Below are 51,896 nucleotides of genomic sequence, written 5' to 3' on the forward strand. Positions count from 1 at the left end.
CAGGGGCTGCAGCGAGGCTCCCTCTCACCCAGGCACTGAGACTGACATTTCCTCCTCCAGACACTAGAGGCCGCTGCTGGCTCCTCTGTCACAATCACTACGGAAATGAATTCTCAACTGCCCCTGCTTCTCTGTGACTTGCTCCACATTCAAAGTCCCAGTTGGAGCTTTCAATTGGCAGGGCTTATGTCTTTTGCTTGTACCCTTGGAGCCGAGAAGTCTGGGAGAGCAAGTGTCAGGGCTTTGTGACAGGTGGTGGCCTGCCTCCCATCCAGGCCTACAACAATGGGACTTTCCCAAATGCAGGCAGAAGGGTCAGACTGTGGGCAGCCAGGGAAAGTAGACAAATGCACACCACCTTCTTCTCTCATGTCTGGCTCAAGCCTTTCTCTTCAGTGAAGCATTTCTAGGTCATCCAGCCGAAAACACTCTTCTGAACTCACATAAGCCTTACTGCTTGGGCCAATCATGATGCCAGAGAGGATATGTACTAAGACCTAGGGATACTATGTACCACACCTCATCTGACTAACAAACAGCCCTAGGCGTTACCTGTACTCAGGTAGGAAAATTTGAGTCCTCAGAGGTTTTGCCAAGCCACACAAAAGTGCCAGGGTGCGAACCCAGGTCTGTCTGTTTTTAAGACCTTGAGGTTTCCTGGTGGGCTATATTGCTGGGCTGGTTATCTCATCATGTTGGAGCTCTGTGAAGCCAGGTATTGGGCCATATTCTTCTTTTTACAGCCTGGCCGCATCTACTATGTAGAAGATGTTCAGTTAACACTTGTGCATTGGCCTGGATATCAAGTAGCAGCCAATTCTGGAAAGTTCTCTAACTCTCCAGTGAGTCCTCAACCCAGGAATCATTGACAAGGTCTACATGAGATCACTCTAGGAGAAAAAAACAAAACAAAACCAAAAAAACAAAAAACAAAAAACAAAACCCAAAAACAAAAAAACAAATTTTGAGCCTGCAGAATTTCCTTTTCCTTTTTTTAAAAATTTGTTTTCCTTTTACCTTTTAACCCCAACTCCCCCAAATGTGTCAAAACTGTCAACAAGAGATTCCAATCTGTTCATTATTTAACCAAAGAATATTTTTGAACCCCACTACTGCTCCCATACTCTAGTGCAAAAAAAGACACAATTTCTGTCCCGTGGAATTTACATGCTAGTGGGGGAGGTGAAATGTCAATCAAAGAATCAAACAAGTAAGTGCTGACTTGTATCTCTGACGAGTGTGATGAAGGATGTCACGAGATGCTGACAGGCAGGTCTGACCTACTCAGAGAAGTAGGTGGGGCAGCCTGTTTTCAGGACCTGGGGCGGGAGGAGGGGGAGGATTCAGGCCCAGAGGGGGAGTCTGTGAGTCCTTGAGGTGGTGAGTAGCCTTCGATCATCGAGCCTGTTTACAGGAAAGCGACACAGGGACCACGGGCCGGGGAGCTTGTTTGCCGGCGAGTGCGTCACGCCTGGATGCAGCCGGCCGCCCGTCTCCCGGGTCCGGTCCAGGGATGACGTCGCCCGGGTGCAAGCCCAAAATAGCCGGCTCCGCCCCCATCTCCCGGCAGCCCCTGCAGCAGCCCCCCGCCTCCCCGCCCCCTGGGTGACAGGCCGAGCCGGCCTCCTCTGGGTCTCTAGTAGTTTCCGAGCCGCTGACGCATGCTTGCGCGCACAGCTGGGCCGGGCGCGTCCTACGCAGCAGCCGCGAGCCCGGCGGCCGGTGCCAGACGGTTCCGGCGGGGGGCAGGGGCGGGGCGCTGCAGGAGGCCAGGGACTCCCGGCGGAGGAGGTGCGGGCGGGGGGCCCGGGTCAGGCTGGGAGGCCCCGGTCCGGGCTGCTGGAGTCAGGGGGCTGCGATAGGGCTCCCGGGGCCTGGGCGCCGAGATAGCTCGTGGCACCGGCCTGCGGGGGGCCGATAAGGCAGCCCGAGGGAGCCTCGTCACCGGCCCCGAGCAGAACCCACTGGGCTCCGCTTCCCGGCTGGGAGCTCTTCCCGCTCCCTCGGGGGTCTCCAGCCCCAGGGAGGGGCCCTCGGTTCTTTCTGCCTGACTCCTCCTCCTCTCCTGCAGCCCCGAGGAGGAGAGGCCCATCTGACTACTGACGAGTTGCCATGGCATCCTACTACGATATCCTAGACGTGCCGCGAAGTGCGTCCGCTGATGACATCAAGAAGGCGTAAGTGCCTCCGCTGCGCATCAGAAAGTCTCTCACCGCCGCCCCCCCAAACCCCAACACCGCCATGGGGTCCTTCAGGAGCCTTGCCGCCAGGGAGCTAGGGCCTTAGAAAGGATTGGGGGAGGGTTCCCTCTATAGTGAGGAAGAAGACCCCTGGAAGAGTAGGGGAAAGCCCTTAGCAAGAAGTTCTGCTGGGAGCTGCATTGTGGGGCCCTCTCCAGTGCATCCCGCCTCCCCCCTCCCTCCTACCCCAATCCCGGCCCCTGGGGGTCGGCTTTGTCAGGATACCTGCAGGATACACAGGTCCAAGCCCTGTGACCAGGAGGGGCCCTGTATCCTCCATGGCAACACATATTTCTAACTTCTGCAGCCCTAGTGCACTCCAGGGAGGGGTTAGGACTGGGGCTTTCTCAGGCTTACATGATCATCTGCTGCTACTACAGCCCCTAGCACTGGCTGCAGAGGGGAGGGAGAGAGAGAGGGACTCCATTAAAACGTGGCAGCAGAGGCGGCCCGGCTGCCGGGGTGGACACTATCTGAGTGGGGAAAGGACCGTGGCGGACTAATGGGCAAAATAGGCCGTTCTGTTCCATGGTGGGAAGTGCTTGCTTTTGTCCTCTGACCCACCCCCTCTGAAACCACTTCCTGCAGGTATCGGAAGAAGGCTCTACAGTGGCACCCAGACAAGAACCCGGATAATAAAGAATTTGCTGAGAGGAAGTTCAAGGAGGTGGCCGAGGCATATGAAGTGCTGTCAGACAGTAAGGGCCAGGGGCAGGGCACCCCCATTTCACGCCCCATCCTGCTGCTTCCCAAAGCCATGCTGCCACCTCCTGTCTCCTCTGTGCCTTTTCCAACCTGGCATCTAAGTGCCCCCCCCCCCTCCCTGTGGGGACTCGGGGACTTTTTTCTTTTTTGCTTCAATTCAAGTGAGCACCTGCTATGTTCAAAGCACCCTTTTATTCTTTCCCTGATCCCCTGTGCTCAGTGTGTGCTCCCCAGGGTCTGATAGCTGCAGGATGGGTCTTGACAAAGGGAAGGGAGCAGGGCAGGTAACCTACATGTGCCGAACCTCCTTTGTGCCAAGCACCGGTGGGTGTGATCTCCAGGAGTCCTCACAGCCATCCTGTGAGGCAGGATCTATCACCCCCACTCTACAGGCAAGGAAACTGAGGCTGAGAGAGGTGAAGTAATTTACGCCAGGTCACACAGAGCTGGAATATGAATCCAGGTCTGTCTTTTATTTATTTCTTCATTCAAAAAATATTCATTGAGTGTTTATGGTGCTGGGTCCTTGCTGGGTACTGGGGGAACCATGGAGGACGAGCAGACACTGTTCTCGTCCTGATGGGTTTATTCCATTTTGGTCCAGAAGACCGACATTAACCAAGGCAGTACACAGACAAGAGTATTCTGAAGGAAAGTAGCAGGGTGATGTTGATAGGGATTAATGGGCACCATTTTTTGTTACAGTGGTCACAGAAGGTCTCTCTGAGGAGGTGACATTTAGGCTAAGCCCTGATTAATACCAACAGTAGTAATTATTAGCTAGCATTTATTGAACACTTACTGAGTTATCAGGCACTGTGCTAAGCAGTTTATGTGGATTATCTTATTTAATCCTTGCAATGACCCTGTGAGGTGGGTGCTGTTATTGTGTCCATTTTGCAGATGAGAAGGAGCCACTGTGTGAAGAGCAGGCACTGCTAAAACCTATAGCCCGCGTCCCCTGTGCACCCTGCTGCCTCCTTAGCATCAGTCACTGGGCAGACCTCACAGGGTCCCAGTCTGGAAGGGGAGGCCATCATCCCAGAGGGAGGGAGAAATGATCTGGTCTCTTTTTCCAGAGCATAAGCGGGAGATCTACGACCGTTATGGCCGGGAAGGGCTGACTGGGGCAGGTAGGTGGAGTGGGGGTGGGGAGGGATGAACGCGGCTCATGGAAGAGAGAGGGAGGGCAGGTTATTGCAGTGGATGGTCTCTTGAGGCCCCTGGTCATGCCTTCAGTGGGGTCCCCTGGCTCAGGGTGAGATGCTTGCCCTGAGCCCCCTCCCCATCTTGCCTCTCCTCCAGGAACCGGCCCATCTCGAGCGGAACCTGGTGGTGGTGGGCCCGGCTTCACCTTCACCTTCCGCAGCCCTGAGGAGGTCTTCCGGGAGTTCTTCGGGAGCGGAGACCCTTTTGCGGAGCTCTTCGGTGAGTGGGCTCGGGAGGCCTCTTACCAGCCCGGCTCCTGCTCTAGGCCTGTCGTCCATCAGCCGGGAGGCTCTGAGGCAGGAGGCTGAAGGGGAAGCAGAATTCCGCAGACAGAAGATTTTGTGGGGGTGGATCCAGTGACAGCTGGGACAGAACCTTACACAGGCCTGAACCCACAGAGACTCGCCTTATTAAATGATAGTAACAATAATACATTGTTAGGCTTGCACAATAACAACCGTGAAAGCAAGACTCAAAGCACCATGTGACAATAATAATGACATCACAAACAACAGATACCATTTTTTGAATGATTAACATGAACCCTGTGAGTTGGATCATTTTCTCTCCACTTACAGCTAAGAAAACAAAGGTACTTTCAGATAACTTGCTTGGAGTCACACAGCAAAGGGGACAGCCAGGACTCATAGCCAGGTCTGCCCGACTTCACACCATGCTTACCTGCCTATACGGAAGGAACTGGCTGTCCCCCCTTCCGCTTTCCCATCCCTCCTTCCTTCCTTTATTTTTTATTGTGGACAGAATTTGCCAGGGGTCTTTTCCATATATGATATTACAAAGAAATTTAATTTGTGAACAAGTCCAATCAAAAAAGAAAAACGATCAGAAAGCCTTATCAGGTTACATTTCTAGACTGACAGGGTTCACACAATTTGGGGGACAAGTCTCTTTGCCGATTAGTAATCTGCTTGCTCGTTGCAGATGACCTGGGCCCCTTCTCAGAGCTTCAGAGCCGGGGTTCCCGACACTCGGGCCCCTTCTTCACCTTCTCTTCCTCCTTCCCTGGGCACTCTGGTAAGTGCTTTCCCTTCCCTGTTTTGCAAGCTCTGGGCCCTGGAACCCCTCATCCCAGCTCCCAGCTCATGCGTGAGAGAGAGGCTCAAGCCTCTCTCCTGCGTGTCTGGAGCCCTGCCTTCTGTCAGTTCTGCGGGGAGACCCCACAAAGGCTCCTGGCGCATGGTGACTGCAGCATGCCAGCTCCGTCCTCCCTCTGACAACCTCTCCGCCTCCTCCTTTGTCTCCATACCAGATTTCTCCTCCTCATCTTTCTCCTTCAGTCCTGGGGCTGGTGCTTTTCGCTCTGTTTCTACGTCTACCACCTTTGTCCAAGGACACCGCATCACGACACGCAGGTGAGGGCTCCTTTGGGACCATACTGGGCGTAGGGGTGAGGGGGTGAGGGTTGGAGGGGGGGGCGGCATACAACTAGAATGTCAGCTTCTTGTGGGCAGAGTCTGTCCTGTCCACTGTGGCATCCCAGGGTGTGGAAGGCACCTGCGGGATTCATGCACGCTTGCTGACCGAACTGGGCCGTCTCCCACAGAATCATGGAGAACGGGCAGGAACGGGTGGAAGTGGAAGAAGACGGGCAGCTGAAGTCAGTCACAATCAATGGTGAGGAGCGGCTCCGCCACCCAGTCCCTGGCTGGAAGCCCCAGCCCCAGGCCCCAGATCCCCCTTCCCAAACTGCTCCTCTCCAAACTCCTTTGGGGCAGGGAAGGAATGGCGGCCACATTCCAGACTGGCAGAATCAGAGAGGGGGGTCCTGGGAAAGGGGCTGGGGCAGGGAACCGAGGAGTCTCAGAGGACCAGCTAATGACCATCGTCGTTAGTGGGTGCCTGGTGTTTGTGGAACATTTGACTATTTTTTTTTTAATTTTTTTTTTCAACGTTTATTTTTGGGACAGAGAGAGAGCATGAACGGGGGAGGGTCAGAGAGAGAGGGAGACACAGAATCGGAAACAGGCTCCAGGCTCTGAGCCATCAGCCCAGAGCCTGACGTGGGGCTCGAACTCACGGACAGTGAGATCGTGACCTGGCTGAAGTCGGACGCTTAACTGACTGCGCCACCCAGGCGCCCCGAACATTTGACTATTTTTAAAAAATGTTTATTTATTTTTGAGAGAGAGACAGAGAGAGACAAAGAGAGACAGAGGCAAGCAGATAGAGGATCTGAAGCGGGCTCTGCACTGACAGCAGAGAGCCTGATGTGGGGCTCAAGTTCACGAACTGTGAGACCACGACCTGAGTGGAAGTTGGACGCTTAACCAACCGAGCCACCCAGGCATCCCAGCATGTTTTTAAAGTTATTTATGTATTTTTTAATTTACTTATTTATTTAGAGAGAGCAAGTGGGGCAGGGACAGAAAGAGAGGGAGAGAGAGAATCCCAAACAGGCTCCACACTGTCCGTGCAGAGCCCAGTGTGGAGCCTGAACCCATGAACCATTTGATCATGACCTGAGCCGAAGTTGGACACTTAACCGACTGAGCCACCCAGGCGCCCCAACATTTGACAATTTTGAAAGGACTTGTGCACATAACATGACCTCTGTTGAAACAGCCAGGGGGAAAGCAGGGCTATTGGTACTCGCCCTGCTTTTCTTTATTTTGTTTTGTTTTCACCCTATTTTTCATGGAAGGAGACTGAACCTCAGCATGGTTCAATGACCCTACCTCCCAAATAGCCCCAAGCCCCAGGCTTTGTCCTACCTAGTAAGGGGTAAAGCCAGGCGTGACACTCAGAACCAGGATTCCTGGGGTGGAACTCTTCCCACAGGAATGGGTTGGTCACCACAGCTCCGCTTCCATAGCTCTGCGAGCCCCGTGTGCTAAGTATGCTTCAAGGGCTGTCTTATTTAGTCATCTGAACGATTTGACAATGCAGACAGTGTCATCATTTCCATTTTATAGATGAGGAAAGGGAGGTTTAGGGAGGTTGAGTAACTGGCCCCGGGCAAGGAGACTGTTCGGACCTGTTGGAGCTGAGTACCTGCCGGTGCGCATAATCACCATGCTAAGTGCCAAAACGCATGCGGGCCAGTTCCAAAGGAGGGGCTGGAAGTGGTCAGAGTTGCTGCTGCCCGAGGCAGCCTGGCAGGGTTCCCCTGGCCTGGGTCGCAAGCGGTTGTGATTCCTGCAGGTGTCCCAGACGACCTGGCACTGGGCTTGGAGCTGAGCCGGCGTGAGCAGCAACAGTCTGTCACCTCCAGGTCCGGGGGCACACAGGTCCGGCAGACCCCTGTCTCCCGCCCCTCTGACAGCGACCTCTCTGAGGATGATGAAGATCTGCAGCTCGCCATGGCCTACAGCCTGTCAGAGATGGAGGCAGCTGGGAAGAAACCGGCAGGTGGGCGGGGGGCACAGCGTCGACGGCAGGGGCGGCCCAAGGCTCAGGACCAAGATCCTGGCATGGGGGGGGCTCCTGAGGCTGCCAGGGGGGACACGACCAAACCCAGCCCGTCCCCGGAGGAGAAGGCCTCTCGCTGCCTCATCCTCTGATCACCAGTCCCAGACCGTCCTGATTCGGGGCCACCAGGGGTCCTGCTCACTGTTGGGAGCAGAGGGGCACGGCCTGGGTTGCCGGAGCCCTTCTCCAACTGCGTGCTCCCCCCGCAGGTCTCCCTCCCATGTCCACCCGCACTGCAGGGTGGACTCGGGATTTGTTCCGCTCAGCCTACAGCTGATAGGTCCCTGGCACAGCCCAGGGTGGGGGGGCCTCCGGGCAGTGGGAGGGCCTCCCAGGAGCCAGGATGCACTTATTCCTACTAGATGGGGAGTTTCTAAAGGGCATTAGTGGTGTGGGTCGGGCCTCTTGTGCCCAGGTCTTCTGCCACCTGTGTTGCTGATGACTTCAAGGAAGGAGGACTTGGCCTGGGGTTCTCTGAGCCGGAGTCGGCAGCTACACCGGGGAGTCTCCTGTGCTCCCTGTCCAGCTGCAGACACCCCACCCTGGTTTCTGTGCAGCGTTGAGCTCTGACGTCTCTGTTGCTTCCCTTCTGGTGCTGCTGCTCCTCCCTCGCTCTCTTCTCTCTGCACTTCCCCGCGGGCCGCATCGCTTGCTTTCATGCCATCTGGCTAGGACTCCCTTCTTCCTTCCCCGAGAAAGCCTCAGTGTGACCAGGAAGATGCTGTGGCCGGTAGGGCCATAAGGTCTTCTGGGGAGGCTAGCTGGGTGGGGCGGGAGCCTCTCGTCCAGATTCGGAACTGGAGCCCACTCCTCCTCCCTTCCTCTTGCTGCCTCAGCCTGCCCCAGGGCCTCGGGACTAGGCAGAGGTGAGGCCGCTATCCCTGGAGAGGTGGGATAAGGCCAGGGTGCCCCAGGAGGGAGGCCTAGGAGGGGACTGTGCCCCGTCCTGCTTCACCATGCATCAGGGCTCAGGGAGGAGCCACAGGGCTAGCCCAGGTTTGCATGCTTGGCCCCATCCTCCACGGCTTGCTGCTCACCATCTCTCCTGTCACCCCGCCCCCGCTCTCTCTTCAGATGTGTTCTGAGCTGGATGTCCCGGATCCAGAGCTGCTGCACAGTTCCAACAGGACAGCGCCCTCCCCTGTGCACTAGGAGGGGACCCTCCATTCCTCTCTCTCGCCCATGCTGAGCGTAGAGCTGGGCCTGGGTGGTGGGTGGGGGGCCGGGTGGGGAGGCATCCATAGTCTTAGCCTGTGAACTCTTCCCTGGGTGTTTGGTGCTGTCTTTGGGGGACTACAAGTCCCAGAATGCAATGCACCCTGCCTCATTTCTGATACATCATCTTGGGGGAAGCGGTGCGTGGTTGTGGAGCTGTGCATCTTGGGACATGTAGTTCTAGCCCAGGTCGGCTTGTCACTTGCTGTGAGATGGGGAGATCTTGTCATCTGATTTGACTCTGGCCGGGGTGGCAAGAATGTGGATGAAGGGGTAATGGACCAAGCTTCGGTTCCCCTGACACCTCTTGCTGGCACCGGGCTGACAGCGTACAAATCAAAGCGCTGCGGCATCTGGAAGAGGCTCTTTCCCTGTGGGCAGTCCTGGGTTCCAAGGAATAAGCCCCAAGCCCGGGTAGGATCAACAAGCGGGCCATGACCCCAGAAGGCTGATAGATGGGTGTGGGCAGGCAGAGAGCTTGGAAGGGAAGGAGTGTGAGTGAGTGGGTGTGTGTATGTGTGTGTGTGTGTGTGTGCACGCACACGCATGGCCAGGATTGGTGTGTAATGGGCGCTCTGGGCATGTTGCTGCTTGTATGGCTTCTTTGGCCTCTGACCCTGCTGCCCATCCTTTTTCTCCCAACACAAACGAGCTGCCTCTCCTCCTCCCTGCCTGGGGAGCCCAGGGGCCAGGGAGGGGAGCGGTGGAGCCAGAGTGCTAACCCTGTGACATTGTATCTCAGAGATCTATCAAAGCCAGCTGGGCTGAGCTCAGACAGAGGGAGAAACACTGGAAGTCAATAAAGCTGTTTTGAGAGCTCAGTGCTGTGCTGTGTTCCTGTGTTCTTTCTTTCCAGGGTGGCCCCAAAGGGACCCTAGGGACCAGAGGGTAACATGCCGCCCCCCCTCCCCCCACCAACCCGCCCCATTGCCCAAACACCTAGAGGTCACAAGCCTTCCTAGCTGACAGCAGAAGTCCCTCTTTGACCAGGCTGCCCTTCCCCCCGTACACTGTCGAATCTCCAGAAATGCTCACATTCTTCTGCCCTCGCACTTGTGGCCCTGTAAGTGGCTTTCCCCAGGCAGCTGTTGCTTCCCCTTAGCAGGGACCTGCCGCCCAATGTGCTGCAGCACAGCCAGGACCAGACTAAGCTATAGCTGCAAGTATGCGGATGGCAGAAAGTAGCGAAACACGTCGTGATAACTTTCAAAAACACTCCTGAGGCCCATAGACTGAGCCCTGCCGGGTTCCCTTACCTCAAGGCCAGTGGCCAGTCTCAAAGGCCTGCCTTTCCCGCATGGAGTGGCCCAAGTCCACCTCACCCAGAGTTCAGGCCCCCCAAACTCATCAGGGCCTAGGGAGGACAAAGCCAGGGATCTCCCCCTCCCTCCTCTCCAGACAACTTCGGAGATGCCCTTCCAGCCATGGCACAAGCAGCTTTCCCTTGTCACGCAGAGCAGTGTGGCTCCCCAGCGACCCTCTCTCATCCCAGGAAAAGTGCATTGCTTCATGTTCAGTTGCCAAAGGGCTTATGCTGTATTTTCCTCAAAGCAAGGAAGCCACCTGCCCTGAAGGAGGAATTTAAAACCCCTATCTTGAAAGAGCGAATCTGCTGGAAGTTTGACCAATAGCTGTTTTGCCCATTTCTATCTAGTCTTTGAGACTGGAGTTGAGCCTCAGCAGAGCGCAGGTGAGGTGTAGGGGGCGCTGCAGTCTGCCTGCTGGTCCCTTTGCTCACCGTGCAGGGCAGATATACGCCCCTGTTTTTCCTGTGAGGGGAGACAGCTTTGGCAAGGTTAAGAGGCCTTAATTCCCAAGTAGCTCCGGCCCCAGGCTCTTTTTGCCTCATTTCTATGTCCACCACCTTTGTCCAAGGATGCCTCCTGACATGCAGGTGAGGGGTCCTCTGGAACGTACAGAGAGAAGGGTTGGGGGCGGGTGGAGAAAGGGAGAAAGTGCTCCCTGCCCCCAGGTGAATGCCTGTAGTGATGTCTCATAAGCCTGGTCTACAAGCTGCTATCCAGAGTTCAGCTACTTTTGCTTAAGTTGTGCTGGCACTTTGCCCATACCACCTCGCCCAGTGCTAACCTCAGTCCTGCATGACGTACATCTTCCTGAGGCTGAGGGGAACAAAGCAGCTGTTCTAGAATTAAGAGAGGCAGTAAAGAGGTTAAGCATGCCCGGGTTCGACTCCAAACTCCACTATATACAATTTGCATTACCTTGGGAGAGTTTCCTTCAGGGCTAGTGATTGAAGATTCAACAAGCACAAGCTGGCGTATGTGAGCGCCTTGGAGAGAGGCTGCCAGCCACATGGGAAGCACAGCACAGGGAACTGCTTCCTTCCTGGCCACCATTCAGGACTTGAGAACCAGACTCTGCAGCCTGGCTCACCCATCACTATCTGCATCTCCTGCGAAATGCAGCAGGGCCCAGCTCCCCACTGAGGCCGGAGCCGGAGCCTGGAAGCAGAGCCTCCGGAAAAGCGTAGGAGTCCAGGTTGCAGCTGCACACACGACACACTAACTTTATTTCACGTTGATACAAAAGTAGATTTTTCTAGAAATGCTCTCTTGTGCCAGAGGGAGAGAGTTGAGTGGCACGTGGCAGGAGGGCGGGGGAGGAGGCCTGAGGGAAGCAGGGAGGGCGGGGGGCCAGAGCAGGGGCGTCACAGAGGTAGGGGAGCAGGCAGCAGGGGCTGGGAAAGCAGGAAGGGCTGGGGGTGGCAGCCCTTCGCCCGGTTCTGTCCACATAGACATAGTGGGAGCTTCCAGAACAGGAGACGGGGCCAGGGAACTCAGGCAGGAGAAGCCTCTGGGTGGAATTGCTACCCATGACTCTCCTCGGCTCCTGGCTGTCTGCCAGCTCCCCCCATGGGACATCTGGGCTCTGATGGGTGAGAGGCTGGGTGGGCCCGCCCCGCCCCCTCCCACTCCCCCTTCCTGACACTCCTCTTGGATGGCTGGCCATGCCCAAGAGGGACCAAGGTTGTGCGGCTGGGGAGTGAGGAGTGGGTACACAGACGGAGGCTCACACAGGCAAAGAGGGAGCAGAGGCTGGTTGCCCCCTGAGGGGCCCCAGGGGTCTCACTGGGGCAGCGCCTTGAGGATGGCGTTCACCTCCTCCGCCACAGCAGTCAGAGCAAATTCAAACTGGTCCTGGGGGAGGGCAGTGGGAGGATGGTGACGGGGAGCACCGACCTCTGCTTGTGCACCAGGGGCGCTTTTGGGAGGGGGTGCTGGGGAGGTCACTTGGGAGAAGGGGAATTCCTCCTGGGGAAGGCTGGCAGCTACGGTCAAGGCAAAGAGGAACAGTCACCTTAGAGCGGACGAGGCCGGGCCGTTGGTCACGGACATGCTCCAGGGTGGCAGCGATGTCAATCTCCTTTACTCCTGGAGGTCGGAGAGGAGGTTGTCCGGAGGAGGATAGGACCCAGAACGCCTGGAGCATCCTGGGTCGGGAGGCTTGGAGGACTGGGCAAAGCCTGGGGGTGTAACAACCTGTCCCTCCTAGAGCTCCTGTGAGCCTGGGTTCTGGAAAGTCTGATCAGGGGCTGGACTGCAGGTACTGTGGGGAAGGTCCTCACCTTTTGCCATGCGGTTCAGTACCATGTCAATGAGGATGTAAGTGCCAGTCCTCCCTGCACCGTCGCTGAAACAGGAGAGGATGACAGGCTCAGCTCAGGACCCGGCAGAAAAGGGGAAGGGGCAGAGGAGACGGGAGGCTTAAGGTGGCGAAGATACTGGTGGAGCCATTAGGGTTGGCTCGAGGAGGGCGTAAGTGAGCTAAGGAGGCAGCAGTCATAGCCCCTTGGCCCTGGGAACTGGGACTTGAGTGGGAGCCTGTGACCCATGGGGTGTCACTTGGGTAGTGGGCCAACCTAAGAGGAGATCCCCGGCTCAGTCTTAAGGTGAAGGCAGCAGGAGGGGATGGGACCGCCCCTTCCAGCCTCTGGCCAGGCTTTTGTTCAGCAAACGTTTTGTGTCAATGGCCAGAGGGTACACATTCTCCTTTGTGGGCCAAGTACAGTGTCTGTCATACATTCCTTTTTTTTTTTTTTTTTTTTTTCCTTCAACCATTTAAAAATGTGAACACCAGGGGCGCCTGGGTGGCTCAGTCGGTTAAGCGGCCGACTTCGGCTCAGGTCATGATCTCGTGGTCCGTGAGTTCGAGCCCCGCGTCGGGCTCTGTGCTGACAGCTCAGAGCCTGGAGCCTGTTTCAGATTCTGTGTCTCCCTCTCTCTGACCCTCCCCCGTTCATGCTCTGTCTCTCTCTGTCTCAAAAATAAATAAACGTTAAAAAAAAATTAAAAATGTGAACACAATAGTTAGCTCATGGGCCATTAAAACACACACACACACACACACACACACACACACACAGATAGTGGGACATCTGGGTGGCTCAGTCAATTAAGTGTCCAACTCTTGGTTTTGGCTCAGGTCATGATCTCATGGTTCATGAGATCAAGCCCCGCATCGGGATCTGTGCTGACAGCACAGAGCCTGCTTGGGATTCTCACTTTCTCTCTCTCTCTCTCTGCCCCTCCCCCTTCAAATACATACATACACACATACATAAAACTAAAAAAACCCCAAAAAACAAACAGATGGTATGCTGAACTTGGCCCACGGGCTTTAGTTTGCCAGCATCAAGGCAGGCAGCATGCACAGGAGATGTACCCGGGGACAGAGAGAGGGCAGGAATCATGAGTGCCCCGCCTCAGAGCCCTCTGGCCTGGGCTGTCCTGTCCCCTTTCATCCCCACCTCTGCCCACAGCCCCTCTTCACGCACCTGCAGTGCACAATGATGGGGCAGGAGCGGCCCCGGTAGCACTTGTTCACTTTCCTGCAACAAGAAATGGGCGTGAGGGTGAGGGGTACCAGCACCCACCTGTGGGCCTCTCTTTCTTCCTTTTCTCCCCACATGCCCAGGGCAGAGGAGGGAAGAGGGCTGGAGAAATGAGTCAGGGCTGGAGGCAAAGAACCAGAGATGGTGTGGGTGGCACTGGGCTTGCCCTGTCACTTCATGAGCTAGGTGCCCACGCTGTGCACCTGGAACAACAACTAATTTAACCTCTTTGAGCCTCAGGTTTCTTACCTGCGAAACGAGGGCGATAATAATAGTAACCTTCTTAGATTTCTCACCGTGATTACATGAGATAATTCGTGTACAGAATTAAGTGTAAGGTTTGACATGCAGTAGGTGCTCGATAAATGCAGTACCGTTAATGATAATACATATTAATAGTGACCTCTGCCAGAAGTCCAGGGAGAACAGGCTTTCTGGTGACTTCAAGGGTGGCAATCTTGTCACATTCCTGCTCTGCCCCTCCTTTACCACTGTCCAGGTTGTTCCCCTCTCCACTCAGGCTCCTTGGAGTCCTTACTAGCAGTGAGGTCAGGCAGACCTAGGCACAAAGCTCTTTTGGCCAGGGGAGGACCACTTCTCAGCTCTGAACATTGTGTTGCTGTCTGTCTCCCTGAATCAGCCTCATCTCAGCACAGGTGTTCTGTGGTTGGGTCGTATTCAGACTTGGGGTCCACTTGGACCCCAGACTCTTTTCTGCTACCCTGATTGCTGCCCTCTCAGGAGGGAACAGGGGGTTTGTCCCTTCCTCAGTGGTCCAGTCTAACCTGCCCTTGTCCCTTATGGCTTTTCTGCTTTGAGAGTCACCTGCGGAATCCTGATACCCCCAACAGGCCAGGGTTAGGGAGGACCTCCTTAGGGGTTATTAGATTGTTTCAGGGGAAACTTGGAACTTAATGGCCTTCCCGTCTGAGTCCCCCAGGCTTGTAAGGGCCAGGGGACTTCGAATGGTTTTACAGGAGTCCATATGGTTTTCTAGCAAATTGGCTCATGTGTTAGAGAGCTGGGGTTGAACAGAAGTTGCCGAAGTAGTTCCCAATCATTTAATAAGAATGACCATGAATTGCATCTAGAATTAATCGAGCCCTCGCTGTATGCCAGGCACCTAGATTTTTTTACAGACTTTATCCCATTGACTCTTGTAACAACTCCCTAAGTATGGGTCATCATCCTCATTTCACAGGTAAGGAAACAGGGAGACCAAGGAACTTGCTCAGGGTCACTTTTAGCACTTCAAAAAAATATATTTTGCCTTTCCTCTGGTGGACCTTCACTGAACCATACTGATTAAGCAGCAATTTGTTCTGGCTGTCTAATGCCAACTGAGTTTACATAATTCTGGCCTGAAGCAAAGAAATGTAACCTTGTAACTTACCTGTGCAGTCTTAAAAAAACGGTCCGTGCACATAAGGAGTTTTTAAATGTGGAAAACAGGAAATAGCTCTATTACCCCTGGCACTGCTTTTGAGACACCTGTGCCTCAGGCATCAGGGAGCCCAGGTAGAAACCATTATCCTGAGGCTCAGAAACTATCCTCAGCTTCCCACCCCTGCTCAGCACCTGCAGACCACAAGGGGGGGGGGGTGGGGGGGCAGCAGTGTGGGCGAGGCCCCACTAGGGGCAACAGACTCCTCAGCCACCTGTCTGGGGAGTGGAAGACTGACTGGATGCTGGAGGACTGGCCTAGTGGTGGTTTTGTTGTCAGAACTGGGTAAGTCCCCTAGTTAGCTTCCTGTCCCAGCCCCCACGGGCTCCACCGAGTCCCCAGGAATCCGGAGATCCTCTGCAAGGCCTTTGATGGTGTTTGTCTCCTCTGAGTCAACCCCCCCCCCCCCCCCCCGCCAGCCCCCAGCTCTCCCAGCAGGGGCCCACAAGTCCTGATCGGATTGTCCTGTCCATGCAGCGGCCACACCTGCCAATGATCACTTTTGTGACTATGCAACTGGAGAGCGAATACTAGCTGCAGATCACAAAAATGACACTGGCAGCTGTGAGAGGGAGAGAGACAGAGGAGGAGGGGGGAAGAAGGACAGAGTCGGGAGACAGACCGAAGGAGGGTGAGACAGAGATGGCGAGAGGCAGAGATGGCAGGGAGGTGGAGAAAGGGAACGGAGGACAGAACAGGGGAGAGGTGCAGGGAGAGAGATGTGGAGACAAAAAAGTGGGACAGACTCAGCCAGTGAGAGAGACCAAGAGATGAGGGGAGAGGCAGAGTGAGGAGACAGAGAAAGGAAAAGAAGGAAAGAGAGATGGGGAGAAAGAAAAATAGAAGCCAAGAAACAGCAAGTGATAAAGAAGGGGAGATGGGCAGGAGGGAGTGAGAGAGGAGAGGAGAGCGGACACACGGAATGTGCTGGAGCTCTGAAAGAGCAGCACAGGAGAGGCAAGGAGGCGGGCACCAAGTAGAGGGAGAGAGGGCGAGAGGGAGGGAGCTTGAACTAAGGTGAATCTGGGGGGAGGGGCGGGGGGGTAATGGAGAAGGAGCCAGACCTGGGGAGGTAGGGAGAGAAAGGGGCGAGGGGGACACAGCCAGCAGAACGAGAGTGAGCAGAAACGGAGCAGGACCACAGGGGTGGAGGGATGTGCACAGACAGAGCATCAGTCCGGGTTGGGGGGGTCTGGAAGGCGGCGGCTGGAGGTCAGAGGCGGAGGCTCCAGGTCAGGCTAGAGCGCCCCTCCCCCGCCCCCCGCCCCCAACCCCTTGCTCCCGTGCGGACGGCTCTCTCGCCGGCTCCTTGGAGCCTTTTGGGGCCGCGCCTCCGCGCAGGCTCAGGACGCTCACCTGCGGAAGTCCAGCAGCGGCCGGGTGGACGCCGGAGTGCCCTCTGCCGGCCAGCTGAGGAAGTGGAACTGCGTGAGCGTGCGCGTCTCCTGGGTCTGCACGTTCTTCAGGTAGAAACTGCGCACCAGGAAGTCCTCGCACCAGATGTGCTCCGACACCAGGTTCACCTGCCCGCGAGGGAACCCAGGCCTGAGCACGGCAGGGCCCCTCCAGGTCCTCCCGGCTTCCCAGGCCGGTTCAAATTCTAAATCCTCCAAGAAGCTTACCCGACTGCCTGCTCCAACTGTCCCAGCTGTCCCCAAGCCCCCTAGTCGTCTGCGTCTCTTATCTGTCGCTCAGGACAACTGGTGGTTTTTCCACCTAGACACAACTATTGCGGGCTTCTTGAGGTCAGAGCTTCTCCTTCCTCTTCCTCACAGAGTCTAGCAAAGTGTCTGTGCCACACACACCACAAAGCTTGATGGACTTCTATAGTTTTATTTTTTTCCTTTAACCATGAGCAACACCAATTTTTAAAAAGTTTAAAAAAGACTGCCGAGTGCTCATCTGATGATGGAATACCTACTCTCCGGGTTCAGGGCTCACCTGGTGATGAGAAGCTTCTAGTGTGCTCTTAGTGACTCTTGTTTTACAGGAGGGGCACCTTCCATGTGTCAGGAACCTGTTCCTCTTTCCTCGTCTGGCTTTGCCTCTACCCAGTTCCCCCCCTACCTCGCCTCTCTCCTAAGGAAAAAGTTTGTGTCTGCCTTCTATGGGCAACCTATGTGACTGATGGTATTTCTTTCTTGGCTTTGGCTTCCAGGAAACTCAGAGCTAAGTGAGGCTCAATTAAAGTAGGTCTTAATGTTGGTCTTTGGTTTTACTTATCTTCCCTGTCTCATATACTCTTGACTCTTAGTTGCTTACCTCAGTTTTGGTGGTTTTATGGGTTCATTTCTGTACCTTTCACCTTCGGTCCCTATAAATGCTTTCTGGCCCTAGACTGGACACATATGTATAGATGTACATGTATGTGTGAATGTGTGCGTGTGCATATGGATGTTTATATGCATATACATTCATACATGTATGACTGGTTCTCCACCTACTCTCTCCATTCCCACTGTCCCCTGGCTATAGGGGCCTTGCTGACCTCATATACGTGGTAGAGGGAGGACCCCTCATCTGGCCAGTAGCGGTCACACTGCTTGACACCATCCTCCACCAGTGGGGTCAGCATGACGATGACAGTGCAGCCACTCTCCCACACCATCTAGGGACAGAGACTCCGCTCTAATGTCTCTGGGACCCAGCTGGCCCCAGCTGCCCTCAAAGGCCACTGGTCCCTGGAGAAGCCCTCCTTCCAAGAACTTACCTGCCAGAAGTCTGCGATGGTATGGGACAGCGGGCCCTGTGTGGCTATGTAGGCTGGCATTCGAGGGTCGTGCTCAATCTGGGGCAGGGAAGATACATCATGAGCCAGAATGGGACATGCTCCTGGGGAGAGGCTTGGTCAAAGGGAGCAGGCCAGGATGTGGGTGAGCTTGAGAAACCCCCATTTCCATGCCAGGATACCCGGCCTCACAATTCCAGGGCCTCAGGTGGGGTGGATGGTGACCAGAAGGTAATGGAGTTCATGCAGGAAGGATAAAAATGGGGCAGAGGAGGGGGCTGGAGCTGGGGCCACTTACAATGGGGCTGGCGTTGATGTAATCACTCCGAGAAGGGCTGCTCTCCACCTTCAGCTTGATGCGAGCATGATCATCTGCACAGACCCCACGTCTCACCTCAGGTGCCCCTCGGTCATTGGGGTGCCGGTCCCTCTGCCACTTGGCCTGAGCCAGGCGGCCAGCCCCTCCCCCAAGCCCTCCAGAGTTCCCAGCAGAGAGAGGGCTGGGCCAGGCTGGCCAGCAGGACTGACTCACAGGGCAGAAAGTCAGGGTGGCGGTTCTTTTTGATGTTTCCCTCCCCCTGGGCGGTGGCACAGGTGTTGGGCTCTGCCTGGTAGGCACACAGGGCCTGCCACTCCTTGGCCAAGCGGTCCCGGTTCCGCAGATGGTCCTCCATGTACGCCTACGGGGATAGCACAGCCTGGCTCCGGCCCACACCCTCAGCCCTGCCTCTCCCACCATCCTGTCCCTTCACCGGCTCTGGGCCCGGGCCCAGTCCTGACCAGAATCATGTGCCCTGTGGAGATGTCCATGTTGGCCTGGGCGGGTTCCTCGCACCAGGATGGCGTGCTGCTGTGGGAGCTGGGGCTGGCCTGGGCCGCATCACTAAACTGGGAGGACACGCTGCTCACGCGAGAAGGTTCCGGCGGGCCCTCCGCCCGGTTGAACAGGGACTTTGTGGCCATGTGCTGGCGGCACAGGTCCTGCAGAAGAAAAATCAGGCAGGGTCCCAGGCCCCTTGAAGCCTTTTCAGCAGAGTCCTGGGTTCAATTCTAGGCTTATCCTTGATTGATTTTATAGGAAATCCTTCTCCTGTGGGGTAGGCTTTTCTACCCTGGACCTCATCCTTTTCAAGGGTGTTCTGTTTGGAGGGTGCCTATGAGAACTTCAGATATTAGAGGGGAATCCCAGAACCCCAGAATTGTTGCATTGGGAAGAACTTTAGGAACCATCTCCCAATTCCCATCCGTTCGAAATGCCCCCCCAATACCCCAGCTTGGGCTTCTGTAGCCCCTGCCTGGATATTCCCAAGGATGTGTGCTCACTCCCCATCCAACACCCCACCCTCACCCCATGTGCGACCCAGACTCCCAAGCCCCTTCCATTTCCCTGTCATCAACCAGCTTTTGGGGCTGCACACCTGGTACTCAAAGGTAGTGTCACCGTGGGCTCCCTCGGGCCCCAGGGCTGCCAGGCGCTCCTTGTCCCGCTGCCGTGCATGCTGCCGCACACACAAAGCCACTGCCAGAGCCACCAGCAGCCCGGCCACACCCGCCAGGGCCACCAGAGTGAGTAGCACGGAGCGCATGGGAGAGGTGCCGTGGGCCGGCCGGAGAAGGACTGCGGCCGCCTCCTCCCTCTGTGGGAACAAAGCTAGAATCAGGGGAGGTGGCGGCAGGGGAGAGGCAGGAGCCGTTCCTCAGCCCTGTCCTCCCCTGCCATACGCCATACTCCCTGCTAGGGTGTCTCCTGGGGCAAAGCTGAGAGGGCAGGGCATGGTGGCACAGGCAGAAGGTTTCAGATAGACCCAAAGTCCTCCTTCTCAGTCCCCATCAGACGAGCTCAACCACACTGCACTGCCTGAAACTTACTGGATGACCCCACCCCAGGAGTTTGTGCATTTAAACAACGGATGTAGAGAAGTTTGGAGACACAGCAAGGAATCGAGTAGTAGAATGGGAGGCATCAGTGTTGGATGCAGAATAGAAATCTATTTTGAGTTTAGGGGTGCCTGGGTGGCTCAGTTGGTTAAGCGTCTGACTCTTGATTTCAACTCAGGTCGTGATCTCATGGATTGTGAGATCGAGCCCAGTGTTGGGCTCAGTGCTGACAGCGTGGAGCCTGCTTGGGATTCTCTCTCCCTCTCTCTCTGCCCCTCCTCTGCTCACACTCTCTCTCAAAATATTAACTATAATTAAAATCTATAAATTATATGTTTTATAATTATATTTGAATTTAGTGTCCTTTCTGCATAGGATCTTCCCTTAAAATTTAGAGATTTTGTTCCAGAAGGCTATGGACATCTCAGGTCGTTACTCCAAGCAGGAGGCCTTCCTATGGAAGGCTGGTCCAGCAATAGGGGTTGGGGGTCGCGGGAAAGAGTCGCCACTGGGGCCATCTGCTGGCCAGAAAGGAAACTGCAAGGGGAAGGGCTGCTTTGGCAAAGCCAGCGGGCCAGCCAGGTCCAGGAGTTTCAGCTCTGGTTCTCCTGCCAAGTTTGCCCCCATCTCTTGCGGGCAACGTCAGCCCTTTGGGGTTTCAGCTGATTCTTCAGTTCTCATACCTGTCCCACTCCTGTCTGCAAGATCTGGAGCCCTGTCTGTGCTTCCAGTTCTGATTTCACCAGCCCTGCAGGGAAGATGTAGGTCAGACTCTCTCCAGCCACATGTGGTCCCCACCCCCTGTCATGCTATGCTAGGTGGCAGGCAGGGCCTGTGTGCGCTGGAAATATTTCAAGGTGGGGGCATCAGCCACAGGCCTAGGAATGTCCTACTAGGGCTGGGGCTGGGACCAGGCAGTATTTACCAGCTTGCTGGGTAACATCAGCCAAAGACAGGTTCTGTTCATTATGTCGGATGCGGAAGGTGAGGGCCGGTCCCACCACACTGCCAAACAGGAGCTATATTACTGCCTCACCCACCACAGACCCCAGACTGTAACAGAGAGGCCAACTCTGGCCCTCTCCCCATGAGAAAAGGAAGCTGAGGCTGAACAGAGATGCCCTATAGGGATGTTTGAGGCCCAAGAAATGCTGGAGGAGGCCAGCATCCAGTGTGTGTGTGTGTGTGTGTGTGTGTGTGTGTGTGGCGGGGGTGCCTGCCTTGGCCACTCACCAAGACTTTGTCTTCCCTTCCTTCCCTGAGTCCCACCAGCCACCTCTCCCCTCAAGCTACCTTCTAGATACCAGATACCAGCCCCACCTGATGTTGATGAAGCTGCCCGAGGACACGTGAACATGCTCAGCTAGGATCTCCAGCAGCTTCACTCCTGCAGCCAGACTCAGGGGCCTGGAGGCAGGGAGCGAGCAGAGAAAGGAAAGCGGGGATCCTTTTAGCCACTTCCTTGAAACAAGCCACCTCCAAGGATGCAGAGCAGCTCACTCCCCACTCCAACCCCCATCCAATTCACATCTGGATTTCTGCTCTCTGTTTCTTGCCCAGGCAGGCCAACCCACCCCCCACCCTCCGAGAGGGTAGACTAGAAATCTTCCCCAGGCTGAAGCCCTTACTTCTGGTCAGTGACAATGTAGCCGTACTCCTCTGCTGATGGCTGAGCTGAGGGCGGCCTCACCACTGTGGGCTGGCTCTGGCCCAGGGAACTTTTCTTCTCCAGCAGGACCGGTGTGGCAGGGTGGCCAATAGCTTTGGGGGGCTCAGAGGATCCAGAGATCAGCACCCGCTGGGCTTTACTGGAAGTGGGGCTGGCAGTGGGGTATCCAGGAAGGGAGGGTGTGGGGGGCGGAGGCTCCACTGTGTGTCCACCCTGCACCTGCTCTTCCACTGTCTGTTTAGAAGAGAGGATAGAGGGGCACCTGGGTGGCTCAGTCGGTCAAGCATCTGACTTTGGCTCAGGTCATGATCTCACAGTTTGTGAGTTCAAGCCCTGCATCAGGCTCTCTGCTGTCAGCACAGAGCCCGTTTAAGATCCTCTGTCCCCCCCCCTCTCTCTCTGCCCACCCCTCTCTTTCTCTCTCAAAAACAAATAAGCATTAAAAAAAAAAAAAGGATAGAGGTATGATCTCTGGACAGTAGAGGGGATAGGGGAATGGGGGTCCACATCCCAACTCTGAGGTCCCTAAAGAGGACCTCTGGACTTGTTTCTTTCTACCCCCCAGGGCCCAGGGCAACACTGGGCACAGAGAGGTTACCCAGAAAAGTGAGTCAGGTGGATGAATGGATGAATAAAGGATTGAATGAGTGCAGCATGGTCAGTAATGGTCTGCAAGATGGGGCTGGAGTGGGGAGAGCCTCTGGAGTGAGGGAAGGTGGCGTTAGGAGAGAGGTGAACAGGCTGGTGATAGGTTTTAGACTTCTGTGTAGCCACAAAATAGCAGAAGTCCAACATGTGAAAAAGAGAGAGCTCTTCAGGCTACAGGGGGGCCAGGAGCATTCATGCTTGCAACTCCCCCTTCGCCTAGGGATCCTCAGAGCAGGGCCTGAAATGACTATAGTGAAAAAAAGCAGCGAGTCGAGAATTCCAGCTTCTAGACCCAGCTCCGCCATCAACCTGAAGTGAGATCTTAGGCAATGACTTGCAGTCCCTGGGCCTGGGTCCCCCCCTGCTCCCCGCCGCCCCAAATGAAGAGGTGTGGAGGACACAGATTTGGGTCCCGATGCTGAGGTTTAGATTTGGACAAGGGGGTTTGCTGGCAGGGGCTCTGAGGGCCAGGGAGGTGCCACAAACTCACTTTCTTGTTGTCAGCTCCGACGTTTACAGCCCCTCCTGTAGAGACAGGAAAAACAAGACTTTGGGCAAAGGGTCAAGGCCAAGGCCAAGGTCCACACAACATGGGCGGGAGAGAGGGCCAGGGGCCCCGAGCCTGCTGTGGCCTCTTTTCCCTCAGTCAGTGACCCAGCCCTGTCTTTGGTCTGATCCTAAGCATGGCCTCAAGCCTGTTTGCTTCTACCTTATAATTGTTTTGTCAGCTTCTCCCTGTGTTATTGGCTGCACCTCTCAAAACTATTCTTTATTCAGTCCTCCCCCTACCCGTCAATTATTGGCTTCACCTCTGCATTGACCTCTCCCTTCCTTAGAGGCTGTTATCATCCACCCACCTTCCTTGGTGCCTAGTGATCCCTGCTCATACCCCCTCTTGGCTTCTTCCATTACTCCCACCCTGCAGTTCTTTCCTGCTCTAACTCAGCTTACCACCCCACTCCCTTGCTTCCTGCTCTTGGCAGGCAATGACCCTGTGCTTGTGTCTCAAAAGAACTCCCTTCCCTGACCCTGACCCTTCCCCTCTAGGCTGCTCCATGTGGTCTTGAGAGATGGGGGCAAGACGCCATCACGGAGCTGGTAGTTGCTAGTTTCTCTGCCTGGACACTCACCCAGATTTCGTCCTGAGCCCTTGGGCAGCAGCTGCAGCAGGGCTGAGAGGCTGGAGAGCTGCTCAGGGGTCAGCTGACGCAGCTCCACCCCATAGCCCGCCAGCACAGATGCCAGTCTCTGCAGAGTCACATCTGCTGGGAGCAAGACGCAGAACTCATGGCGAGAGGGTGGTGGTGAGATGAACTTGTGGGATGTGCTGGGGTGGGGGAGGGTACTAGCACATTTAAGAGCTTCTTTTCAAACACCAGGAAACTGATGCCCTCCACCTTCCAGCCCTTGTCCACACTTTGGGGGGAAAGGCCTCCCTAGGGCCAAGACCAGACTTCAGGACCACCATGGACATCGTGACTCTCCAGCTGAAGGAGTTATGTCAGCTCCACCCCCTACAGTATCCCCACTGCCCGCCTAGTGCCTGGCAGAGATTAGGTTGTCAGTGGACATTAATTAAATGTATGAATGACTTTAAGGGCAGATTAATGAATGCATGGATAGTTAGGAAGGAGACCCCGAATGCAGCGCCCACAGGAGGGGAATGGATGCTGAGAACTCCATTACCTGGCTGCTCTGCTGGAGAAGGAAGCTTCTCCCTGTGACCTTCTAGCCCTTCTTCCTCGTAGCCCTCTGAAGAATCCTTTGGCCGGCTGCTGCCCCCTTGCTCTGGCAGCCTCGGTGCCCTGGCCCTGCTGGGCACTGGCAGCTCCTGGGCCAGGTAGAAAAGCCCTGATTCCTGGAAAAGCTGACCAGGTGAAGGCCCTGGAGGATCCCCGTAGGAGTGGTCAGAGTGAGCCCCAAACATGCCCTTGGAGGCAGTTCTGCTGAAGAGGGCAGAAGGTTCGGCCTTGGGTATGGGGCCGACACTGACCATCCCGGGTGAGCTCTCTGAGCCCCGAGAGCCATCGCGGGAGCCAAACTGTGGGGAAATCAGAGATCCAGGTGAGAGCAGATGTCAGGGCTCGGGGATAGGTGTTGGGGTGGGGCCGGTGTTTAAAGCTCACCTGATGAAACAGGTAGGGCTGCAGCAGGGCAGGTTCATAGCTCAGGGCAGGGTGGGGGGCCTGCGGGGGTAGCAGCAGATGCTCCAAGAGGGGGGGCAGCAGTTCAGCCTGCAGAGAGGACAGTGGAGAGCCCACCCCCCCACCACTCCCACCCACTGGAGGTTGAGGAAGCCGGTGCTGGGCAGCAGGGGTGGAGCCAGTAGGGATGCCCTGTAAAAGCAGCTCCCCAGCAGAACCAGGTCTCCTGGGCACCAAGCCAGATCTGGGGAAGAAAGCAAAGTGTATGTGTGTGTGTTGGTTGCACGGGGCAAGGGTGTACAGAGCCTACAGGACACAGAGATTGTGGGACCAGACAGGCTCAGCAGTTTACAGTAAGCCTGACCTCTTAAAAAAAAAATGAGGTGGTCTCAGGGAAAGAGACAGTAGCATGGGGAAGGACCAGAGGGCCAAGCCTGGGCATAGATCATTGCCTCCCGGGTAAGCATGCCTGGGTCCCTGAAACACAGCGGCAGAGGTTAGGGAAGAGTGAGGCAGGGGATGGAAAAGGAGAGAACGGGTACAGGGGAAGGCAGCCAGGCACCTCTCTAGATAAACTGGGGCTACAGTTTGCCTCGTTTCGCCTATATTCATATGCCCACACCTGGCCTTCAAACACTCAGTACTGTGCCCCTCGACTCTACCCTTCCACCCCACTCTGCCTTTTTTCTCCTGGTATCATCACTTGAGCCCCACGACCCTCATTTACTTTCCTCTGCTTTGCAGGGTCTGAACAATGCTTTCATAGGCCCTAACCACAAAAAGATGATGGTCTTTCCACATATCATTCCACATAGCAATGAAATGGAACATTAAACAACTTCAGTACGACAAAACTCGTATTTGTCCCATGCTGACCCTTTGATGCTTCTTTTAAATTATGAAATGTCCAAGTTTTCAAAAATATTTTTTTGCTGTTTTACTGGATCCCCGGGGATGAGCTCAGCTCCTACTAAGCATGTGAACACGCCAGATGACCACTCCTGAACCTCTTTTCCTTTGCCTTAGGCTGCTGACCTTGGTGGTCACTTCCCTCTGTCCATTAGGAAGACCACAGGCCCACCAGCCTTTCTGTGCTCGAGCTGTTGAGAAAAGATGCCTACCTGTCCCTTGGACGGGGCTCTGGGGGGCGAAGCCTGGGGATGCGCTCCATCTCCTGGGAGATCACATACTGGGTGAGGTCATCGTGCCAGGACAATCCTGCCAGGGGACAGGATAGGGTGAGGTTGGCTCGGGACAGTCTGAGGGCCCAGTAACGGTGAAAATCAAAACCGCACTCCCTACCCGGCAGTGTACTGAGTTTGGTAGAGCAGAGGGGTAGTGGAGATGCTCCAGAGACTTGGTGGCTGATCTGAGCTGCCCTCTTCCCAGTCTCAGGTACAGATTTGGGAGTCAGACTGCCTCCAGTGAAACTAAGTTTGCCACTTACTCATTGTGTGACTTGGGGCAAATTGCTGAACCTGTCTGAGCCTCAATTCTCTCTTCTGTAAAATGGGGGTTTATACCTCCTAAGACTGTGATAATTAAAATAACCTAATGTAAAATGGTATGAACTGTACCTGTCACGTTGTGAACTTTAAACAGCTGCTCTTATTATTGTCATCATTATCACTCCTATTCTTATTTTTGTTGACCCTGTACCTTGCTTTTCTTTATTGGTAAGGTGGGAAAAAGACATGGGGCTGTTGTGAAGATCAAGTGCAATCAGGGAAATGAAAGTGCTTAGAAAACTCCAAAGCACTGCACACGTTTTAAACCTTCACCACCACCCCCGCCTCCACCACCACCATCAATTATCTTGTGTTGACGCAGATCTCCTGTCTGACTCTTGCCTTTCATGAAACTGCTCTCAGGAAAGGTCAGTCACCTATTCTAAAGGAATAATCTCCCACTCTCTACTCCCATTCCTTCTTCCTTGCTTCTGAATTAATAGTCTGCTCTTAACTCATATTCTAGGACCTACTAGCATCCATACTTGCCTTCTTGCCTATGAACATTAGATAGCTCATCCTATATAGGGCCAATCCCTCCAGTTAAGCACTAGATTTCATCCCCTACTATCTACTCAAGAACGTCTTCTCTGCAATTTCCCCCTATTTCCTATATGATCATTTTTCTCTGCTCTCTACCGAATTATTCTCTTTAGCATACAAACATGATGGAGCTCCTTTCAACTTAAAAAGTTACTGCATGACCCCACATTCCTCTCCAGCTCTCACTCCATTTCTTTCCTTTTCTTTGCAGCAAGACTCCTTGAAAATGTTATCTGTGCTGGCTGTATCCAATTCTTTTCCTCTCATTCCCTTTGAATCCACTCTATTCAAGATTTTATTCCCACCTACTCTACCAAAACTATTTTCATCAAAATCGCCAGTGACTTCTGCATATCTAAAGCCAGTGGCCAGTTCTCAGATCTCATCCCATTTCATCTATCATCATTATTTGACACCATTGATCGCTCCTTCCTCTGCAATACACTTCCACTTGGCTTCTAGAACACTAGACATTCTTGTTTTTCCTCCTACCTCATTGGTTCCCCTTTCTCCGTCTCCTTTGTTGGTTCCTCTCCTTGTCCTGGTCCTCTTAATATTATAATTCTCTAGGCCTCTTCTTCATATACACTAAAGCCTTTGCTTATCTCATCTACATCATGGGTTTAATTGCAATTTATATCTCCGGAAAACTCCATATTTCAAAACCCAACCTCATACTCTCAGCTTCCCACCCTACTTGAATGAACGTCTTTTTTTTTTTCATTTTTTATTTATTTTAGAGAGACAGAGAGAGAGGGAGAGTGAGAGAGAGAATCCTTAGCAGGCCCCGCACTCAGCACAGAGCCTGACATGGGGCTTGATCCCGCAACCCTGGGATCATGACCTGAGCCGAAATTAAGAGTCAGATGATCAACTGACTGAGCCACCCAGGTGCCCCTTGAAAGAACATCTTAAATTCCTCCCTGCAACCACCTGGTCCATGCCACATTCATCTCTTACATGAGTCTCTGCAGTAGCTTTTAATGATCTCCCTGTTTCTACCCTAGACTCCCTTCAGTCTATTCTCAACAACAGTAAGCATGACCTTTTTAAGGTAGACGTGAGATTATGCGCCCCTAGTCTCAAAACCTTGTGATGGTTCCTCTTTTACTCAGAGTAAAGACAACAATTTTCTTATAAGGCCCTACAATGATCTGCGTCTCTTCCTCCCATACCTATCTGACTGCATCTTCCACTTTCCCTATCACTCCTCTATAGCCACACCATAGAGGTGTTCTCCATGATGTTCCTCAAACTCATGCTTCTGCTTTAGTAAAGGCTTTTGTTCTAGCTGTTTGATCAGCTTGAAACACTGCCCCCAGATAACCTTCTGGAAAACACCTCCACTGCCTTGATGTCTTTGTTCAAATTTCATAGTCTCAAAAAAGTCTACCTTGACTACCCAGGTTGATACTGAAGCTTCCTACCCGACCATTTCTGACCTCTTTATCATGCTGTAATATTTGTAATTTTTTCCATGTCACTTATCACCTTAAAACATACTATATGTTTTCTAATTTATATATTGCATTTCCTTCCTAAATTCCAAAATGTAAGCCCCAATACACAGAGATCTTTGTCTGTTTTATTCCCTGATATATCCCAAGCACCTAAAACTAAGCTTATATAGTAAATCCTCAATAAATAGTTGTTGAATGAGTGAATTTTGTGAGTGGAGTGATCTGGCAGAGCACTCCAGGATTCATGGTTCTGGAGCACTCAGTTCCAGGGAGTGTGCTGGCCCTAGGGAGACGGATGCTGGTCTCTTCCAGTGGCTCCTTCTAGAAGCCTCCTCTAGACTCTTCCAAAGAGTCTGAGTGTGGACAGCCCATCTCTATGGCTCCACCTCCCACTCCTGTCTTGCCCCCTTCTCTAGCAAGGTCTGTGAAGGTGAGGCTCCAGAAGTAGGTGTGAAAAGAATGTTTCATAAAGAGAAACCCTTGAGTCAGGTGCACGCTCACTTCCCCACCCTATACAACCAAGTTTCCAAGGCCTCTCTTTCAGTGCAGCTAGACCTCACCTTGGGACATGAGCTGTCGGAGCACACTTTGTAAGCGCTGAAGAACTGGGGAGGTGACTTGCAAAAGGGGCCGGGCTTGCCCCACTCCCACCTGGCATTGTCCAAACAAGCCATCTAAGAGCACAAAAGTGGTGTCAGTAGGGGGCTTGGACAAGAGGCTTTCTAAAGTCCAGGTTGCAAATGGGCACTATCCTCTCCATCTCCTCTCTTGGCTTAAGAACCCTGCTCCTTCAGGCCCTTCCCACTTCTCCCCAGGACTAGTACCACTTCCCCCCCCCCCCGACCTCCCCCACACTTCTTTCTTGTTGTGTTCCCCATCTTGTAAATCCTATGCCTGAGCCTCACTCACCCTGAATACAGACTTCAAGGTGAGAGCAGAGTCTGCGGTCAAACAGACAGCCTGTAGGGGGAAAGGTGAGCTGCTCAGACATCCACACACATAGAATGGTCAGAGGATAAACAGGCTGGGAAAGGGGGAAGGAGATGGGGTCCATTCTTTCATTCTAAGAAAGGATTGAAGCTGGGAGGAGAGTAGGGAAGAGGCCTAGAATTCTTAACAGAAGGAAGCACAGGATCTGACTTTGGATTTTAACGATCTGAGAGCCTGGATAGTTTCCCTAAAAACCTCAGTTTGCTTAACTGGGTGATGGGTAGAAGCCTTCCAGGTGCATGGGGGTAGTAGAGGATCATATACTTCTACTCTCATAGAATTACTACAGGGACATTTTTGGCCAAATTCTGAGAAGGGACTTTCCTCCCCAAATCTCCCAAAGCATCCTAACTATGATAAGTTGGGACTCAGAAGTGATGGAAACCCTAGCACACCTTCCCTCCGTGTGGGAAAGGGGTAAGGGTGGGGTGTCTCTAGGGCAATGCTCCCCATACTGTTCCTGAGGTCAGCGGCCCCAGAGCCGCTGGCGCTGTCCACGGTGCTGAAGCTCTGAGCCTGAGGCTGCCGAGGGCTAGCCTGGAAGCAGTTATGGGGGAGGGAGGGGAGCTAGGGTCAGGAATCTCCACAGACCTGACCCCTCCACCGTTCTAGACTTCATTTGCCACCCTACCAACCCACAGTGCCACAGGAAGTACCCTGTATTGGCCTCCAAACCAGGTGGGGAAGGAGGGCGTCAGTGAGGCTGCGCCCCTTCCCCCACGCACCCCACCACCCCACCCTCCCCCGGCCCATGAGTCAGCGCTGACTGTCTCTGTCCGCTCAGATGTGAGTCAGCATCGGCCTGGCAGTGGGGAGGGGGACAGGAAAGGACCCCTCTCCCTTTACCCTCTTTTGCCGCCTCCCCTAGCTGTCTTCCTCTTACTGGAGATCCGATCGCAGCAATCTGCCTCTCTGGGCTTAAAGAGAAACCCTGGTCCCTCCTTGGGTCTGATCCTCTTCTGGGAGCTGGGATCCCGATGCTCTTGACCCTGATTTCTACCGCCCGGACATCAGCGCTGCCTCTTCCTACCCCTATCCCCTACCCCCAATCCCTGAGCGCCAGTCACCACTTCTTTGGCGCCTCGGCGCGACTTGCTTCTCTCGTGGTCTTGTAGCCCGTCTCTAAATCCTTCTGTCCATATGCACCCCCATTCCTCCTCCCAAACCCGCAATCTTTCCCGGAGTCTGTTTCTCTTAGGTCCCGCCCCCGTATTCCCAGCCCCACCTCCAGGCCTACGCCCCTTTCCTCTCAGTCGCCCTCTCATCTTCCCCATCTCACAGTGCTTCCCCCTACCCTACTCCAGACATCATACATTCTACCTGAGCTTCCTACCTTCTCCCCACCCCCCCCACCGAGTTTTGCTCCCGGCACCATACTTCCCCCGCTCCCCCCCCCCCCCCCCATTTCCTCCTGACCGTGGGCACTAATGGCGCTGCAGCCTCCCGGGCGGCTGCTCAGCAGCAGGAGGCAGACGAGCACCCGGAGACCCCCGGATCCCCCGGGACCCCCAGGCCGCCGCGGGCGCCGCATCCTTCGGGGCTCGGCGCGCTCGCTCCCCTGCCACAACCGCAGCAACGCTGGCCGGAGCCAGCCAGAGGGGCCGAGGCGGGGCCTGCCACTCCCCACCCACCTACGAGGCGGGGTCTAGACGCCCCTCTCGCGGCAACTCCGCCAACCCTGGGCGGGTGGTGACGACATCTCCACCCCCGGCTCTTACGCTTATTTGCGTCAGGCGTGGCGTAAGAGCTCTGCCTTAGAGGGGTGCCGACCCGCCCCACGTCTCCTCCGCCAAATAGTAGGTGCTTCACTAGAATTCTCACTTGGCCCCACCCCCTTTTGACCTTTGCTTTTCCCCAAGGACTACCACCTCTGTCACCCAGTCCCAGGGTTGGAGAAAAAGGTTAAGTTAGGTGGGGACCAGGAAATACATGTGAGTCGGTTAGTATAAATCCTAAAATGAGCATAAAAGTGAGTAGAATAGGTACTGTTACGCGTCTCAGTTAATGGTACTGGTATCATCCTTAACAGCAGGGATGGTTATATGTGTGTGCCTGAATTCCAGTTCTAGCAATGCCACCTACTGCGAGTATAACTTTGAGCAAGTTGCTTAACCTCTCTGCGCCCAAGTTTCCTGACGTGTAAAAAAAGAGGTGCCAATAATTCCTACCTCGCAAGGTGGTTGTGAGGATTACACGAGTTAACGCATGTGGGTCACTTAGAACAAGGACTGCACTGGCATATACTAAACACATGACGCATATTCTCTTTTGTTATTAGCCCTGACTCCCCTTTATTTCTTCTTTCTTTCTTTCTTTCTTTCTTTCTTTCTTTCTTTCTTTCTTTCTTTCTCTACCTGCCAAATGTGTTTCTTTTTAGTATTTAAGAGTCAATGATAGACATCATATTTCCCTTATAAATATCTCATTATGTATCTCCAGGAAATAAGGGTATTTCCCACATAAACCAAATGCCTTTATGACATCTAACAGAATTTACAGTAATTCTCTAATATCATTTAATGCTCAGTTTATATTCAAAAACTCAAATTGTTTCCAAAAAATGCCTTTTTCCATCTGTTTTGTTCAAAATAGGAGTCAAAGACCACCATTGCATTTGGTTTGTCTCTTAATTCTCTTTAAATTAACACAGACACGCCCCTCCCCCATTTTTGACTTTGTCTTGTTGGATAGACCCGGTTAGTTTTTATTTACAACTCCCCACCTTCTGTATTTGTCTGATTGTTTCCTCATGATAGATCTCCCTGTATTTGCCCTGTATCTATCCTGTGTATCCCCTGCATTTACTGTAAACTAGAAGTTATATCTAATGTCTTGATTGGATCAGGTTAATTTTTTAAGCATTTTTAACTTATTTTGAGAGAGAGGGTGGGAGCAGGAAAGGGGCAGAGAGAGAGGGAGAGAGAGAATCCCAAGTAGGCTCTGTGCTGTCAGCATGGAGCCCAATGCAGGGGCTGGAGATCAGGAACCATGAGATCATATCTGAGCCAAAACCAAGAGTCTATCACTTAACCAACTGGGCCACCTGGGCACCCCTACCCTGAAATACAATTCCAACTGGAAATACAATTCCAGCTGGAAATGTAGCATACATTCTTATTTTTTTGGTTTACCAATTTGGAGCATAATGAATTTTGGATGTAGTAGCTGCCTTTGACAGTGACAAATAAATTTTTAAGAAACATCCTAATGACTTTTCTTGTTTGAGCATTACTATGGGAAGTATGGGTTTTCATATAGTCAATGAGCATCAATCAATTGCAGTAATCATTCTTTTTTTATATTCAAATTGCCCCAGAATAAGTAAATGAAAGCTCCTTTAAACTGGTTTGGTGTCTTTTTGAAACATCCCACTAATAACTGAAAGTTCTCTTACTTCCTATCATTCCAAGATGTACCAAGTTCATGTTTTTTATTCCCTGCCCTAGACGTGAAAGCAGCCATTCTTCCAAAGATACTTGGAAGCTTTTAATAAGGACCGATTTTAGAGACCACAATCTGGCTGTGTATTTTTTAATGTTTATATTTAATTTTTTTTTCAACGTTTATTTATTTTTGGGACAGAGAGAGACAGAGAATGAACGGGGGAGGGGCAGAGAGAGAGGGAGACACAGAATCGGAAACAGGCTCCAGGCTCTGAGCCATCAGCCCAGAGCCTGACGCGGGGCTCGAACTCACGGACCGCGAGATCGTGACCTGGCTGAAGTCGGACGCTTAACCGACTGCGCCACCCAGGCGCCCCTAATGTTTATATTTATTTATTTATTTAGAGAGCAGGAGAGGGGCAAAGAGAGAGAAGGAGAGAGAGAATCTCAACCCAGCTCCATGCTGGGCATGGATTCCGGGCTCAATATCACGACCGAGAGATCATGACCTGGAGCCGAAATGAAGAGTTAGACACATAACCGACTGAGCCACACAGGGTGGCTGGAGCCTGGGAGCCACCCAGGCTCCCCCACGATCTGGGTTTCCAGGGTGATAATGGAGGAGTACCTGGAAAGAGTACCTCCGTTAAGAGTCCAACTTCAGCTCAGGTCATGATCTCATGGTTTGTGCTGATAGCTCAGAGCTTGGAGCCTGCTTGGATTTTGTGTCTCTATCTCTCTCTCTGCCCCTCCCCTGCTTGCACTCTGTCTCTGTCTCTCTCTCAAAAATAAATAAACATTGAAAAAAAAGGGTGATAATGGAAACTGAAGTGATATTGCTTTTAGGCCCTTTCAGTGCACAGAGCTAGAATATTAAGATACATGCACACACAAACCCACACTCACACATACTGATATTTCCAATTTAAAAAGTTTTTTATTTGAGAGAGAAAGAGAGAGAGAGAGAGAGAGAGAGAGAGAAGAGAAGAGAGAGAGAATCTCAAGGAGGCTCCACACTAATCAAGGAGCCTGATGCAGGGCTTCATCTAATGACCCTGGGATCATGACCTAGGCCAAAATCCAGAGTCAGGTGCACAACTGACTGAGCCACCCAGGCACCCCAACCAATTAAAATTTAACTGTGATTTTTATTGCACTCTTGATTTTGTACTGGTATCTCTTTATTCTCACACTGAAAACTTTGGTTTCTTATGGCATTAATATAATCACTTATATGTGTAATCCTACAATATACATACAATAATTTACAAATAATAATATAAACATTACTCAACTAATAAAACTATAAGGACATCTAAGATGTGTGGTAGTTTATTTTGTCCTTGGATTATAATCCCTCAGGGTATACCATCAAAATACTGCTTCCTAAAGTCACTTGAAATAGTTCTTTGTGTAGTCATTTTTACCAATTTGATATACAATTTGGTTTGTTTCAGTTTGTTTTCAATTTTAGGGTTTTTTTTTACTTTATATATAATTTTATTTTTTGAATATGTAAAATATTTACATTTTTCAACAATCAAAACTATATAATAAAACGTACTCAGGGAATTCTCCTCACCTTCCACAATTCCTTCTGCCATCTTTATCACTTCACTCATTTATTTCCTTTTTAAAAACTTTGTAAATTGTGAAATAAAACAAACAGAAAAATACATAAAGCCAAAATGAGCAACTTAACAAATTATCACAAAATGAACACCCATGTAACCCAGGTCAAGAAAGAGAACATTTCTAGCACCCTAAAAACCTTGTGTTTCCCAGTCATTACTCTTCCAAAGGTAGCCATTATTCATCCTCTTTTTGACCATGTTTCTTTGCTTTTATTTACAATTTTAACCTAAGAATGCATGGTTGGGTCGTGAAAGTATAAATAAAAGTAAATATACATAGATTTTGGATAATCCCCAGTCTTGGGTTATCATGAATAGTGTGACTGTGTATATACCATTGTACATGTTTCCTGTTGCACGTATGTGCCAGGGGGAATGGACAGCCTGTAACAACCTCACAGGGAGGAAGCTGGGGAAAAAGAACTTTTATTCTCACTCTCCTCATTCCCTTCCTCTGATCTCTCCTAGTATTCCCATTGTCCCAACCTAACCAGAATCCAGGGGAAAAGGGAGCTCATTGAAATAGTACATACAGGTTAGTCTCCTGAGACAGAAAATAGGGTGAAGGTAGAGAGTATATCCTAGCAGCAAACTTTAGGTATCAGCTCACTTGATCCCCTTTTCTCTCTCTCCCTCCCCCTCTCTCTTCTTGAGAAATCATCTGAAGTATAATTGTTACTCTTTTAGAGGTAACCCATCTTTGATTGTCAACAGTTTTAATACGTTGTGATTTGAGAGACATTTCTTTCCATTTATTCACCCTGAGATTCAGTTTCTTGATTACATGGCTTGATGTCTTTCATCAATTTTGAGGCATTCTCAGACATTACCATCTTTAAACATTTTTTTAATGTTTTTATTTATTTTTGAGACAGAGACAGACATAGCATGAGCAGGGGAGGGCAGAGAGAGGGGGAGACACAGAATCCGAAGCAGGCTCCAGGCTCCGAGCTGTCAGCACAGAGCCTGATGCGGGGCTCGAACTCATGGACTGTGAGATCATGACCTGAGCTGAAGTCGGACACTCAACCAACTGAGCCACCCAGGCACCCCGACATTGTCATCTTAAATATTGATTCTACCCCATTTCCTTGTTCCCTTCCTTCTGGAACTCCAAGTCAATGTATGTTAGACTGTCATGTAGTATCTTTTATGGTTCTACAATATCTTTTGTATCTTCCATTCTTTTGTCTATACTTCATTCTGGATATTTTCTTTTGAACTACAGTCCAGTTTATTAATTTTCTCTTCACGTGTGTACAGTCTAATGCTTTGAACTTGTCCAGAAACCATGGTACACTCAGTCAAAGTAAATCTGAAGAGTTTAGTGAAAGAACTACCTATAAAGGTATGGACAGGTAAGGAAATGTAGACCTTTGTCAACTCACAGCCAGTGATTGGAGTCAATCACTGTGGCTAATATAGTGATACCCATATCTGTCTATTGGTTCAGTGGCATGAGGAACCCAAAGTGACTGGGTGGTAGTCTCAGCTTCCAATTCAACTATGACTATGACTATGACTATGACTATGACTATGACTATGACTATGGGAAAACATTCCTCTCTTGGGCACTAGGACCTGAAAACTCATTATTCAGGAGATGGGAAGCACAGGTTCCTTCAGATATTTTGAGGTATAATAGTGAGGGGGCCACTCTGACTTTTACTCCTTAGTCCCAAAACTCTTGGGGATGGATAAAACAATCATTCCATAAGTTCACTAATGGTGAGTGAACATTATCAGAAGTATTGAGGACAGAAAGGGCAAATCCATATCCAGAATATAATTCACTGCCATTTTTCCTTTTTCTTTTTAAAAACTGTTTATTTGTTTATTTTTAAGAGAGAGAGAGAGAGAGAGAGAGAGAGAGAACAGGAGGGGAAAGGGAAGCAGCAGAGAGAGAGAGGGAGAGAGAGCATTCTAAGCAGGCTCCTCTCTGTCAGCTCAGAGCCTGATGTGGGGCTTGAATCTATGAACCACGAGATCATGACAGCTGAAATCAAGAGTTGGACACTTAACCAACTGAGCCACCCAGGCACCCCTCTTTTTCCTTCCTTCCTTCCTTCCTTCCTTCCTTCCTTCCTTCCTTCCTCCTTCTGTTTTTTCTTCTTTCTTTCTTTCTTTCTTTCTTTCTTTTTTCTTTCTTTCTTTCTTCTTCCTTTCTTTCTTTCTTTCTTTCTTCTTGAAAGAGAGTATGGGTGGGGGAGAGGGACAGAGGGAGAGAGAGAGAGAGAGAGAGAGAGAGAGAGAGAGAATCTTAAGCATACTTCATGATCCTGGGATCATGACCTGAGCTGAAATCAAGAGTTGAATGCTCAACCGACTAAGCCACCCAGGTATTCCTCACTGCCTTTTTTCATGGTGAAAGAGGTTCAAAATAAAATTCTGTCACCAGGTGTGCCATTTTGGGAGCTCAACATTATCCTCTGCTGTAAGCAAATTAGTATTCAGGTGGGCTGTACCCGCACCATTCAGGAGGAGGGAAATTCATGTTGGTAAGCCCATACATTTCCTGCTCCACATCCATTGACCCATTAAGAAAGCACCAGGGGGCCTGGGGAAAGAGGATGAATGTTATCCACAGAATTGGTCATTTCATAACCTCATTACTGACAAGCTTTCCTACAGTCTACTTCTTCTCATGATTATTTACACAGGAAACCACGACTGTCTTCACACTGTTCCTCCCAAGTGAACCCTCTCAGACTTTCTGGTCACAGATTTTCATATCTTGTTCTATTCAAATCCCAGATCAGCCAACCAACCTGCTATTCATGAATACTGTTATCAGTATAGACGAATACTTCAATTTTTTTCTTCTTCAATTCTGAGTGGACCACCAGATCTACCAACAAAACTTCCCACAGAAAGGATTGCTCTTCACCAATGTAATTCACAGACACTTCTGAATTGTGCTGTAATGTAGCACTCTTCCATTTCTAACTGTTGCCTGCATTTTGTGCAAACATCTATAAATTTTCTCTGTGCTTTCCCCCCACTCTATTAGGCAGTCATAGAGAATTCCCCAGAAAGCTGTAATAAGGTTGTGGGAAAGGCAGTGAAGCAAGGAATCTGGGCTATCTTTTCATGTAACTTGTTTAATCCATATCTTCTTGGGCCCAGTCGTGTATACACCATTTCTATTTAACAGTAGAACGCTGTGATGAACCTCCAATTTTATGGTTTACTGGATCAGATAATACCCAATGCATAATTAGTGGTTGTCCCATGGCCAGGTGTTCAGTATTCCAGGGCCTGGTAAGAAACTAAGCTGCTTTTCAAATGGAGAATAGCTGATGGCCTAAAAGGGCACAGCTTTCCTTTAAAATCCTAGGGATCTACCTTATAATAATCTTACTGGGGCTTACCAGAAGATTCATGTGATGTCTCCGTCTACTACAGACACTTCCGTTGCTCCTGAGGCCACTGGTCATAATTATCAAGTGAAAGGACTACTTGCATTGCCACTCGGAATTCCTGCAGAATGTTCCCTTGTTTCAGGCCATACGAAAGCCTGATGGGTTAGAGTTGAAATGTGTTTTCTGTTGCCTCAAATGCCAAAGAGGCCCATTCTTCCATAAAGAGTATTGTCTCTTTTTCATTGCAAGTGTCTCACTTTAGAGAGGGCATCTCGACATGCCACAGACAATTGGACCCTAGAAACTTCATTAATGTGGCAGGACTCTGAGCTTTCCTGAGGTCCTTCTTCCATGCATGTGTCTTATGACATCTAGGGTTCATGCTACCTTCTGCTCATCATATTCAGTTGCCACAATATCATCAAAATAATGGACCAGTGTGATTTCCTGTTTCCTCTGACATGTTGGATTGTCCAGAGGGCTCCTCATGCTTTTTGTGTTGATTTGTGGTTTTGAGGGTGTGTTTGTAACCTGTAATGAGCACTGGCTTCAGGTCAGAATTAAACAAAATTCTTATTTGCATTACCAGAAACCTCAGCATTATGAAATATATCTGGGACCTGGCTGTCCTACAACTGGAGGGCTGTTGGACTTTTTTGAGTTTCTTTACCTAGTCTCTTCTTGTGGAATCAAAACTGAAGAGTGCCCATGGAGTATTCTCACTGAAAGTTCAATCACTTACAAGTCAGCATATTTAAATATCACTGGTTACCTCCCAATATCATGCTATAATCAAAGAAGATTTTAATTCACTTTGGTGCAGAATGAGATAAAGAATAATAGTACTACATATGGGGAAACATCCCAAGGGCCAGTGGGACAGGAAAAGTCAATATCACCTTGAATGGAAAATGTGGAGACTCATCCACGACTGTCTTTTGGGTATAGTTTTCCCCTTTTGGACCACATAAATTTTATCCTTCCCTGTTAAGGGTAGGAATTAAACTATAAATTCTAGATGGTGAGGTAACCTTATTGGCCTTGGCATGTGACTGTGGATTGCACTGCCTATTAGAAGCTGCACTAGTGCCCAAGGATATCATCTTTTACCAATTCATAAATGATATCTTTAAATGAAGAACTTGCTCCAATGTCTGTATTTGTGAACTCATTGGGTAGGGGAAAAAAAGAGCTTCTCTAGATTTTTAATTTATAATAAAGGCTTATTTAAAAGGCAAAACAACAGCAACAAATTATATACCAGTGTGATTTTCTGTGAGCTATCAAAGTAAAAAATATCTCTCCAAGCCACACTTTTAAAGAGAACAGACTTGCCTTATTTCTTCTTTACTTTTTAAAACGTGTGACTACTAGAAAATTATATTTTTAGTTTTATTTTTTTTGAAAAACTTAAATTATGTATATAATTATAAATTATATTTCCACCAGACAACACTGACTTAGGAAATTCATCCTTTTCCATTCTTATCAGAGAAGACAGCTGGAAGAAGTTGGCATTCACATGACAGAGATAATAGTATATCCTAAAACGGTCTTACTTGAGCTCAAAGAGTTTATAGATATTCTTTTTGTTTTTGAGAGAGAGTGAATGGGGGAGGGCCAGAGAGAGAGGGAGACACAGAATCCGAAGCTGGCTCCAGGCTCTGAGCTGTCAGCACAGAGCCCAATGCAGGCTCGAACTCACAGACCATGAGATCATGACCTGAGCTGAAGTCAGATGCTTAACTGAGCCGCCCAGGTGCCCCGAGTTTGTAGATATTCTTAATTTAATATATCAAATGTACCATCTTTTCCTTTATTTATTGCACTTTTGTTTCCTCCTTAAGAAGTCATTTCCAACTATTAGGACATGAAGTTATTCTTGTGCTATCCTCTAAATGCTTTATCTACAAAGTTTTGCAGAATAGAAGTTCAGAGAAGTGAAATAAAACCACCAAATGGCTTTAAGCTGTAGAATAAGTTTCATCATTTAATTGTTCACATTGACCTATAATCCACCTGGATTCTATTTGTGTGTACATTTTAAGTTAAAGTGACAAAGGTGAATTTTTCTTGTAAGGGTACTCCATTGTTTCTGAACTATTTATTGAAAATATTACCTTCTGTCTGCAGGGCCACCTTTATTATAAATAAAGTATCCACATTGTTGTGGACCTATTTCTGGGCACTTTGTTTCATAGATCTACCTGTATATCCTCACATCAACACCACACTTCCTTAATTACTATAGCTTCTTCATACTAAGTATTGATAGCAGGGAGAGCAAATCATCCATTTCAGAAACATCTTTTCTCCTATTCACTTTTTACATTTTTTACTTTGAGAGGCTCCTAGTTATTGTTTTTATTATTGAAGTATAACATATCCAATAAAGTATATAAACTTATGTTTATTGCCATATGATTATTAGTATATGCACACATATACTTAGAGAAATCAAATCCTGACACCTGCCCACTTGCTTACACCTGTGAGTATCCAGTGAGTGTGAGAATATTTGAGAAGCATAAAGCTCTGCAAATAGGATATTCTGGTGTTCAGTTGGGCTGAACCTAGTTGGTCAGATTACCCACTCCCTTTTAAGATTTTCAGGTGTCAGGAGGAAACTGGCAGGAGCCATCAAAATGTTTAACGTGTGCACACTTTGGTTATAGCACTCCTCTGTTGATTCTTGGGAGCAGGGTGAGTGGGAGATGGCTGGCAGGGGTGGTAATGCTGGAGATGGAGACCCTCATAAAACAGCAGGGTCCAGCCCTGTCTGACATGGAAGGGTATGCAACTAGACCACACAGTGCAGGCAGGTGTGGGTGGGGAAGGCTGCATTCCAGCTGTGGTCCCACTTCCACTTTCTCCACTTCAGGAATGGTCATTGGAGGGAAGACAAGACAGCATTCCACCAGGACCAAGGAGCTGTGCTCTTTTTCACTGCACCCTTGTTCTGGTCCACCCCTTCTCTTCCACTTCAGAGGCTCTGGCCGTGTCCAGACCCCACCCACCCTACCTCAAGACAAATCACAGAAAGAGTTTGCACAAAAGTCCACTTTAATGATCCAGATTTGGGTCATCCTAGAACTGCCCCTCTGGAGGGCAGAGGGCACTGGGGCAGAGAGGCTTCATATGAGGTCTCAATCAGCAACAAGGTTGTGGCCCACAGTGGGGGGTGGCTCAAAGAAGTCCTAAAACAAGAAGAAACAAAGGATTGGAATCAGTATGTGGGAAGGTGGCCTCTTCCTCACCTACTTTCCCTCACAAAATGCTTCAATAACAGCCTGATTTGAGTAAGCTACAATGACTCAGCCCACCCATTGTCTGTCCTTCTGGCTCCCACAGAGTTATCCAGCTCTCCCATGCTTTTCCCTGGGGCTCTGGGCTGGGGAAGAATGGCAGCACCTTGTTTTCATTTACAGAAACACCATGGCAACCATCCTTTGCAAGTGGATCTGTCACCTAGCTCTGGATGCCTTGACCCAGCAACCGATCCAGACTTAGGAAGACCAGCTGCTATCTGATGGAGTGGGGACTGGTTTCCTAGGAGAGCATGCAGGGCTGGAAGCTCCCTGTGGTGCAGGCTTCTTGCAGGCTCTCTGTTTCTATGCTTGCTCTTCTCACAGCCTATACCCCAACATCACAAGAGTGGCCTTTTGAAATCATGTATCACATTATGATTGTTTAGGGCTTCCTTAAAACTTCCCAGTTAACTTGCCACTACATTTAAAATAAAATCCATGAGTCCATATATGGCCAGTCCTGGGCCTACTTCTCCAACCTAATCTTCTGCCACTGACTTTTCCACCTGTTCCTTTAACCTGAATGGTATACTTGCTTCAGGACATTTGTCACTGCTCTCTGCCTGGGATGACCATCCTTTATACCTTCCTCTGGCTGCCACCTTCTTGTAATTTAGGTCTTAGTCCAAAAAAAAAAAAAAAAAAGACTTTTGTTATTGTGGAGGAGTTGGACATTGGGAACAGCCCAATTCTCACTGCAGTCCCTGAGAGGAAGGGCAGGGGATGTGCCCCTGTGAAATGTCTGGGAATCAGGAGCCCTGGGTCCAGTCTTGGCTTTGCCATGAACCTACTATGTAGCTGTGAGTAAATCCCTTGACCAGCCTGGGCCCCAATGTCTTATCTATAAAGATAGATGGGAGTGCTAGATGGGTGTTTTTAATCTGGATTCTGAAGAGTTTAAGCATCTCAAAGAGATAACCCAGAGCCTTGCCCAGGTGACTTGCCCAGGCCACAGGGTAGCGCAAGGAGGGGAAGGAGTGCTGAATGTGAAGGCCTCTGGACTACCTCTCCCATTTATCCAAAGGAGTTTTGCTATCCCTTGCTGTATGCAAAGGAGTATATGGAGAAAAAAAAAGGACTTTTTAATTGTTTTTAATTTGGCAATTTTAGGGGTGCCTGGCTGGCTTAGTCAATAGAGCATGCGACTCTTGATCTCAGGTTCATGAATTTGAGCTCTGCATTGGGCATAGAACTCATGATAAATGAATAGATAGATAGATAGATAAACTTGGCAATAAACTTTGCAATTTTCAATGCTTATTTTATTTTGTTTTTTAATGTTTATTTATTTTTGAGAGAAGAGAAAGAGAGAGAAAGAGTGAGAGCACAGTGAGGGAGGGACAGAGAGAGACACAGAGAGACAGAGGATTGATCTGAAGCAGGCTCTGTTGTGACAGCAGTGAGCCCTACATGGGGCTTGAACTTAATGAACTACGAGATCATGACCTGAGTCAAATTCAGGCCCTTAACTGACTGAGACACCCAGGTGCCCCTCAATGCCTATTTTAGACTCAATGCCTATGTACAACCTATAGATAATTTCTTCTTTAGAGGCTTCCACATCTGCCCTCCCAACCTCTCATACTGATACCCCCAGGTGTTTCTGTGAGAGAGAAGGAGGGTGGGGGTACCTTTCAATTGGGAAAGGAAAGACCTTCAGCTTATCTGTTCACACCGCAATATTCATTCCCTTCATAGCTGCCTCCCTCATTTCAACAGGTTCTTGGTGATTCCAAACTCCTGAGAAAAAGTCAATCCCTTACCTTGACAGGGTTGGTCACCTCTCGTTTCAGGGTCTTCAGATCCACTTTGGAGGTAAAACATTGATTCCTGTTCACTTTGGCCATTGGGCTCTGGGAGGGGGGAAGCCAGAAATCAAGAAGAAGGCAGAAAAGGATGACAGGGCTCCAGAAGGGAAAGGGTAGGATCCAAAGTCAGGGATTTAAAATGCTTGAGAAGACACATAAGTCTTACCTTGGGGAATAGGAGTCAAAGTTTCTCCTCTTGCTTGCCCCTAGAAGAGACAGGGATGACAGATGGGAGGTAGGCCTGCTAACATCCATCTCTCCCTTTGCAGATATCACTAATGGCTAATGGAGCTGTTTTTTGTGGAGCCTAGACAAAACATCCAGATCATTCTCATAGTCCTGCCAGCAGTTCTTACCTGCAGTTTTAATATCTGTTCTCTCTCTGCTGTCTGTCTGCTAGATGTGTGGATCAACCATAGGCCTTTCATACCTTATCCCAGTGGTTTTGGTGGGAAAGGTTGCCTATCCATGCCTCAGACATGGATCTTGGGGGTAGAATCTGCTGATGTGCCCCATCCTCTGGGTCATCACTCCCTGGGTGATGTCATCCTTCCAGAACAAACCTGCAGGGTGAAAGGATGTGGTGAATTGACACCTGGGACACTGACAGCTCGGAGCCTGAAGCCTGCTTTGGATTCTGTGTCTCCCTCTGTCTCTGCCCCTCCCCTGCTTGTGCTATGTCTCTCTCTCAAAAATAAATAAACATTAAATTTAGAAAAAAAAAGTTGCTTAGCATAGTGCCTGGTGTGCAATAAATTTTCAACTAGGATTATATTCTGTTTGCTGGTTCATTTGATGCTATTGTGAGGATTAAAAGAGATTAGGGATGTAAAGAGTGCTTACAAAACTCTTAGGAAGCGATTCCCAAACTTTAGTGTGCATCGGAACTTCCTTGTTAAAACACAAATTACTGTTTCCCACCCCCAGAGTTCTTGATTCAGTAGATCTGGGGTGAAGCTCAAGAATTAGCATTTCTTTTTTTTTTTTTAAATTTTTTCAACGTTTTTTATTTTTATTTTTGGGACAGAGAGAAACAGAGCATGAACGGGGGAAGGTCAGAGAGAGAGGGAGACACAGCATCGGAAACAGGCTCCAGGTTCCGAGCCATCAGCCCAGAGCCTGACGCGGGGCTCGAACTCACGGACCGCGAGATCGTGACCTGGCTGAAGTCGGACGCTTAACCGACTGCGCCACCCAGGCGCCCCAAGAATTAGCATTTCTAACAAGTTCTTTGGTGGTGCTGATGCTCCTGGTCCTGGGATGCACTTTGAGAACCGCTGCTCTAAGGCATTACACACATATTAGACATCAGCAGTAGTACCAATCATATGAATTCAAGGTAGATTTCCTATCTGACCCTCCCCCATTCATTAAATTCTGCTCTAAGGAAGCATCAGCCATCTGTCTCCAAGGGACTTTCCACTCCCTTTCATTCCTCCTCTCTACTAGCCATCCATTTGCTGTGCTTCCTACTCAGAGGCTGAGGGTGTGTGTGTGTTCTGGCTGAGAACTTAAGGATTCCTGGCTATGGAAAAACTCAGATAGCACTATGGGTTGGAGCTCATCAGGAGTTGGATGCTGGCTTGTTCTAGAAGCCTCTGCTGGGTTCTTCCAGGGTGATCAAGGGCAAACAGTCCACCTATCCAACTCCACCCCCATTGCAGTCATACCCCCTTCTCCATGAGGTGAGCATGACAGGAAAGTTTCAAGTAGAGAAATCTGAGAAAGAAAGCCCATCCACAGATCAAACAGCCTCTCACTCACCCACCCCAATTTTCTGATTGGCTGCAGCCTCTCTTCCCAGTCCGTACTCACTTAGGGGACAATCTGCTGGAGTACAACTTGCAAGTGGTGGAAGACTGTAGAGACAAATCCTTGGAGGGGCCAGAGCTGCCCCACTCCCACTTGGCCCTGACCATCTAAGGGCAGAATGGTGGAATCAGCAAGAGAGCTTGGCCAGAAGCTTTTTAAATCCCAGTTGAAGAAAAGCAGCTGTTTTTCACTATCACCCCTGGGTTCCCTGGTTTCTGTTCCTCTCACCAGACCCTTCTTCCTTACAAATCCTCCTTCTTTTCATTTTTCCCTCCCCACCCCCCCATCACCACCTGACCTGTTCTTCAGCACCTGCACCTCATTCTCCCTTGATGCCATTTTCCAGGTAAGAGCTTGCAAGCAAAGCAGCCTGTGGAGGATGAACTAAGAAGACACTCAGAAAGCTACACACCTGGAATGGATAATCAGGTGATAAGTGGGGCATGGGAAGCAGGTGAGCTGCATCTCAAAGAAGGCCTGAAATCCTGGAGGGGATTAGAACGGAGGCCTGGAATCCTTAGAGGAAGGAAGTATTGGTAAGTACAGGATTTGTGTGTCTGGATCCTTGTCCAGAAAACCAGTTTGTCTAACTGCATAGGAGAAGGACAGGGTGTGGGGGAGAACAATCCCTAATGCTATAACACTTTCATTATTCCGGGTAGATGGGGTAGAGTTGGCAGAGTCCATTTTTTTTTAATATATAATGGAATTACCATGAGTCATTATGGACAGGCATTAAAAAGGAATTGTCCTCTGGAATAAAATGGATCCCCATACCAATTCCCTGCCTTTAGGAAGGAGTAGAACCTCCAGCAGCCTACTGAGAAAGATAAGAACTTCTTCTGGAAGGGGAGATCATTGTCTGAGGCATTGATCCCAGGACTGATAGGAAAACTGGTGACCTGGACACCCTCTGCCAGAACCCACAAAGCACCTGGCGCTGTCCGTGGTGCTGAGGGGTGGCCGAAACCTGACTTGGAAGAGCCGTCTGAGCGGCAAAGAAGGCGAGGCATCCCTACAAGAACGTCCCCCCCCCCCCACCCCGGCCGCCCCCCGCCCCTCCACCACCACACACACACACTCCTCCAGTCAACCGCCACCAGGCCTCCTCCCACAGTTCTTCACGAGTCCTCCGCATTGGCCTGTAAATCCAAGAATCGTCAGACTAGGAGTTTGCGCCCTCTTCCCCACGCTCTTGGCACTGGAATCCTCGAGTCTGCGCAGTCAGTCTCTGGCTGCTCAGACGTGAGTCAGCGCTGGTCTCCCCCGAGGGCGCTGAGTGGAGGGAGAGGAAGAAGGATGGGCCTTTTCCCCTCCATTCTCTTTTACCCCAGCCTAGCCTTCTCCTTCTTATCAGAAATTAGATCGCAGACGCCAGGCTCTGAGGGCTTATGATGAATCCCTGGCTCGTTTCTCGGCTCAGCTTTCTCTCTGGAGTCAGGATGCCCTTACCCGTGGGTCCCTGCTCCTATTGTCCAGAGATCCTGCCTATCCCTCAGCTCCTGGCATCTCTCTTCCTTGGTCCCTCGGTGCGTCTTCTCCTGTACCGGCATAGGCGGGGCTTACTTCCCTCTGCCCACTTATTTTCCCGTTCTCCTTCACAATCTTCCCCGAGTTCGCTTCTCTTAGGTCCAGATCCCACATGCGGATCCCCACCCCAAGGCTGCGTCTCTTTCTACGAGATGCTCCCACATTTGTCTCTTTTCACGTTCTCAGACACATACTTTTCCTCCTAAGTTCCTAACCTTGAGGCCCCCGACCCACTTCTCTCAGGATCGCTCTCTGGCCTGCCCTTCCCCACCCCCTCCCCCAGGTTTCCTCCTGACCGTGGCCACTAATGTCGCTGCAGCCCCCTGGGCGGCTGTTCAGCAGCACGAAGCAGAGGAGCAGCGGAAGCCCCCCAGAACCCCTAGGCCACAGTAGGTGCTGCATTCTCCCGGGATCAGCGCGTTCACTCCCTTCCTAAGTTGCAGAGAAAGTAGAGACAGCAGCAGGAGGGGCTAAACAGGACTGTAGCTTCCCACTCGCAGCGAGGGTTGGATCTGCACAACCCTCCCTTGGCAGCTTGGCCAATCGCGGGCGGGCCCTGTCCCCTGCGGACGCGTAGCCAACTCCTCCCCTTGGTTTTGTTTTGTTTTGTTTTTTTTTGGTTTTTTTTTTTTTTTTTTTTTTTTTTTTTTTTTTTTTTTTACCGCCCCCAGAACCATCCTAACTCATCCCCAGGCGCCCGCTTTTTTACGTTTATCAGGTCCCAAGGACTAATGCTTCTACTCCTAGCCCCAAAGTTGTAGAAACAGATTGCACGTTAAGATGTGGGTGGGAACTGTACCTGCCCCATAAGTTTGTTATGACGATTAAATATGAACATCCAGTGGACAGTAAACACTCGACGTAATTAGTCTATTTTTATTATCCTTGATGCTTACTCTACCCTCAGCTCCTAAAAATCCTCAACATACTTGCATTCAACCCGCAAAATATATTGCACATCCACCCACTTCTCTCCACATCCACTGTCATTGCCTTGGTTCAAACCTCCATATTCTTTGATAACTAACAAGCGAACTGAACTCTTGGCTTCCATTCTTTTTAAACAAGTTTTTTAAAATGTTTATTTATTTTTGAAAGAGAGGGAGTATGAGCTGGAGAGGGGGAGGGGCAGAGAGAGAGGAAAACACGGAATCCAAAGCAGGCTCCAGGCACAGAGCCTGAGGCGAGGCTCAAACCCAGGAACCATGTGATCATGACCCGAGCAGAAGTTGGAAGCTTTACCCAGCTTCTGAGCCACCCAGGCGCCCCTCTTGCTTCCATTCTTGTAGTTAGAGGCCAGTGTGTGAGCTTTCTAAACCCTAGACTGGCATTTCAATATTTTTTCATTAGGCCCAACAAATTTATTATGAAAATTCTCAAATATTAAAAAAGAAGAATCTAGGGGCGCCTGAGTGGCTCAGTTTGTTAAGCAACCGACTTTGGCTCAGGTCATGATCTCATGGTCCACGGGTTCGAGCCCTGTGTCGGTGCTGACAGCTCAGAGCCTGGAGCCTGCTTTGGATTCTGTGCTCCCCCCTCCCTCTGCCCCTCCCCCACTCGCGCTGTCTCGCTCTATCTCTAAAAAATAAGTGTTAAAAAAATTTTTTTTTGAAGAATCTAATGAACTCATATATGTACCACCCAGACTGAACAATTATTAAGATTTTGTCAGGATTGCTTCTTTTTCTTGATGGAGTATTTAAAAGTAACTTACAGGGGCACCTGGGTGATTCAGTCGGCTAAGCTTCAGACTCTTGATTTCAGCTCAGGTCATGATCTCAAGGTGCAAGGGATCCAGCCCAGCAACCAGCACGATGCTGATGGTGAGAAGCCTGCTTGGGATTCTCTCTCCCTGTCTCTTTCTGTCCCTCCCCAGCTTGCGCACGTGCTTACTCTCTCTCTCTCTCTCTCTCAAAATAAATAAGCGTTAAAAAAGAAATAAATAAAAATAATTTGCAGACATCATGACATTTCACTCATAAATAATTTAATATGCATCTCTTAGAATTAACAATAGTTTCCTATATAACCACAATACCAGACATCTGTGGTAGGCTGAATAATGGTCCCTAAATGTGTCCATGTCAGAGTCCCTTGGAGCCTGTGAATGTTACTTTATATGGTAAAAGGGACTTTGCAGTGTGATTAACCTTAGAAGGTGATTAACCTCAGATGAGATTATCTTTGGATTTTCCAGGTGTGCCCTGTATAATTACCAGAGTCTTTGTAAGAGAGGAGAGTCAGTAGTGGGAGATGTGACATTGGAAGAGGTTTGGATAGATGTCAGGAAGAAGCCACAAGCCAAGGAATGCAAACAGCCTCTAGAAGCTGAAAAAGGCAGGAAAATGGATTCTTCCTTTAAGACTCCCGAAGGAACACAGCCTTGCTGACATCTTGATTTTAGACTTCTGACTTCCAGACAGTGAGTTTAACAAATTTGTGTAGTTTTAAGCCACTAAGTTTGAAGTGATTTGTTATAGCAGCAATTGGATAAGAACATAACAACTAAACATGTTTATAATTCCCTAATACTCACAGTTCTCTGGTACTTCTAGATACAACTCATTTATCAGATAAATGGTTTGTGAATATTTTCTCCAACTCTGAGCATTTCATTTTAATTTTCTTACTGTGTCTTTTGAAGAACAAAATATTTTCATTTTGAGGAAGTACAATTTATCAATTTTATCTTTTTATGGCAAATGCTTTCTGTTTCTTAAAAATGTTTCACAACCCAAACCTACCAAGATTTTTCTCCTGTTTTCTTCACAACATTTGGTTGTACTCCTTCATCGAGTCAGTCAGAAAGCATTTCCTCTTTTGCTATTCTGTGAAAGGCTTTGTACATGATTGATATTACTTCTTCAAGCATTTGGGCCCAGAGTTTCTTTGTGAGAAAGTTTTATTACAATTTAATTTCTTCAGCTATTCAAGATACCCTATTGCTTTTCATGTCTGTTTTGGAAACTTGAATTTTTCAAGAAATTTGTCCCTGACATTTAAGTTATCACATATTATTTCCCTTTATTTTCTTTGGGTCTCATTTCCTTTATTTTTCAAACGTCCTGAGTTGATAGTTTATCATTGATTTATATGTTTTCTTTTTTTTAATTTTTAAAAATGTTTTATTTACTTTTGAGACAGAGAGAGACAGAGCATGAGCAGGGGAGGGGCAGAGAGAGAGAGCGAGACACAGAATTTGAAGCGGGCTCCAGGCTCTAGGTTTGTCAGCACAGTGCCCAACGGTGGGGCTCGAACTCATGAACCAGGAGATCATGACCTGAGCCGAAGTCGCACGCTCAACCGACTGAGCCACCCAGGTGCCCTACATGTTTTCTTCTTCACAGTAAATGCATGTACAGCTACACATTTCCCTCTAAGCATTACTTTTTTGTGTTTTAATTATCAAGTGGTTAATATTTTCTAATTTTTCTTGCAACTTCTTAGACCCATGGATCACTTGGAAGGATGTTGCAATTAGGGACTTTTTAGTTTTTTTTCTTTATTTATATTTTCTTTATTTTTTATTAATTTTTTTAATGTTCACATATTTTTGAGGAAGAGAGAGAGAGAGAGAGAGACAGAATGTGAGCAGGGGAGGGGCAGAGAGAGGGAGACAGAGCTGTCACAGCTGCGACAGCTGTGTGTTGTCAGCACAGAGTCTGATGCCGGGCTTGAACTCGCAAACCATGAGATCATGACCTGAGCCGAAGTCTGTCGTCCAACCGACTGAGCCACCCAGGCTCCCCTGTCATTATATTTAAAGTATATGTCTTATAAACAAGATATAGTTTGATTCTGTTTTGTTTTGTTGTGTTTGTAAATCCAGACTGGCAATCTCTACCTTTTGATTGGATTGTTTAATAGTTCCTTACATTTAATGTAATTATTGATATGTTTGGGATTAGTTCTGCTACCTTGTTATTTGTTTTTTATTTGTCTTACCCATTTTCCATTGTTTCTCCTCTCCTTTCTTTTGGAATAATCAAGTAATTTTTAGTATTCAACTTCATTGACTTTTTAGCTATTCATCTTTATATTGTATTGTTTTTTAAAGTTTATTTATTTATTTTGAGAGAGAGAGAAAGAGAGTGAGCAGGGGAGGGGCAGAGAGAAAGGGAGAGAGAAACCCAAGCAGGCTCTGCACTGTCAGCACAGAGCCTGAAGTGTGGCTTGAACTCATGAACTATGAGAAGACTAGTTAAGGTGGGAGCATTTTAGTTCTGTTCTTAATCCTAGGCTGTATCCCTTAGTGCTGTGACATTGTGCTTACACCTAGAATTTGGTCCTTTTGGGATTTTACTGAAAACCCCAAGGCGTTTACCAAGACCTTCTAATTTCATGGGTCCTGAACCCCACGTTTGGTCTCCTTAACACACTGTGGCAGCTTCCAAAATCCCTGTTCAGATATTTGACTTTTCCACTAGATTCCTTGAAATCTCTTCCTGAACATGTGCCATTTAAAAGGTAGTTAAGTATTTGAAGGAAATTTGTATGTGGATTTTGGGGTTCACCTCTCTGTAGCTCACACAGTTCCCAGATTTCTTCCTCGTTTCCAGCTGCTCTGTCATTTCTGTGTTCCAGCCTGTGTTTCCGAGGCCCGTCAGACTGCCACTTTCCTGCCCATGCTCTATTTCCCCATGTGCTGTAGGGAAACATGAAGTGTCCTTAGGAGGAAAGCCTGTTAAATGTGGGACTCACCTGTGGACTCTGTTTTTTTCAAGGATTATATTCCCTCTAGTTTTTCTTGCTTTTGGTTGGTCTCCATGCTTTCAAACACTTATTTTTATATTTTGTCTCGAGTACATATGTTCAATGTTAGAGACTAACACAAACTATTTTGTCATACCAGGAGCTGGAAGTTTATGTGGTTATCACGGACTTGGGTTATACATGATATTTGAAAATTATTTACAGGAATAATTTGAGGCCTAAGAGCAAATGAGTATGAATCTGCTTTGAGAAATATGCTGGGGCGCCTGGGTGGCGCAGTCGGTTAAGCGTCCGACTTCAGCCAGGTCACAATCTCGCGGTCCGTGAGTTCGAGCCCCGCATCGGGCTCTGGGCTGATGGCTCGGAGCCTGGAGCCTGTTTCCGATTCTGTGTCTCCCTCTCTCTCTGCCCCTCACCCGTTCATGCTCTGTCTCTCTCTGTCCCAAAAATAAATAAACGTTGAAAAAAAAATTTAAAAAAAAAAAGAGAAATATAATGCTGTAGGAAAACAGAACATACTGGTCTTTGGGTGGGTTGAACAGAGGTCACTCAGCTTTTCTCCCTTCTAAGATTTCAAACTACCAGGGAAATTGGAGGGGGTCTTAATGTTGAGAGTAGTAACCTCAGAAGACAAAGCAGGTTCTCAGGCCTATTGGGCCTGGAGTTCAAGGGAGGAACTTCCTTTCCCAAGGGGAAAAAAACCACCAGAAAGGGTGGTGGGTGGGTGAGGAGTGACTGCAGTTCAGCTGTGGTTCTACTCTACCTTGCATTCATGTTATGAATGATGACTAGAAGGAGAAAGGAACCAAAAGCCAGGCTGCCACCCCCACCACGAATATCTTCTCTATTCTGGCCCTCCATATTTTCCTTCAGAGGCTCTCGTTGGAGCCCACAGAAAGAGTTTTGATAAAAACGCACTTTAAAAATCCCAAAACGGGTTGTCCTAGACCTGCCCTTCTAGATGCCAATGCAGGGTGTAGGGATGGGGATACCTTAATCAGCTACAAAGTTTTGCTCAGAGGAGGAAGAAGTTTAAAAAGCTCTAAAGTGGAAGGAAACATGGGATTTGCAATTTGTGTGGATATATGCTGGAGGACTCCCTCATCTACAGCATAAAACATCTCCCCCCTCCCAATAAATAATAAGCTCTAATAGTAGTCCTGATTTGGGCAAGTCCTAAGGCATAGTGACTTAGCAACTGCCTGACAGCTGGCCTCCCCTTGGGTCCAGTATCTGATCTTCTCTTCCCTTCCCTCATTTCCCCATAGCTTTAGAGTTAGTCAAAGACCCTGACTTGGAGAAGAGCGGCAGATTCTTTTATGCATACTTTAGCACCATGGCAACCAGTTCTCATTGTGGGGATTAGTCATTTAGGGCTGCTGATGTCACCACAGCGACCAATCCAGGCAGATGAAGCATGGTTACCATGGTGACAGGAGGCCGGAGCTGTTTCCTTGGAGACCATAAGGGTCTGGATTCTGCCTGAAGTTCAGGCTGTCTCTGGGTAGAGTACATGGCCAGCTAGAGATACTCAGCTCTATGCAATGCCTAGTCCAAGCTACCAGTGTCCCCCTGGACAAAAACAATACTTCTTAACAGGCCTGTCTTTTCCACTCTTGTCCTCTGTCAATACGTTATCCAGCGGTAGTAGGGTGGTCTTTTAAAATTGTACATCACATCATTC

The 51,896-nt window shown here is 49.8% G+C and overlaps 3 protein-coding genes and 1 pseudogene across 5 annotated transcripts; 2 read left to right on the plus strand and 2 right to left on the minus strand.

Moving 5' to 3' along the window:
* Nucleotides 1–1,597: 1,597 nt before the first annotated feature.
* Nucleotides 1,598–9,619, plus strand: DNAJB2 (DnaJ heat shock protein family (Hsp40) member B2). Of its 2 annotated transcripts, none has more exons than XR_006296939.1 (10): nt 1,598–1,791; nt 2,072–2,177; nt 2,829–2,938; nt 4,025–4,078; nt 4,251–4,373; nt 5,097–5,189; nt 5,425–5,527; nt 5,719–5,789; nt 7,317–8,449; nt 8,658–9,619. XR_006296939.1 is itself a non-coding variant. In XM_043577899.1 (10 exons), exons 2-10 carry the CDS (start codon nt 2,113–2,115, stop codon nt 8,666–8,668), a joined length of 837 nt encoding a protein of 278 aa, XP_043433834.1. In that variant the 5' UTR covers nt 1,598–1,791; nt 2,072–2,112; the 3' UTR covers nt 8,669–9,619. The 2 variants fall into 2 exon arrangements, 1 of the variants encoding a protein (XP_043433834.1); XM_043577899.1 differs by having other exon boundaries at nt 7,317–7,523.
* Nucleotides 9,620–11,298: 1,679 nt separating this feature from the next.
* PTPRN (protein tyrosine phosphatase receptor type N) lies at nt 11,299–30,319 on the minus strand. 2 transcript variants are annotated; one of them, XM_043577901.1, is made up of 23 exons: nt 30,079–30,319; nt 28,582–28,632; nt 28,233–28,346; nt 25,283–25,379; nt 24,144–24,405; nt 23,704–24,058; nt 23,148–23,279; nt 22,508–22,542; nt 21,329–21,603; nt 21,021–21,107; nt 20,626–20,705; nt 20,384–20,448; nt 19,241–19,459; nt 18,603–18,803; nt 18,355–18,502; nt 18,121–18,194; nt 17,805–17,882; nt 17,583–17,702; nt 16,451–16,617; nt 13,594–13,647; nt 12,385–12,449; nt 12,117–12,190; nt 11,299–11,956 (listed from the first exon to the last, which is right to left on the minus strand). In XM_043577901.1, the coding sequence occupies exons 1-23, from the start codon at nt 30,191–30,193 to the stop codon at nt 11,885–11,887; spliced, it is 2,940 nt and encodes a 979-aa protein (XP_043433836.1). In that variant the 5' UTR covers nt 30,194–30,319; the 3' UTR covers nt 11,299–11,884. The 2 variants fall into 2 exon arrangements, with proteins under 2 accessions (XP_043433836.1, XP_043433835.1); XM_043577900.1 differs by having other exon boundaries at nt 23,148–23,282.
* A 4,710-nt stretch (nt 30,320–35,029) lies between these two features.
* LOC122479523 lies at nt 35,030–38,032 on the plus strand (annotated as a pseudogene).
* A 2,054-nt stretch (nt 38,033–40,086) lies between these two features.
* On the minus strand, nt 40,087–46,489 carry RESP18 (regulated endocrine specific protein 18). Its single transcript, XM_043573373.1, is given in 6 exon segments — nt 40,087–40,238; nt 42,113–42,200; nt 42,588–42,720; nt 43,969–44,076; nt 45,796–46,011; nt 46,468–46,489. Coding segments are annotated over 6 exon segments (618 nt in total). The 3' UTR covers nt 40,087–40,187.
* Between the last annotated feature and the right edge of the window lie 5,407 nt (nt 46,490–51,896).

Source organism: Prionailurus bengalensis, chromosome C1 (genome assembly GCF_016509475.1).
Source record: "Prionailurus bengalensis isolate Pbe53 chromosome C1, Fcat_Pben_1.1_paternal_pri, whole genome shotgun sequence".
NCBI classification, from domain to species: domain Eukaryota; kingdom Metazoa; phylum Chordata; class Mammalia; order Carnivora; family Felidae; genus Prionailurus; species Prionailurus bengalensis.

Coding starts and splice junctions, on each gene's coding strand:
- DNAJB2 (XM_043577899.1), top strand. CDS start 2,113: ATGGCATCCTACTACGATATCCTAGACGTGCCGCGAAGTGCGTCCGCT. Junction 5,190..5,424: donor CTCCTTCCCTGGGCACTCTG/GTAAGTGCTTTC, acceptor TCTCCATACCAG/ATTTCTCCTCCTCATCTTTC. Junction 5,528..5,718: donor CACCGCATCACGACACGCAG/GTGAGGGCTCCT, acceptor CGTCTCCCACAG/AATCATGGAGAACGGGCAGG.
- PTPRN (XM_043577900.1), bottom strand. CDS start 30,193: ATGCGGCGCCCGCGGCGGCCTGGGGGTCCCGGGGGATCCGGGGGTCTC. Junction 24,059..24,143: donor AGCCCTACCTGTTTCATCAG/GTGAGCTTTAAA, acceptor ATTTCCCCACAG/TTTGGCTCCCGCGATGGCTC. Junction 16,618..17,582: donor CCCTCTACCACGTATATGAG/GTCAGCAAGGCC, acceptor CCTCGCGGGCAG/GTGAACCTGGTGTCGGAGCA.